Below are 71,441 nucleotides of genomic sequence, written 5' to 3'. Positions count from 1 at the left end.
GTGAAGCAATCAAGCAATTGGCTATTTGTGATATAAGACCACAAGAAGATGAAGTCACTGAAGTGGAGGTTCCTCAAGCTGCTGATGAATAAAGTTCTGCTAACGTACCTGATGCTGAGAGGGAGCCAGCCCCTGCTGCAAATCAGTAGAGCGGCTGTGCTGCACATAAGAGCGGCAGTGCCACACTCCCTCTAACAGCAGCAGCAAGTCCAACTCCGATTCAAGGACAGAACCTACAACCCATATTCGAGCAAGAAGATAATGAAGAACTAGAAGATGAACAAGAGGTCATTGATCATCCAAGGCTAAGGCAAACAATACAACGGGATCATCCCGTTGACAACATCCTTGGGAGTCTTCGAAAAGGGGTAACAACTCATTCACATTTAGCAAACTTTTGTCAATATTACTCGTTTGTTTCCTCTTTAGAGCCTCTTAAGGTAGAACAAGCACTTAGAGACCCGGATTGGGTGATGGCCATGCAAGAAGAGCTCAATAACTTCGAAAGAAACCAAGTGTGGACTTTGGTGGAACGACCCAATACCAATGTCCTTGGTACCAAGTGGGTCTTCCGCAACAAGAAAGATGAGAATGGAGTGGTGACAAAGAACAAGGCAAGATTGGTTGCTCAAGGTTTCACTCAAGTAGAGGGCTTGGACTTTGAGGAAACATATGCACCGGTGGCAAGACTTGAAGCAATCCGAATGCTTTTAGCCTATGCCGCTCAGCACAATTTCAGCTATATCAAATGGATGTGAAGAGTACATTCCTCAACGGCCCCATTCAAGAACTTGTCTATGTTGAGCAACCACCGGGTTTTAAAGATCCCAAGTTCCTCAATCATGTCTATAAACTCCAAAAGACGCTCTATGGGCTTAAGCAAGAACCAAGAGCATGGTATGAATGCCTTAAGGAATTCTTGCTTAAACAAGGCTTTGAAATAGGCAAAGCTGACCTTACCCTTTTCACTCACAAAGTTAGTAAAGATATATTTATGTGCCAAATATATGTCGATGATATAATATTTGGTAGTACTAATCATATTTTTTGTGAGGAATTTAGTAAGATCATGACGAAGAGATTTGAGATGTCCATGATGGGCGAGTTGAAGTTCTTTCTTGGATTTCAAATCAAGCAAGTGAAGGATGGAACTTTTATTAGTCAAACGAAGTACACCCATGATATGCTCAAGAAGTTTGACATGGTGAATGCTAAGCCTATCAAAACTCTCATGCCAACCAATGGACATCTTGATCTCAACATTGAAGAGAAAGCCATGGATACCAAGGTATATCGTTCCATGATCGGCTCTCTACTTTATTTGTGCGCATCTAGGCCCGATATTATGCTTAGTGTGTGCATGTGTGCTAGATTTCAAGCTAACCCGAAAGAGTGTCACTTGGTGGTCGTTAAGAGAATCTTGAGATATTTAGTACACACTCCTAACCTTGGTTTGCGGTATCCTAAGGGCTCTAAGTTTGATCTACTTGGGTATTCGGATTCCGATTACGCCAGTTGCAAAGTAGATCAAAAAAGCACTTTAGGGACATGTCAATTCCTTGGATGATCCCTAGTGTCTTGCAGTTCTAAAAAGCAAAATTGTGTAGCCCTTTCCACTACCGAGGCTGAGTACGTTGTGGCCGGTGCATGTTGTGCCCAACTACTTTGGATGAGGATTTCAGATGTCATTTTACCAAAATCTCATTATTATGTAACAATGAGAGTGCCATTAAGCTTGCGAACAATCCCGTAAGCCACTCTAGAACCAAGCATATAGACATCCATCATCATTTCTTGAGAGGCCATGAAATCAAAGGAGATATCGAAATTCGCCATGTGAGCACCGAAAAGCAACTAGCTGATATCTTCACAAAGTCCCTCGACGAGTCAAGGTTTTATGATTTGTGTAGTGAGCTAAACATACTTGATTCTCGTAACATGGTTTGAATTTTAGCATGCCTCTATTTGATAAACTAGTATCTAGGCAAAAGAGTTGAAAATTTTCATATTGTGCATGAAAATGATTTATAAAAGGCAACTTATGTATCATGATCATGGTCTGTATTGATTATTTGTTTCTGCTCATGGTATATAGGTGATATGTGTCCATATATTATACAGAGAGAGTCATATAGATTATAGCTAACACCCACTGTTTTGGAGAGTGCGGCAGTGCCACGCCTGCCGTGCGGTAGTGCCGCTCTACGGTAGTGCCGGGCTAGGTATGCGGCAGTGCCACACTTTGAATCTCAATTGAGATTCGACCCAAATGGTTTTACTGTGGGGCCCATTTATTTTTTCTCTTATCCTCAGGTTCGCAGTAACTTCTTTCCCTCTCTCTTCCCCCCCCCCCGATGCTGACACCGATGCCCATGCCTCTCTCCCCTCTCATGCCAGCGCTATTGCCGGCGCTTGGCCATGCGTTGCCGATCTCTGGCAGTGTAGCAACGACTGCTAGCACTCCCTCAACATTGCTGACGGTTGCTACTGCCCCTGACCCAAGCAGTTTCTTCCCTCTCCTCTCCATTCCTCGTTTGAGAAGATGGAGCATGGAGATAAAGACCGGAGGGGTAAAAGAAAGTTGAATGAGCAAAGAGACAATGATCCACCTCGCTGTGGTTGAGGGAGGTCAATAGCAATAGGTAGTAGTGCATCTCCAAGGGGACTTGGTGATAGGGGGAGATGCAAGCAATATATTGAAGATGAGGAGAGGCTTGAGATGATAGGTCGTACCACTGATGCCATTCCTGACACCCCTCAACATCTCTCTGTGTTTGATGGCAGATACATGAGAGATTTTGAGGGTAAGATCATCATGAGACCTCCAGAGGATTCCTGCCAGCATGTAGTTGTCAACTATTCCAAGAGTTGGAAGCTGGTGGAAGAGGCAAGGGGGATCAATCCCTATGCAGTGTGCAAGGATTTGGACATTGATTATAGATTCTGGAATGAATTTTATTCTAACTTTTATGCCACTGCCATTCTTGCATCCAAGGAAACCAAGATCATCAAGATGTAGTACATAGATTGGGATGAGATGCAGGAGAAGGAGGAGCCTGAGTTTGACAAGGTAATCAAAATTTATGATAGGTTCTAGCTTTCAGACATCATGGGTTTCCAGTATAACTATAATGAGGAGGTCCTTGCACAGTTTCATGCCACATACTTCGATGACTAGATCTCTGATGAGATTCACTGGATGACTGATGGTCGGCACTACCGAGTCGATTTTGTCACTTTTAGCTAGATTCTTGGCTTTGGGGAGAAGCACAGAGGTTACACTTACATTCATGATGAGCCCCGAGCTGAGATCCGTGACATCAGTTACATATGGAGAGATAGAAGGATTGCAGATGGCATGAAGAGTGGTCTACATAGCTTCTATTACATCCTAAACAACCTCATCAGGAACACCATCAACCCAAAGGATGGAGCAGCCCCAGATATTAATGGCTATGTGAGAAATATCTTAGCTAGATTTGCTCCAGGTGGGGACAGGTTCAATGTCCCTAAATTCATGTGGACTGAGTTGAGATTTGCAATGGAGGATGGGAGAAGGGGGCTGCCCTATGCCCCTTACCTCATGTTCATGATTGAGAGGGTCACTAGATTTTATGTTTGGAAGGATGGGATGCACATCGTCTACAAAATTGAGAAGACCCAGCTAGCTGCAGCTACTCAGGGAGCGAGGACATCTCATGCTCTTGTAGATATCCCTAAATCTTCCCACTCTAGGTCTCGTAGAGTATGCAAGTTGAAGAAGTTTGGCAAGTGGTTGAAGCCAATCTTCGGCAAGTGCACCTATGCAGCTGACAAAGCGTATGAGACACAGCTTGAGCAGCGTCAGCAGTGTGGACAGAACCTTCCACCACTTCCTCCTATTCCACCTCCTCCACAGTATGACCTTTTGAGTCTCTCCGACATAGATTCAGATGATGGGGATGATGATGATGAGCAGCAGGGACGAGCAGCAGATTGGGATGAGACCCTAGAGGGATACCGTCAGAGACAGGAGCTGAGGTGTTCCACTCATTCCACTCTCAACACCGCCATTACTCACCGTCAGGGCCGTGCATGTATTGACTCTGACGATGATGATGGTGATGGTGGTGCCAGGACTGTTGCAGGAGATGATGAGTAGGTGTTGATCTTTCTTCTTTTCTTCTCTTTTTGGTGCTTTATGCCAAAAGGGGAGAAAATTAGAGGAATTAGAGGGGTCAACAACAACCTTTCAACGCTGTGGCAGCAGCTGCGCTTCATGGCCCATTCGATGAGTGTCAGTCTTCGCTAGGTGGAAAGTTTGAGAGTCGCTTAAAACTCTAAATTTTGAAGTAATGCTACTATTTGACTCCTTATATGGGTTATGGATATATATTAATCTATGCTATCGCTTGTGATACAATTGTGCTAGAATGTATATCTTTATATGTATCACATGCTGTGTGGTGTCTGTCCTGATCTATGCTGTTATAGCAAGTGCGTCTGTGCCGTACCCAGCTGCAACAGCAAACCATGTTGTGCATAAACTGTCATTTGTATCATGTTTTATATACCTGACACATTAGGCAGCACCCCACATGAGCATGGATGTAGGGAGAGCCCCATCACTTTCACTAAAATGTGAATCTTGGCTTCTTATGCCAATTTGAGAATTTAATTCTCTATTCACATACTTAGGGGAAGACTCTACACCCATGGCTTGAAAGTCTCAGTATTTATTTCATATCTTTTGTAAGCTCTAATTGAGTTGTCATCAATCACCAAAAAGAGGGAGATTGAAAGTGTAATCATGCCTTAATTGTGGGTTTTGGTGATAATGACCATGCAATTAGAGAACTAATGAGATTTATCTAGATGACAAGCAGGGAATTCATATTCAAGGATGCTACACGAAATGGAGGAGCCCTCAATTATAAATGTAGATGGCTTCATACTCAAATGAGGTTTAAATTCTTTTATATATTGAATTTGACTATAGGAAAAGTCGTACTATAAAGGGGGGCACAATGCTTAAGCTAATACGTGCTACCAAGTGCTCAAACAACCACAAGCATCCTTAGATTCATAGCCAAGACAGTCTACACTTCATTATTACCATTGTTGTCTTGCGTGGTGCGAGCTCCGACTCGTCCGACCCCTTGGGTGCGACCTCCGACTCGCCCGACCTCTTGGGTGCGAGCTCCGACTTGCCTGACCCCTTGGGTACGAGCTCCATTCTCCTGACCCTTTGGTCGTATGCTCCATCTCGCCCAACCCTTTGGTCACGTGCTCCGTCTCGCCCGACCCCAAGGTCGCGAGCTCCGTATTGCCTGACCCCTTGGGTGCGGTGTCTGTTGTGGGCTGAGAAATATATATACCTTTTTCTTTCCTCGCCAATGGCTATCTGCGATTTAAAGTGACCATTGGGGGTTGGGGTATATATATACATTTCCCATTCCTTCTCAACGGTAACAAATCTGCTCTCTTCTTCCTCACTTCAGCACACCCAAAATAGAGTAGGAGCTCTCTCTCTCTCTCTCACACTCCATTGTTGACCTGAATCCCCCAAGCAGATCCATTGATTTCCACATCAATTCTTGAGGGAAAAGGGTCTAAAACTTAATTAGAGAGCATCTCCAGTGATTCCTAAACTCTAAAGAGCACTTGGTTTACATTTTGGCCAGCGGTTGTGTTTGTTACTCTTAGAGCTTGGCTCCTAGCCGGCTAGAGCGTCATGTCGTGGAGCTTGCCAACTTATGTGGTAGCCCCGGAAGGTTTGTAACTATCTCTTGAAGCTAGTAAACTTACCCCTCATTTCAAGAGTTAAGTCTCTTGACTTGAGAACGAGGAAGGGCTGGAAAGCTCTAAGCCTTAGTGGCTAACCTCAACAACATGGAGGTAGGCAAGCCTTGATGCCGAGCTGAACCACGGGATAAATCATTGTGTCACTTGTGCTTGATTTACATTACTTGCATGACATATTGTTGTTGAGGTGATTTCTAAAGTTTGAGGCTGATCTACTTATGTGTGGGGTTCCCACCACTTTTAGCTGTCGATCTGTGATCTACTACCCTGCAAGAAGCTAAGAAATATACCCGATCTAAATTTCGTTGGGTAGATTTTGAATTGTGAACTAATCTCTCCTACAGGTGCGGCAGTGCCGTGGGTGAATTTGACTTTGGCTTAAGTTGAATTTTACAGGCCTATTCACCACCTTTAGGCGTACCAGAGATCCTACACACTATTTTAAGATGTGAACTCGAGATATTTAATTGTAGGGCCTAGCTTTTGACATAGAATCGATGTGTACTTATAATAGTTTTGTTATTATTGGATCATATGGGATGGGTTTGGATTTGAAAGTAATTGGGTTGGAGTGGTAGTCCTTTTGTAATAGGATAGGATTGGACCTAGATTTTTCCTTGAATTTTAATTGGATTTATATGCTAATCCATTACCATGTCTAAGTGTGGGGGCGTCCAGGCCAAGTTGGAGGTTGAATCCATATTACGTACGAGTTCACCTTAGTGTCCAAGAATGGCATGCCCTAAAATCATCATCTAAATCACATACATACTCCTATTTTAAGCATTCTATATATGAAGGAAAGGTAAGGAGATAAACTTTCCAATGGAACCAGTTCCACATCCAAATTCCTTATGAGTCAACGCGAATAATGAAAACAAGTGCACATATATACATAATCTGTCAGGGTGCGGCGCCTCCTCTCTCCCTCCCTTAGCAGAGCGGCCACCTCGTGCTCCTACCCTCCTCCTCCCTCCCACTCATGCGTGCTCCTCCCCTCCTCTTCCCACATACGAGCCATGGTCGGCACCACCTCGAGCTCCTCTATTGCCTGTGGCTTCTCCATCCACGCGGTGCTCCTTGCGACATCGCTCATGAGTGCCACGTGCCTCTTTGACTCCGAGGAGGCTTCGGGGGTGGCAGAGATGGCGGGTAGGGCCTAGATCCAGCGATGCCTTCGTCCTTGTATTGTCTTCACCGGCGGTGCCTCCGTCCTTGCATTGTCTTCACCGATGGTGCCTCCGTCCTTGTCTTCACCAGCGGTGGCGGTGGATCTAGCCCCCCTCCTTGCCAGTGGTGGATCTGGCCCCCTCCTCCTCCCTAGCGGTGGATCTGGCCCCCTCCTCTTCGGTGGTGCTAGATCTGGCCCCCTTCTCATCGGCGATGATGGATCCAGCCCCCTCCATGTCGGCGGTGGCAAATCCGGCTCCCTCCTCATCGGTGGTGGTGGATATGGCCCCCTCTTCATCAGAGGTGGTGGATCTGGCCCCCTCCTCATCAGCGGTGGCAGATCTAGCCCCTTCCACCTTGGTGGCAGTGGATCCAACCTCTTCCTCCTCGGCGGCAGATCGAGTGCGAGGCCTCCTCGTCTCCACCAGATCCAGCTGCAGAGGCTCCACGTGCGGATCCGGTGGCCAGGCGTGGATCTGGTGGTGGTGGATCTAGGACGGCGGCGACGTGGCTGGGCTTGACATCGGGCCCATATGGGCTGGCGTTGGGCTTGGCTGCTTTTTTATTATTTTAATTCGATTTACGGAGGTGGGCAAAAGCAACCGCCTCCATAGGTCACTGATTAACTGTGACCTTTGATTGGAGGCGGTTGCAATGCCTGCCTCCATTAATCTCTTTTGTCCACCTCCAATAAGATTTCTGTAGTAGTGATGGTGAATGTGGGTAATCTATATGCGAACTGAAGGGGTTACTTTATTTATTTTTAACAATGATGGAGGTGGGTAATTTTTTGGAAAATGGAATAGATCCAATGGGTATTACTACTAGTGATGGTAATCAGAGTCTACCAAATTAAAAGCTAGATGCTTATGATTACTATGAGAATTTATAGGATTTATCTTTTTTTCTAGCGTGTCTCGTGAAGATTAATATGGAGGCTCTATTAGAGGCCTCTAATTAGTAATTTTAAGATTTTTGAAGCTTTGAGTTGGAGACATTGTGATATGTGGGATGTGGCCATCTAATCTTTAGATTGATTGTCATTAGTGTGTCTTGTCTTCGTATTAAACTTTGGCTGGATGTATGCTTTGTTGAAGAAGCCGGGAGAGCTTCGTATTAAATGGTGAATATGTATAGAAGCAGGGAGTAGTAAATCTTCAATTTTGCATGAGTAATAATTAATTTAGAACCATGGCATTTGGTATTGAATCATTCAGATCCATATTCCTATCATATTCTTCTTCTATATACGCACTTAGAACTTACCAACTTACACCAAGTCATTAACCCATAATGCACGCCGAAGCCTGTCTTAGATATTTATTAAGAGTTGAAACGAGAAGCAAGAAGTTGCACTACTTTTTCACCCCAAAAAAGAAGTGCCAGTTGCCAAATTGCTGACATTTTGTGTGTCATTTGAAGTAAGAAATTGAATTCTGTTGGCACGCGCTGCCAGTTATGAGTTGACTTACATAAAGTTGCTCGAGTGTCGATTGCTCTGATTAATTTCCGAAATGAGCCATGTCCATGTGGCTTCGCTGTGACCGTCTTCGTCTTTTGTTTTTATCTGCAGGACTGCAACTGGTCAAACTTGGTGCTACTCTGGAGTACAATACTACTCAAGCATTTATTATTATTATATATATTATATATAAGCAACCATCATAGTTGATTCTGCTTCCAGTGCAAGGCAGAATTACCAAGCCAGATATGCTAATGTATGTTTAAGACCTGTCCTATGCTTTCCAATTGTCATTTGTATAAGCAGAGTCAGCTCTACCGATTACTAACTGCAGTCTCTTGATGTGCAAGCTACTGTGAGAATGGTGCTTAGGCGGCGTTGGTACAACAATTATATTAGATGGGTGTTTGGTTTAACAACCAACCGATTTTAGATGAGATGGTGCACCATGTGCGTTCGTTCTTTAAATTTGGTGGAATGACTTCATTTGCTATACAAGTACTAATTATTAGCTCGAAAAAAACTAGATGGTGATGGAATAGTAAAAAGAAAAGTAGATACCGAGGGAATGATGTACTACGTACCACACTACACAAACCAAGCATCCCATATATATTTCTCGTATAGTTCAGAGTTGGAAGAGGGTGGCAGCACAATATGAGCCGCGCACCATGGCCCCATTTGGCTTACCTTAAAAGCCGATTTATCCGGCTTCTTTTTTTTGAGCCGATACAATGTTTTTCTCTCATAACATTTCAACTTTAGCTTATTTTTTTAGCCAATTTCAACCAAACGAACGGGGCCCATACCTGCTGCGCGTTGCGCCATCTGCAGTTCTGAAAACAGACAGATCCCTAGCTTCCAAAGAAGACACAACCCAAAGGGTAGCACCATAGCAGAGCTGGCATGTTCAGAAGTCAGAACAACACATGTTTCTTTTTTTTCCCCTGACGCAGCCACAGTCAGCTATCGACTCAAAGGTTTCCCCCACCTGCATGTCAACAATCTCAGCTAGGCCTGACCACGTAATCATTGGAGAATACCATATGGTTGTCTAGATAGTTTCCTGCATGTATTTCGTTTCATGCCCGTTTAACGGATGATCTGTAGCTTGTGTATTCTCAGAAAAAGGGGCCAAAATTAAACGTACTATATGTACACTGGTCATGTTCGCTTCTCTTATCATCCGTACTTTTCAGCTTCTTTTTTTAACCGGAACAGTGTTTTATCTTGTTTTTTTTCAGCGAAACGAACGGGGCCAGAATTTCATCAATCCAAACATGCATTATAATACAAAATACAATACAACACAACAAACACGGTGCGCTAGCAGCAGGCTCCGATTCCAACTTATGTTGGAGAAACTGTCAGCTACAATACGTACACCGTGTAACATTACATGCATGGGGGGCAAAACACTTGTGCTTTCTCTAACCTCACACACCCGGCTGCACCTTGGGGAACTTGCCAGAGCCGCCGTCGGCCGCCACTACGGCGCGGCAGAGCGGGCAGGTGACGTGCGACCGGAACCACCTGTCCACACACTCGGCGTGGAACCGGTGCCCGCACCGCGGCAACACCCGGCCGGTCTCGCCGTCCCGGAGCTCGCCTAGGCACACCGCGCACTCCACCGACGTCCCCTCGGCGCCGGCGCCGCCCACCGCAGCCTCATCAGCGGAGGAGCCGTGCACGTACACGGGCAGCGCCAGGAGGTCGGCCTCCCTGAGGCCGCCCGACCGCGGTGGTGCGCACGGCGGCGTGCTGGTAGCCGACGATGAGAATAATGCCCCCTCCGCGGCACCGTGTGCCGATTCCTCCTGCACTTGCGGAGAGACGGCGGCGCCTTCCTGGGCTGTCCCCGTGAAGAAGACGCGCCAGATGATGGCGGCGAAAAAGAGCGCCGCGACGACGACGTTGCCCGCGATGGCGACCTTCACGGCCGCCCCGTGCAGGTGCCACTGTACGACGTGCGGCGCCGGAGGGACGGCATCAGCGCCGGTGCCATCCGCCGCCGCCTGCGGGACGGTGTCCGGCGTGAGGAACCGCCTGGCCATAGACTCTTATTGGTGCTCTCCGCAGCCGTGTTTCTTTGGAGTGTTTGATTGGAATATTGGATACGAACACGACGTTGGAATTTGGAATAGATGCTGCCGGCGGCCGGCAAGAGAAAAGAGATTCCTGCGACCGAGCGTGAATCTGTGATTGGCTCGGCGCGACAGGATGCTGCAGTGCTTTATATCTATTCTCTCGCTTCGGGCGGGAGCACTGCTACAAAAACTATTTATACCAACACCATCGAGTGCGTTGGGCTGGCTGGCCGGCTGAGGCTGGGCTGGCCAGCGCACTCACATGTTCACGGTTCACGTGAACAGTGTTTTTTGACAGTAGTATTTTCTCTCGTAATAATCAGTCAAAACAGTATTTTGTTTTATTTTCTTTGTAGGGACGGTTCTATATTAAGCCACCTTTACAAATGGTTGGCAAATAAGTCACCCTTACAAATAGATTTATAGGAGCGGCCGGTGTTATCAGTCGTCCCTACGAATGGCTCGATTTGTAGGGACGGCTCTCTATTGAGGTTTCCCGCAAGTTTGTCACGTACGATGTTTACCACCTCGTCGCCCTCTTCACGAAATTATGAAACTTCTTCGGAGATTCTTCGGTTTGCAAGCATCGTACGTGACAACTTGCGCGAAACTTTCGTAATTTTTTATCACAGCCTCCACATATGATATCTTGACATCGACTTCGTTTGCTTTTTATAGAATTTAAAAACAACTCGACCGTAAGTTCGTGGTCATGTTTCGTGAACAAGATGTTCGAAATTGGTGGTCTGTTCCTGGATACGGCCTCACATTATACTAAATAACAAAAATATCATTTTTCCATTCATTTTTTCATTATTCGAATGACTAGCATTTATAATTTGAATTATCCAAGAAAATTCAATTAAATAAAATAAATATAGAAAAAGTTCGAGAAATGTGTCACATTGGAACATGGAGTACCAGGTATTGTATGAGGACTGTAGAAAAAGTTTGGAGATCAAAAGTAAAAAAAAATATGGTTTGTCGAGTGTAAAAAAAATGACACTCGGCAAAAGAGCCTCTTAGCCTCTTTGACGAGTGTCAGGACGGCTGGCACTCGGCAAAGATTTAAAAAAAATAAAAAATATTTTGCCGAGTGCCAGATCGGGGGCACTCGGCAAAGATTTTTTTTTAAAAAAAAAACTTTTTGCCGAGTGCCAGGCCAGGTAGCACTCGGCAAAAATTTTAAAAAAATTAAAAAAAAACTTTGGCGAGTGCCAGATCAGGAGCACTCGACAAAGAATTAAAAAATTAAAAAAAACCTTTGCCGAGTGCCAGATCAGGGGCACTCGGCAAAAGAGGAATTTAACCCCACCGGCTGGGCCGGCCCACACACACCGCACACATGCACGCGCCAGAGCCGCCGCGCGCCCGCGCCGCCAGAGGAGGAGGAGAGGAGGAGAGGAGGAAGAGAAGGAGGCCGCCGAAGCAACGACGTCTTCGCATCCGGCCATCTTGGTTGTCATTCTGCAGTGGTGAGCCCCTGTGCCGTCTCCGCCTGATGGATGTGGATGCATGAATAGATTAAGATGTCTTGGTTAGGGTGCCTTCGTGGACGCTGGTTATGGTGCATAGTTGCAAATCTGAGGTTTAGCATGGATGGATTGTGGATGCATGGATTGATGTTTGTCATAAATTAATATAGCTTATGGAATATATTAGTAATGGGATATAGATCCTGAATTTGTAATCCCTGATCCTTGCTTATCCTGATTACATTGCTAGGTGTTCCTTACATAATCTTGTGCATGTCGGCCATCGTGCCATTCATATATATATGTGCATATCGGCCATCGTGCCGTTGGTTTTCTTGTAGGTTTTAGAAACCTCACCGTGCAGAGGAGGTGCTGCTGAAATTTTGTATTGACAGTTTTATGTTTCTTTTTTTTTGCAGAGAAGAGCCCGTCGGAGCGGAGCCAGAGTACCTCAGCGACCCCGATCGCCTTTCTCGCCACTGTGGGTTTGCCTGCACCGCATCGCCTCGCCACTGCACCGACCCGCCACAGCCTCGCTAGCCTGACTTCACCGCCACCCTAGGTATAACCCCTCTTTCCATATCATGGTCGTAGATCACGTAACCCAGTTAGACGTCTCCCGTTCGAAAGAGATACGGTTGGAAATATGCAGATATTTTCATATCTAAAACCGTATCTGTTTCGAATTGTCCACGTTTTTTGGACAGCCCGCGGATGCGTAGGTGGGGTTAGTTTCCATGGTATGCTCCGATCCGAGACAGAGTTTCGGCATCATCTCCCTTTTGTTCTCCGGATACACACTCTCCCTAGCAGGACGTGTATTTGGAGAACAGCGAGGAGGTGCTGCCAAAATTATGTCTCGGATAGGAGTAGACCATGGAAACTAATCTCATCTACGGATCCTCACGTGGGATTAGGACCTATCCTCACCTATTAGATAGTAGGAACATCGTGTAGATGCAATTGATGTTTATATTACTCGTCGCTATATATGTTAGAGGATGGAGGACCATGAGTGGATATACACGGGCCGCGCAAGTCAAGGTCAGGTCACCAATGAATGGATCGACAAGACCGATGCTTTCTTGGAATGGGCATTTGGCGTGGCTGCTAAAGGAGCGAGTAAAATTTGCTGTCCCTACAGCAAATGTGCAAATAGGAAAAGACAAACGAAGAAGGTCATGGGGAAACATCTTTAGAAGAATGGATTTACGGCAGACTATACTCGGTGGGTCTACCATGGTAAAGCCAATCGTATGAGAGAGGAGGTGGTGAGACCACGTGTCGAGGATTATGATGCTGATGTCGGGGTAGTAGACTTGTTAAATGACTATCACGAGGCACAGTTCGCTGAAGGACGTACGAAGGAGGAGCCAGAGGCAACTGCAAAGGCATTCTACGACATGTTTGTCGTGGCACAGAAACCCCTTCACGGCTAGACAAAGGTTTCTCAACTGGATGCCATTGGACGCATAATGGCGTTAAAGTCCCAGTATAGCCTGAGTCGAGACGCCTTCGATGGTATGTTGACAGTTATTGGTAGCCTGCTTTCGGAGGGTCACCTTCTGCCAAAGAGCATGCATGAGTCACAGAAACTCCTTCGTGCACTTAAGATGTCGTATGAGCAGATACATGGTTGACCAAAGGGGTGCGTCCTATTTAGGAAAGAATACGTGAAAGCAAAGTACTGTCCAAAGTGTAAATCCTCTAGGTTCCTAGAGGTAGATTCTGGTGATGGCCAGAAGAGGCAGCTTGATATTCCCGTGACAATCCTATGGCACCTTCCGTTCATACCGAGGATCCAACGGCTATACATGACCGAGGAATCTGCGAAACAGATGACATGGCACAAAAATGGCAAACGATACAATCCTGACAGGACGGTACATGCATCCGATGGTGAAGCATGGACCCACTTTGATGGCATTCATCATGAGAAAGCTAAAGAGGCTCGTAATGTACGTGTTGCGCTAGCAACAGATGGGTTCAATCCTTATGGAATGATGGATGCCCCATACACATGTTGGCCCGTGTTCGTTATCCCCCTTAATCTCCCCCCCGGTGTATACTTTCAACGACAGAACGTATTTTTGTCGTTAATAATTCCTAGACACCCGGGGAATAATATGTGTGTGTTCATAGAGCCTGTGATTGATGAATTGGTCCATGCTTGGGAGGAAGTGGTGTGGACATATGACCGAGCTACAAAGAAAAACTTCAAAATGCATGTTTGGTACCACTACTCCCTGCATGACTTCCTGGCGTATGGGATATTCTGTGCCTAGTGTGTTCACAAGAAGTTCCCATGCCCAGTATGCAAGGAAGGTCTGAGGTTCATTTGGTTACAGAAGGGTGGCAAGTATTCATCATTTGACAAACATCAGTAATTCCTCCCTCTTGACCATGCATTCAGACGAGACATCAAGAACTTTACGAAAGGTGTCGTAGTGACGGACCCTGCACCACCGATAATGACTGGTGCCGCGGTTCGTGAACAGATAGATGGTCTCGTGGTCAATCCAAAAGGTGGTTTTGTGGGTATGGAGAGCAACATATGTGGACTCATAAGTTGGGCTTGACTCGGCTCCCCTATTTTGATGATCTTCTCCTTCCACACAACATTGATGTAATGCACACTAAAAAGAATATCGTTGAGGCACTTTGGGCAACAATCATGGACATTCCTGACAAGTTAAAGGACAACGTTAAGCCTAGAGTGGATATGACAATGCTATGTGATAGACCAAATCAACATATGAAGCCTCCTAGTTGCGGCAAGACATGGAGAAGGCCTAAGGCCGATTTTGTCTTGAGCAAGCCCCAAAGGAGGGAAGTACTAGAATGGATCTAGACGTTAATGTTCCTTGATGGGTATGCAGCTAATCTGAGGAGAGGAGTGAACTTATCTACTATGCGAGTCTTAAGGATGAAGAGTCATGACTACCACATATGGATTGAGTGGCTTCTTCCGGCGATGGTTCGAGGTTATGTCCCTGAGCATGTCTGGCTAGTGCTGGTAGAGTTGAGCTATTTCTTTCGCCAGCTTTATACCAAGGAGTTATCTCGGACCGTGATTGCTGACTTGGAAAGAATGGCACCTGTGTTGCTCTGTAAGTTGGAGAAGATCTTTCCACCCGGCTTCTTCAATCCGATGCAGCACTTGATTTTGCACCTCCCGTATGAGGCACGAATGGGGGGGCGTGCAGGGCCGTTGGTGTTATCCAATCGAGAGATGTCTAAAGGTTCTTCGAAAGAAATGTAGAAATAAATGCAAAATCGAGGCTTCCATTGCAGAGACATACATTCTGGAGGAGGTGGCGAACTTCACAACAACATACTATGGTGACAACCTCCCTAGCATGCATAATCTAACCCCTCGTTATAATGCTGGCGAAAATGAATCGAACCTCAGCCTTTTCCGAGGGCAACTCGAAAGCGTAAGTGCATCGACCCCCAAGACCTTGAATCATGAAGAGTGGTGCCATATCATGCTATATGTGTTGACCAACCTTGACGAAGTGGCGCTGTACATGCAGTAAGTTCTCAACGAACTTGTTAAATACGTCGTCTCTATTCTGCATCCAACCCCTTGTTTCTCATTGGTACAGGGAATTTCTTCATGAATTCTGGCGTCAATCAAGGGATCCTACCACGCAGCAGCTAGATACCCTTCTTAGATAGGGTGCGGGAAATGGAATGCCTGATTTCATTTCTTGATTCAAATGGAAGGTACCATCCAATTTAGCTCGTACTTAGTTTGACATTCGAAGTTACTCGTACGTGTGAATAATATAATGATGTATACTGCTTGAGCTTGCAGGGCCAGAGGGATGTGTCTATGCATGCCGAGTTGAGATAGGTTGCCGATGGCTTTGCCTATAGGGTCAGGTCATTTTCCGGTTATGACGTGAATGGATATCGCTTTCGCACAACAATCTACGAGCAGAGTCAGCCTAATCAAAGAACCTCAAGTTCTAGAGTTTTTACGCTCGGCGTTGATGAGGTCGAGTATTATGGAAGAATTGAAGAAATATACGAACTCAAGTTTCATGGTTCCAAACCTTTTAATCTCATCATATTCAAATGTCATTGGTTTGATCCTAAAGCAACGAGACGGACATATTGTAATCTTGGTCTAGTCGAAATTCGATAGGATTCAGTCTTACCAGGAGACGATGTCTATATTGTGGCCCAACAAGCCATGCAAGTTTATTATCTCCCATATGTGTGTCAAACCAAAAGGCATCTTAAGGGTTGAGATATTGTGCACAGGGTATTGCCACATGGTAAAGTGCCTGTCCCAAACGATGAAGATTACAACATAGACCCAAACACATATGACGGAGAGTTCTTTTAAGAAGAGGAACTAGAAGGGAGGTTTGAGATAGACTTAACCTAAGCGATCGGAATGAAAGTAGACAATGAAACGGTTATTGAAGAGGACGCTGGAGATGAGGTGCAAAATGTGAAGGACTTACAAATGCTTGAGCGATTACATTTAGACAATGACAATGGCAACATTGCTCATTCGGATAGTGTTAATTATTTTGACATGATTGATAGTGATGATGAGACTTATGATGCAGCTAATCCCGATCATGAAGATCATTTCTAATACATGTAATACTATTTTATTTTGTAATTACATTTTGTTTATTTTGCATCTCTTTCTAAGTACTTCTTGTTTATCCATGCTTATTAGTTTACTCTTTTTAATTGCAGATGATTGAACAAAGATGGTGGGCGGTGGGATGAGGAAGCTAACGTCCTTGTACCGAAGGACAAGCACCACTGTAGCGGGGGAGAGTAGGAGGAGGAGCAGCCGTAGGAGGGATCATCGCCTGCTGCCCCATCGCATGAGGAGAAGGAGGAGGAGCAGGTGCCCCAAGAGGACACCGAGGAGGCGTAGGAGGACACATAGGAGGATGAGGAGGAGGAGGCGATAGCAGGGGGTTCCGCTTCCTCTAGTTCATCGAGCATCTACTTGCGAGGTCCTATGAGCCTCCCTCAGCGACTGATACCTCGTGAGAGACGCCCGCTGATTCGACCTGAGGGGGAAAAGTAAGTAACTTTAGATGTTATCACTACTTTATATGATATGTTGAAAATTAAAATAGAAACTAATAAATTTTCTTAATCACTTGGACAGGAATTGGATGATTGTGGCGAGTGGAGGTGCTCACACATGCCAAGTCAATGGCATCCTCGGTCTTCTATGCAAGGAGCACTTCCCTAGCCTGGTTGAGTACGCCGGAGTGACGGGGCTGGCCTACTCGTTTGACCACTACGCCGCCGCCCCCGATGCTACAGATCGAGCCCGTAGGGTATTCAACAACAAGGCGAAGCGGGTGAAGCAAGAGCTATGGGTAAGTCATCCTCGCACTACATTGCTCAATACATCACATTCATTAGACATTCTTGAAATAATGAATTGATATATCATGTTTGTATGCATGATTTCTTTAGATGCTAGGACGAACATGAGGCTAGGGCGGATGCGGTGGCTACCAAATGCTACAAAAAATTCGTCGTGGACATGCATTACGAGGCGTGCATCCAGGCCATCGTAACTTACCATGGGACCGTCCTTGGAATGAAGGTAACCAAAAGGGACACAAGGAGCATGACGTTGACCCGAGACCAGTACCTACAGGTAAATACAGAACATTAATACTGAGGTTTGCAAAGAAGCCGCCTCCGGTAGTGTAGGGGTGGCCGGTGTTATCAGCCGCCCCTACAAATGACCTAATTTGTAGGAGCGGCTCTATATCCAGCCGCCCCTACAAATTGAATTTGTAGGGGCGGCTCAATATTGAAGTGCCCCTACAAATAGACGCCGAGTATTAAAAATTAAGCACTAAAATTCAAATTTTGTAAACGACCTTGGATGGAGAAACAACCAAAATAAAAGTTGTAAATCTCAAAAAGTTATGAAACTTTATAATTGACAATTTTTTGATTTAAAATCATCTTGTCAAGGAAAATTACGTTTGAATTTCTAAAAAATTGAAATTTGAATTTTTTAAACAACCTTGGATGGACAAACAGTAAAAATGAAAGTTGTAGATCTTGAAAAGTTATGAAACTTTGTAATTGATAACTTTTTCATTTGAAATCATCTTGTCATGGAAAACTACGTTCGAATTTCTTAAATTTGAAATTCAAATTTTATAAGTGACATCGGATGGAGAGACTACCAAAATAAAAGTTATAGATCTCGGAAAGTTATAAAACTTTATAGTTGACAATTTTTTTCATTTGAATTAATTTAGGACCTCAAATAATCAATTTATGCTCAGTTTTGTATAATATGTGGGGAACCAAAATAGAATATAGACACAAGTGATCGTGTGGTGCAGTGGTAGAAAAGTTTACGCGCGAGCGAGAGGTTGCAGGTTCAAAACCCTGCAACGATAGAGTGGGGGTGTGTGTGGCTGCCGGTGGGACCTCCTCGGATTAAAAAAATGTTACTTTTTATCCCTTTTTTCGTGATTTCTGGAAATTGATTTGTAGGGGGGCTCAATATCTAGCTGCCCCTACAAATCGATTTGTAGGAACAGTCTAGGAACCGCCCCTATAAATCACCAATTTGTAGCCACCCCTTCGTAGGGGCGGCTGGCAAAACCGCCCCTACAAAGGGTTACGAGCCGTCCCTAAAAAAACGTTTCTGTAGTAGTGGAGAAGGAGCCATGCACGTCGCCATCGTGCACGGTTGAAACATGGCGTTCGTCCGCCCTAAGGCTCTGGTTCGCTGCGACGTCAGGCTAAATGACTATCTCCTATTCGCTCTTCTAGCTTTTTAGTCATCGCAGTTTCCAAGAAAAAAATCACAGCAAGCAGAACATGGATTGCGCACAGCTCACACTCTACTTGCGTAGCTCACGGCGGCTGGCCGGAGCGGTGGCCGCCCACACACATCTCATGCTCCACCTGCCCAGCTCGCCGCGGCTGAGGGTGAAGCTCGTCCGCATGCAGCTCATGGTAGCCCTGGCGGAGCTAGCCCGAGCACATCTCGCGCTCCGCCTGCCTAGTTTGCCATGGCTAGGGCAGAACTCGCCCGCGTGCAGCTCGCGACGGCCGGGATGGAACTCGCACTTGCATAGTTCGCAGCGGAGCTCACCCCGCGCACAACTCGTTGAAAGCTCTAGTTTGGTTTTGGTGAATTGATGAAACCCTAAGTGCTAACCTAGTTTATCAAGTGATCATGAGATAGGCAGCACATTCCAAGTGGTGAAGCAAATGAAGATCATGACATGAAGATGGCGATGCCATGGTAATGATTAAGTGCTTGAAATGGAAAAGAAGAAAGAGAAAAACAAAAGGCTCAAGACAAAGGTATAAATTGTAGGAGCTATCTTGTTTTAAGTGATCGAGACACTTAGCGAGTGTGATCATATTTAGGATCGATAGCCGTACTATTAAGAGGGGTGAAACTCGTATCGAAATGTGGTTATCAAAGTGCCACTAGATGCTCTAACTCATTGCATATGCAGTTAGGATCTAGTGAAGTGCTAACATCCTTGAAAATGTTTGTGAAAATATGCTAACACATGTGCACAAGGTGATACACTTGGTGGTTGGCACATTTGAGCAAGGGTGAAGAAAATAGAGTTAAAAACGAGTTAGTCGCGCTGGTCACAGAGTGATCGGACCCGGTATGTAGATCGGACACGTCCGGTATGTGGCTCAGGACTGAACTGCACAGTGCGATCGGACACGTCTGGTTGCCACACCGGACGCGTCTGGTATGGATCTGCATGGTCAGTGTTCGGTAGTGCAGTTGATCGGACGCTGGCAGCGTTCGGTCCGGAGTGACCGGACACGTCCGGTCGAGCGTGGATGCTTACTGTACTCGACCTGACGCTGAGGCTCAGCGTCCGATCAGTTTCTAACAGACACGTCCGGTCGGCCCTGGTGGCTTACTAGACTCGACCGGACTTGGCGGCTCAGTGTCCGGTCATTTGTAGTTCTGCGTCCGGTCTGAGCGTCCGATCGCATGAAAGTGTGGGTTGCAAAGGCTACCTTGTCTTGAACTAGACACGTGGCAGTCTAGGAGAGACCGGACGTGTCCAGTCGACCTACCGGACACGTCCGGTATTCACGAATGGAGCATCCGGTGCAGCGTCCGGTGCTGCGTCCGGTCGACGCGTAGTCAGCCAAATAATTGAGCCAACGGCTCTATTTCGTGGGGGGCTTCTATTTAAAGCCCCATGGCCGGCTCAAGTTCACTCTCTTGGGTATTTACATTAACATAGCAACCTTGTGAGCTTAGCAAAAGTCCTCCCACTCATTTCCATCACAGATTAAACATCTTTGAGATTGGGAGAGAATCCAAGTGCATTGCTTGAGTATTTGCATCTAGAGGCACTTGGTGTTTGTGTTTCGCTGTAGGATTCGCTTGTTACTCTTGGTGGTTGCCGCCACCTAGATGGCTTGGAGCAGCGAGGATCGTCGAGCGGAGGGTGGTGATTGTCTCCGGCTCCGATCGTGGTGATTGTGAGGGGTTCTTGACCTTTCCCCGGCAGAGCGCCAAAATGTACTCTAGTGGATTGCTCGTGGCTTGTGTGATCCTTATCTTGTGTTGGTTGTGCGGCACCCTATTGAGGGTTTGGCGTGTGATGCCAATTAGCGCATGAACCTCCAAGTGAGTGAATCGCCACAACGAGGAGTAGCTTGCCGGCAAGCAAGTGAACCTTGGTAAAAAATCATTGTGATCATCTTTTGATTCCGAGGTGATTGGTCTTCATTGTTATTCACTCTTGTGATTGATTGATTCCTTCATCTACACGGCGGTATAACTTTCTTGATCACTCTCTTTATATTACTGCAAACTAGTTGTCAAGCTCTTTAGTGTAGTTAGTTATGAGAGCTTGCTTGGTTCGTTGGTGTGGCTCTTTAGTTAGCCTTTGAGAGCACACTAACATAGAGTAGTATCATAGCTATTGTGTGAATAGATTCTACCTAAACTAGAACTGTGATAGGTGGCTTGCATTTTGAGTAGGCTAGCGTAACACTTGCTTTGCCTCATAATTGTCTAACCCTTTTGTTAAGTGTTGTTGTAGAAATTTTTATTAGGCCATTCACCCCCCTCTAGCCATTAGGACCTTTCACTCATGCTCCACCCGCATAGTGTGGAGACCCGCCGCGCCCTTCTCCACCGGACCTGCTGTGGCCTTCTCCACCGGAGCGGCGTTTTTCACGCTACCGGTGAGCTCTAAACTAGTGAACTCCACACGCCGATGAGCCTCCATTATCCAAAGCAGTAAGGAGATGTTGCACTGAAACCGCATGTTGCAAGCTAAGCGTATATTTTAAGTGTTTCAGATATTTTAGAGGTATGTTGCAAGTGTTTCGTATGGATGTTGTAAAAGTAGATCGGGATGTTGCATATGTTGCAAACGTTTGTTCCTAATGTTTCATTTGTTTTTTCGACGTACAAGTGTGTTTATCTAGATGTTGTATATGTTTCACACATATGTTGCAAGTGTTTTATTTGGATGTTGCGAATGTTTACAATGATTTTCAAGTGTTTCAGGTGTTTTTTGCAAGTGTTTGAGACACGTGTTTCAAGTGTTTCGTAGATGTATGTTGCAAGTGTTGCATCTGGATGTTTTAAAAGTAGATCGGGTGTTGCAATATGACCCGCCTACTGCAACTGCTAGAGGGGACGAGGGGGTCAGGCATGGGACGCAGACGCTACGTGGGCTCAGACGGTACGCGGAGTGCAGGTACGGACGGTGTGTAGGCACTAGCACTATCGTATTTCAACTGATTATGATGCCTGCTACTCACTCCCTTCCTAAATAAGTTAGTATTCTAGGAGTTGAAACAAAAACCAATGTCATATTTGTTTTGCTGATAAGCCATGGTTGAAAGTACTGTCAGCTGATTTGTTGTGAGAGAAAAATACCATTGTTTGACTGAAAAAGTATGACTTATAAGCCAAATGAACTGGGCGCAAGACAAAGGATAAAATGATGAAACTGCCCCTATGAAACATAGGGCAGGCCTCCATCAGTTACCTTTTGTTTAACTCAATTTTTATTTCTTTGTTCCTCGTCCCACGCTGCTCCACAAGCCTGTCTAGTGTATTGTGCTCTGCAACTGCTTTGGACCTCGTGCCATTTGTTCATTCATGTGAGGGCAAAATTTGAATCACAAATTTGCAATTATTTTGGAACGGATGAAGTATTTCCTACTAGCACAAGATAAACCATGTTATTATTTACTACTACTACTAGGTAGAAACATAGCAGGCTTATAACATTTAACACCAAAAATTTATTATCACGACATTTCAGATGTTTCAAGTGCCTGATGCTATATATATGCAGCAGTGCATCTATCTGTTGGCTCCAGATATTCAATAACTCCCAAGCAGCTTCTTGATGTCCTTCTGCAGATAATGCAAATAAAAGGTAGTGTTGTAAGATTAGACGATCGAGGAAGTTCCATCGATGCACCATTCTGAACTCTCACCTGGATGCTGAGTGGGTAAGTGGTTGGAGCATACCGCTCAGTGACATGCCCCTGTTTGTCAACCAAGAACTTGGCGAAGTTCCACTTGATGTTCTCACCGAATGGGCCGGTTTTGCTGGATTTCAGAAACTTGTAGATGGGCGCAGCATCTTCGCCGTTGACGTCAACCTTACGGCCGGGGAAAACAATGGATAGGCATTAAAACTTCGCAACCTTATATTACATGATCAGGTCGCTGTTTATTTCAGCTTGGACACGCAAAAGAGTAGAAATTAAAGAAGTTTTGTGCGCACAAATTTACCTTGTCAAAAAATGGAAACTTAGCCGTGAAGCGAGTGCAAACAAACTGGACGATCTCCTCACTTGTGCCAGGCTCTTGCCCACCGAACTGGTTGCATGGGAACGCAAGGATCTCCAAACCTGAAGAAGGTCACACCAAATTAGCAGCAATATTAATATTAATTTATAGCATATTATGAATCATAACTGAACCAATCTACATGAGGAACTGGGCATAAGAGAGAGAGAGAGAATCAGTATCTCAAAGGCGACTCACCCTGGTCCTTGTACATCTCGTATAGCTGGGTAAGCTCCGTGTAGTTAGAATTGGTCAGGCCACTGTAATAATGATTACAGACAAGTAATCTTTTAGTTCAAACCAAAAAAGCTAATAAACATTCATAGCACTTCCGCATCTGAGGATGGTAATGGGCCACAGCCCACGGGCCTCATAATCTGATTCTACTTTTCCAAAATTGTAAGCCCACGGGTCAAAATTGTCAGCCCGTTGTCAGGTCTAAGATACAAGTACAATATACAGCAAACACAATAGAAACGAAACGAAACCAGTGATATAGTACTTCAAAAATATGTACAAACGTTTATCAAAAAAAGATGTACATAAGCCCCAATTGGCAGGGACCGATATTTTACCTGTCCAATTCTGAACAATTTGTCTGCTTATATAGCATACTAATATCTCGTTCAGTGCGTATATTCCCTACGGACACGCGAAAACCTCAATCCAAAAGAACATAAACTACAAGGGCACGTAGCATCTTGGGGTGTTTAGCACATGAATATGTGAGACTAGTGTATACGAAGCTCAACTTCCTATACTTGAATGAGCTAATTAAAAAAGCAAGAGAATATGACCATTTGTTTCTAGCTTAATTAATTCTGCTAAGAGACATAAATAAAGCTGGAAAGGCGTCCTACATTTCAATCGCTCAAATATTATATATGCTGACAGAGGGAACAATAATATATGATCGTTATGTATTACCACTGTGATGCAACGTTGACGATGAGGAGAACCTTGCCCTTGTAGGTGCTCAGGTCCACATCTTTGCCGCTTGCATCCTACACGCAATGCGATTATGCACTTGTGAATCACGTGCATTAGTTTTGGAAGGGAACTGAGGGGGAGAGGGGGTTACTAGCAGGCGGACCTTGACGGCGAAGTCGTGGAGGGAGCTGGCGGCAGCCATGATGGATTGCTGATCGAGTAAACACAGCTCGAGCTAACCGGCCGGCCAGAGCCCGGAGGATGGATTACCAAGGCGAGAGCCACCTGGGAGATGCGTGGGGAGGCATCGGGGATGCGACCCCATTTTATAGCGGAGCAGGGGTTTACGCTGCGACACGGCTGCTGTCTGCACGCTCTCGTCAGCTTTCTCGTATGCAACGAATTTGGTGTTTCGCCTTCTGAGGGCCTTCCACCCCCTCTAATGCAGTGGTCTCTAAAGTTTAATGATCCTTTTAAAGTTTAGTGATCTTTTTTTGTTATCCTCACTAAAAATCACTAAAATAGTTGTCTCATGTACGCTTTAGTTACTTTTAGCTACCTTAGTGACTAAAAGCCAATAAAATTTAGTGACCTCTCAATTTTAGTGGAGGTGTTTGGCATTTTAGTCACTAAACTTTAGTGCCTCTAAACTAAAAGTGACTAAAGTTTAGTCACTAAACAGGGTTAAACCAAACAGGCGAGACAGGCAGCTTGAGGAGATTCTTGATCGGTACAAGGAGATGGAACACAGGAAAGTTGTACGAGAGCATAAACCCCAGCATCTTCCTCCTGCCCAGCATTGTAGTTAACGCCAACTTTTATAAGCACTGGTTCATTAGCTTTCGTCCATGTTCAAAATAGAATTCGACCATCAAACATCAAAGGTCAAGAAATATTCGATGACTACCTTCCAGTTCCAGGTTTCCATGGGCAACACGACAACTGAACCCCCAAAAACACTGCTCTAGAAGCGTATATGATACATCTTCAACGATGTAGAGTTAATAATTGGTACACAATCAAAATGGTACGAATGTTTATATACGCACTTACTCTCTCGCATCATAGTTTTGACGGCATGGTTTCCATAACATAATATAGCTTTCAAACATAAAAGCAACAGGTTTTGAAGACAGCGGAGTTAGTAAGTTCGGAAATTGTCGGTCAGAATCCTCGGGACATTGAATTCAGCGATGGAAAAAACTAGCTCAAAATCAGTAAAACAACAACAACTAGAACTCAGGTATATTTCTACTTTCACTTGTCAAAGACCAATGCAAATAATTTCTAGACATGGTTGCCATGTCACTTATTACATAGCATTAGCTACCTGGCAACAAAAGCTTGACTGATGCCAGGAGAATGGAAGGTGCCTCATGCATCAAAGTGCCCTATTGTCCTATTGGAACAAGCATACAATTGTTTTCTCAGGTACCATCCGCCATGCAAAAATCATTTCTCCAGTGTTGGGAGGACCTAATGACCATATGAAAAATTATTTGGTTTATTTACGGGTGCACTAGAATCATTAAGTTGGCATCACAGGAAACCACCAGAACTCGCGGATGTGGCAACCTCAATGCTTCAAAGAAACATAGTGAACATGGGGTTATCAATCAGAAGGACCAATCATTTTCTCTGGGACAACAAGCTCATGGAATTCTTGCTCCGTTAATACTCCAAGGTCTAATGCAGCTTTCTGGGGAAAAGATAAAATCAAGAAAGGATTAGGTGTATAGTAACATGGAAGAAGTTTAAAGAATGTAAAATCAATGAAAATTATAATTCCCATGATTAAGTTGTACTCTATGAGGATATGAATAGACGAGGGAATGGAGAATGAACTTATATCACATGATTAATGTCCTGATTCAAGTTTTCAATATCTAATGCCTTAAGAATTGAATGGTTCAGGCAACCAGGACAAGATATCAACGTGCGCAAGTCACCTAAGCTAAGATAATGCATTATACACCGCAGAGCAAGGCCAAGGCAAAGTGAAATAAGTAAAGCAAGATCACCTTCAACGTGGTTCCTTCTTTGTGGGCTTTCTTAGCAACAGCTGCAGCATTGTCATAGCCAATTTTCTGCATTCATTCCAAAAGTAAGCATGACTCGCTACTTTTTACAACTACAAACAGAGATTTAAAAAAAGGCAAATTTGCAGTTTACTTACAGGGTTCAAAGATGTCACCAACATCAGAGACTGGACAAAAAAAAAGGAAGAGAAATAAGTATTGCACTTTATACACATATCTTTTGCGAGTACTCAGTAGTTATGTGATGGATTGTTACCTCATGCAAAAGTTGTGAAATTCTCTTATGGTTTGCTTGAATTCCCCTGACACAATTTTTCTCGAAGGACACAGATGCATCCCCTAACAACCTCAATGACTGATGAAAAAAGGAATGGTTAGAGGCACTTGCAGTAAAAATTTAGGAGGTTAAAGTTACCAACTCACATTAACATTATGTACCTAAAACAATAAGAGGGCTTATGAGGCTAGAAAAAGTTTCTATAGTAAATTAAGCATATTGAAGTATGATAATAGAAAGCATACTCGAAGTAATCCGGCTGCGATCATTGGCTTAAAAACATTCAGTTCAAAATGCCCATTTGCACCACCAACTGTAACACCAACATGATTACCCATAACCTGCAATGCCATCATCCAAATGACAGTTATTTGAAATTATTAAAATTCAGATAGTCAAATGCATATGCTAGAGTATAAATAATGCAAAAAGAAATAGAATGTCAAGACAAAATATGGTTCAGCAGCAGCCCCAGTCAGGTACTAAGATTTCGGCTTATTTGCAGAAAGTAAAGGTGGAGGGCACCTCATATAAGCATATTTCATTTGTCAGATATGCTAGTAGCATTCATTTTTACCAACTCAATTGTTTGTTATTGATCGCTATTCAGATGCTCTTGCTACTTATCGAACATTTAGTTTTAAAAATATAGTAAAAGGCACTGCATCAGACAAATTAAATGACTCAGATATATGTAATTTCTACAGGAAATGACAACAACTGCTCCCTAAAAATGTTTCTGACTAAGCAAGCTGGAAGGTAGTTATGAGGTGCAGATCACCTTAACCATTAAACATCATAATAGATGAATATGTAGTCCTCACTAGGATTATGAGTTTGATACGGATTATGAGAACCATGACATAAATATATATGACTAAATAAATGGTATACCAATGGAACATAAATGCTTTTCAAATAAAGGTAAAGCTGTTCATCAAGAACATAAAACAAACAAGAAAAATGTTTGTCAAAAATACAATATGGAGATTTGATTATTTTCAGAAGAGAAAACAAACATTATTTGTGTACCTGAGCACAAACCATTGTCAGAGCCTCGCACTGGGTTGGATTAACTTTTCCCTGAAAAGTACAAGTTGAAAAAGAAGCTTTCGGAATGATGTATTCTGTTGATAAAAATATGAAAACCATAACATGATATACTAACAGTCTGCTTACAGGCATAATGCTGCTCCCAGGCTCATTTTCTGGTAGGATTAGTTCACCAAGACCACATCGAGGACCACTGTGATTGTGTTGGAAATATTAGTGCATGCCCCCAGCATGCTAGAAAAAATCATTTATAAAAATAGAAGATTGGAATAACGACCTTCCTAGCAAGCGTATGTCATTTGCTATCTTCATAAGAGATGCAGAAATTGTATTTACCGCGCCACTGCTCTCGACAAAAGCGTCATGCGCTGCCTACTTATAAGAAAAAACTGATGATAACATACAGTGATGAGATAATAGAGAGTCTGAATAATACAAAATTAGAAAAAGAAAAGTTAGCGAGACAATAAAACCAAAAGTCATACTAATACTAAGTACACTATACAAGCAAGAAGTCATTGGATTTTGCTTCTATAAAGAACAAAGCCTGACAACTATCAAATAAAATAACTGAAAGTGACATACACATCTTAATATTTCATCTGCTCAACTTGGGAACAGATGATATTTGCATCCGTTGGTTTCAGTTCGCAAATACTTGTTATTTTCATTTTCTGAGGCAACATATTAAAAATGCACTTTCGACTGCTAAGCACTAACAAATTCCTTGTTTTATATGCATAGATCTAAGGTAGCATGGAATAAATGGAGAAGATGATAAGGATCTTCCACAAATCATCTTACATTGCAAATACCTAATATCTGTGTTTAGTGGACGAATATGTCTGCAGGCAGTTATAGCCTCAGACACTGCAATTAAAATGTCATGTAATATCCAATAAAATTGTGTGAAACCTTCGGTGGCTAGTGGCAGATCAGAGTATAAGATTTATATGTGTGCATTGTTACTAACCAAAACTTCAAACTTGTTCTCTGCTGTCACAAAGGGTAGGTTTGTTTCCTCAGCCACTGCAGCAGCTATTTTGACATCAAATCTGAAAAGACAGATTGAAATTTAAGTATTTAATAAATGAAAGGAACGCCTTAGGTAAAGCATGGAAATAACACTCTGTTTCAAAGTTATCCTAAATCAAGTACCATAAGATTAGTAATGATTAACCATATAAAAGAAAAAAAATCAATTTGGGTTGGATACTCAAATCTCCATGTCTCACTTCTTTTAATCCAGAAGTAGACATGAGAGGTCAAACTGGAAAAAGAGACTAGATAGTATGGAAACTAATTGGAATGAACAGATTAATCTGGGTTATGTCATGGCTCATGACACTCTGGATGACAGGGTTACATGAATTCTCTTCCCTTCTCTTCCCGAGGCAAATGGTGATAGACTACTAGGTAACTCAAGAAGTAAATCTAAATATATAATTTTGCATAAATATCTAAAAAACTAAAGTACTTGATTAAGTCCATTTTTTACCCCTCGACTCTTGCTTTTGTCTAACTTTGGCACATCAACTATCAAAACCGTTCAATTTTGACACCCAAAGCAGTTCTGAGTGGTTTTCAGATGACTCTGTGGTCAAAATGAAACGGTTTTGATAGTTGAGGTGTCAAAGTTAAACGTTTTATAGTTGGGGGTTAAAATTAGACAAACGCCAGAGTTGAGGGGCCATAAATGGACTTAACCCAAAACCAAATTAAAATTTATCGATCAAACGTATCAATGTAAACAAATTATCTCAAACATTAATTGACAATTACCCTTTCTTAGTGTTCAAGCCAGTTCCAACTGCAGTTCCACCTTGAGCAAGCTGCTCAGCAAGGTAATTATCAGTAGTGCTAATTTGTAAAGAAAACAAACATTAGCAGTATAGTACCTGGTACATCCGAGGTAATGTACAATTAATACGGTCAATTCCATATTTGACCTGCATAGAGTCATAAACAGTTACTAAGTCTACCTGTTAATCTTAAGTGCATATAGTTAATAAATAAGACAACAAAAGATGCTGGAATAAATCCTACCTGTGTAGTGTAACCACTGAATTCTTGGCCAAGAGTCAACGGGGTGGCATCTTGGGTATGTGTACGTCCAATTTTAATTATGTCTTTAAACTCAACAGTCTGCACAGTCAGGTTAGCAAATTCATTAAAACAAAATTTACTATATAACAATACAGAAATATAATGTTACATATAGCTACTAGCACTGCCAACCATAGGTTAACATGTCAAGGAAACCAACATTAGTTTAATCAGCTATTCAGCTCAAAGTCAACACATATTCTGTGGGGTTCGTTGTACTAGTTTAAAAAAAAATCGACCTGCAGGGGAAGGACCGCCCCTGCTGCATTGATTAAAAACAAACTTCTCACGTGCAAGGCAAAAAACACCCAGAAGGCCAGCTGCCCTGGACTTACCACCGAGCGCCCAGGACACATGCCTGCGGCAATGTGCATCTCGCTGAAAGCGACTCAGGTGGTTACACGTATAACTCGGGAACACAGCCGACGAGGAGTGTTTTTTAACCCAGGCCTGTTTAAATTCGTTTCCACCAGGAGTCGAACCCAGGAACTGAGTTGCAACTAAGACTCCTGTGACCAACTAGGCTACAGACCCATTCGCTTCGTTATACTAGTTTCATTGAGCGCATTGTTCAATCTTTTCAGTCAATTTGTAATCTAAGTGCTGAGATCACTAATAACAAGCTTATCTACCATTACCCTTATTTTTGTACACCATTTACTGCTCTACCGTGTGTCCACATCATCATCTATTTGTGCCGATTTGGTTGCCCATCTACGGCAACGGCCTCTTCTACTGCCCATGTATGCCTACTGCCGCAAAAATATACTACTACTATTTTTTTTACTAAAAAAACAGGGAGGGAGGGCCAAGGGCAAAGTCGTCAGTCCGTCGTTGCATGCGTGTGGAGACCAGGGTCAGCGGTATGATGCAGGCAGAGCAGGCAGGGCTCACAGACCAGATCCATATCCAAATCCCAGCGTCCAGCTGCCAAGCCATGGCTGTGGCTCGCGGATCGGTGCAGTCCATGGATGGATGGAGATGGATTCATGGATAGATAGATGATTTATAGATAGAAGACGGCCGATGGCAGGCAGTGGCTGCATCTGCATCGGCGTCCATGGGCCGGGCGGGTGCAGTGGCGGACCCAAGATTTTAAACTTGGGTATGCCCAAGCCCCCAGTGCAGTGGTTAACAAAGATACCGAATCAAGATATGTCTGCACTTCCAAACGCATCCAGTGGTGTGCGCCAAAATGTTGGGTATGCCCGGGAATACCCGGGCACAACACCAGGTCCGCCCATGGGCGGGTGGGCTGCATCAGTGTGACCTCACTACGGCTGGCCCAGTCGCCTTGGCCGCCACGTGGCCCTTGTGCTGCGACTTGTGGAGCCCACCCAGGCGTCCATGTGTCCCGCCCTGCTGGCCCCCACCCCTTCGTGTCACCCGCCTCTCTTACTTGGCGCGCCGCGCCCCCCGCGTGGCCCCACGCCCAGGCCCCGCCTGGTGCCACCTCTACACGGAGGCTCCATGCAGTGCCATGCGCCGGCTTCTCTGCCCGCCCGCGCCCGCCTGCCTTCATTGCGCACACTGAAAGACTGCTGCCTGGCCTGCAGTGCTCCATCTGCATGCCTTGCCAACTGTCTATATATACCGGGCCAGGGAGCCTCACACAGCACACACACAAGGCACCGAGACCCAGGCAAGGGTTGCATTGCTAGCATCCATCGCCGCCGGTCGATCGCCATATCGATCAATCTGCGGACGGACGGAGGGATGAAGCTGGTCCAGATGGATCATCGGTTGCCGCCGGTCGCTATGGAGGTGGCGGTGATGCATCGACAGCGACAGCGACAGCAACAACAGCAGCAGTTCGTCCACCACCTGCAGGTCCACCAGCAGCAAGGTACGCACCACCAGTTGCTGCCGCTGCGGCCGCAGCAGCAGCACCAGAACAGCGGCGGCGGCGGCGGCAGCAGGGCCACTGGCGGCCGCAGGTGCTGCCCGCTGCGCTACTCGCGCAAGGGTTGCATGAAGGGCAAGGGCGGGCCGGACAACCAGCAGTGCCCGTACCGCGGCATCCGCCAGCGGACCTGGGGCAAGTGGGTGGCTGAGATCCGCGAGCCCAACCGTGGCGCGCGCCTCTGGCTCGGCACCTTCGACAGCGCGCTCGAGGCCGCACACGCCTACGACAACGTGGCCAGGCAGCTCTACGGCGACTGCGCGCACCTCAACCTGCAGCTGCCTCCTCCGGCGGTTGCGGCAGGCGGAGGAGGAGCACCGGTGGTCTCGGTGTCGTCTCCGTCCCCTGACACTGTGGCTGCTGGCCCTGCTGCTGCTGGTGGTGGTGGGCACAATAACCACCACCAGTACCTCCAGCAGCAGCAGCAGCAGCAGGCCGCCATGGCGGCGGCGCCTATGATGATGATGCGGTACTCCTCCAGCTACTCCGTCAACACGTCGTCGTCCAACTCCGGCTCCTTTTCCAACTCCTACTCCAGCTCGTCGCCGGTGACCACGGCGGCCGTGGCGGCCTCGCCCACCTACAACTACAACAACCACCAGACGTTCCAGATGACGCCGCCATCGTCATGCGGCGGCGTGATGATGGCGCCCGCCGTGCCGCAGGCACAGGGCTGCCACGTCGACAACACCACCACCACGATGGAGATGCAGCGTCACCAGCAGATGATCCGCGAGCTGGCGGCGGCGCCTCTGCACCAGGAGCCAGACGACTTCGAGGACTTCATGACGCGGCTGCCCGAGGCGGAGGACTTCGGCCTGCAGGGCTTCCAGGAGGTGCCCCCCAAGGTGTTCGACGAAGCCGCCAGCAGCATCTGGGACCACACGGCGGCCGCCTGGTCGACCCCCACCATGATGATCGACTCCGCCGCGGCGCCGCCCAGCACCAGCAGTAGGTCATCGTCCCTCTCTGACTCTCGCGTTGATCGATGACGCTGGCGCGTGACCTGCACCAGCTACTTCGTTCCAAGCTGCATCGATGAGCTGGCCGGTGTACGTGGCGAAGTGATTCGACGCACGCGCGATGCATGACACCCAGTGGTTCGTGACTTACTTACAACTCAAGGCATACATATAGAACTGTATGTACGTACCAGATGGTTACTCTGCTATAGACTGCTACTATATACTCCGTATTATATAGTTTTGTTTCTCAGTTATGTTTCAGGTTTGTAAAATATATACTGTAGTATTGGTGCCTATACTCTATCCTAGCTATATAGTCTTTGTGGGTTTGTATGTGTGGTATATGCATGGGCAGCTAGCTAGCTTGTTCCATTCCATCCTAGAATTTATATAAAGCAAAAGTAAACTATGAATCAGAAAACAGATTACCCTGAAATCAATTTATAACAACAAAACACGGATAGCAGGAACTTAAAAAAAAGAACATAAAAATAAATCACCCACTAACCCACTCCACAAATAAAAAGATGCCCTGGAGAAAAAAGGAAGAAGAATGAACTTTATAAGAGATGCTTATACATATTACCATTAGCATGTACAAATTGGTATGAAGTGGTCACCAGGGTATGGGTTACCTCATTAGCACCTAATTATTAATACAAACTTCAATTGGGCAAAGAATTAAGCGACTCTAACGGACTGCTACAGAACTTGTACAGAGTTAGGAGCCACTATGCAGTTCTTGTACAAGCAATGCCCTAGACAATTTTCTAAGTTTCTAATGTTTCAACTTCGATCTGAATCCCTAATCAGCAGGTGCATATAATCAATAGGCACAAATTCGCAGTAGGCTAATATAATATTAATGGGTCATGATATAATTATACAAAAGGCACTTAACAAGCATAGTACAAAAAGGGTCACAATAATTATAAAAGGCATTTGACAAGCATAGTAAAATAGTTCCCAAGGAAGGAAATGAGAAATTAATACTTTTGAATGAAGTGAATCATGCAACTGTTGCAAACTTGGGATAAACCTCGAATTTATCTCAACGGCCGCCGCTATATGCATTACCTGGAAATGTCAACAGCATGAATAATAAACATCTGCAGCAGTAATAGTAATACTGAAATAAAAATTTTAAAAATAGTTAAAGCTTACAGTGGGAAATGTATCATTTGAAGATTGTGACCTATTCACATGGTCATTTGGGTGCACAAACTTCTCACCGCGCTTGTGTCCAAGGATCTCAGCTGCCCTATTTGCAATTACCTAAATTGAGAAAAGAGATCATAAACGATATGGCACAACTGGCAAAAACATGCTAAGTACACAATAAAATTCACACGAGCATTAGCTTAACAGGAAAAGTAAATACTGTTTTGCATACAGACAATCAGCAGAGTGGAGCACAGATGTAGGTAGGTTCAGTTTGCCCACTGTTTGGACAGTGAAGCTTAACTTTTCACACTTTAGCAGGGATTACTATTCTAATCAACAGCCATACTACTTTAGAATTGACACTTCTGGTGAAAGATTTGAACTAAAAATATTGGATGTGTAGGACACCAACCTCATTGGCATTCATGTTGCTTTGTGTGCCACTGCCAGTTTGCCAGATAACAAGTGGGAAGTGATCATCCAACTTTCCCTCTGCGACCTCCTCAGCTGCCTGCATTATGGCCTTCCCTATTGTTGGATCAAGGCCATACTCCATATTTACCTTCAAAAGAAAAAGGAAAAGTATCCATACATAAATGATACAAGTAGCCTAAAAACTACCAAAGTGAAAAGTTGAAAGTATATAGAAAAGTTCGAGCTGGCACTAATAACTGTGTCTAATGTGATCTACAGAGCAATCTGAAATTGGTTAAAAACAAAGTGAGAAGCACCTATCTAATATGGAATTTATCTGAAATTAGTAGTCTTGTGACATTTAATAAGTCAAACAAACTATAAGTTGTAACTAGCATGTCCCATCCACATGTGATCTTATAATAAGTCTAACAAACAGATACTTGGTGGCTCACAACAAACAGGAAAATCCAGAGTTGTCATCTTATATACTCCAAAATACAATCATAACCACTGAATAATATAGCAGATGGAATTTGGGCACATCACGCATTGCTTATTACAACCATTCCTTCCATGGAATGCGGAAATTGCTTTACAGTTTGCAGTGCCCACAAAGGATAATCAACGGAATGCATCTACCCACCCACCACGCGCAGAAAACAAAAAAAAAAAAACAGTTTGACTTTGTACCTTAGCGGCGCACTTTTTTAGCACGCCAAAAGCGCGGATGATGGGCACGGGCATCCTCTCGCGCTCCCCGCCAATGTCGAAGTTCTGCAGCGACCTCTGCGTCTGCGCGCCCCACAGCCTGCCCGAAACAGAACACAACAGCCGGAAGCCATCAGATCAACCACAGCATCTTAGTTGCCGGCGACACCAACAGATCAAAACAACGCCCGACAAATTAGATCAACGGGACAAAGCTGCTATGCATCTATGGGGGCGAGGGGGAAACCACGCACTTGTCGTTGGGGACTTGGATGGGACCGAAGGTGTCGCGCTCCTCGCGGAAGCCGGTGGAGATCGGGCGGGTCAGCGCCGCCCGGAGTAGCAGCGCGGCCGCGGCAGCGGAGGCCGACGGCGAGCCGGACACGCCCGCGAGGCGGCGCAGAGCCATCGCCATCTCGGGTGTTTCCCTGCTAGTGCTAGGTCTGCGCGTCGCCGCGGCGGCAAGAGAATGGGAAGAACGAGAGCAGCCGGACAGGGCAGGTGGTGGACCGGTACTCCGGGAGAGGGGGAGAGGAGGCAGGGAACCAGGGAGGTTTTTAATGGGCTGATCTCACGCGTGCATTCTGCATCGGGTGGTGGCAGGTGGTTGATGGGCTGCCTTGCTGTAAAAGTTGGTCTGATTGGCTTTGCTCAGGGGACGCTTTTTTTTACTGTCGCTGAACGGCTGATCGCTTTTGTTTTTGTGTTACACAGTCCTAATAGAACGACTACAAAGTTAAAAGAAAAAACTACTCACTTCATCACAAAATAAATACACATATCGTTTCTTAAGAGTCAAACCTTTTAATATTCATAATGTATAATAAGTATCATTAAATTATGCATAGAATAATTTTGATAATAAAATTATCTCAAAGTAGAAATGTTGATACTATTTATGTATTTCAAGTCAAACTTAAGTCTCCAAAAATGAGATGTGTATTTATAGGAAGGATAGTTTTTGTTTTTTAAAAAAGGACTACCGTAGTTGTTTTCGTACTATGGGCAGCCTAACCCAACGAACCCTCTATCTCATAATAATTGCACCTCTAGCATTTAAATTTTGTCACAAAATAAATGCACATCCAGCTATGTACTACCTAACTATAGTAGCCTTTTTTTTTTACCTTTTTCTATTCTTAAGGTGCAATTATTACATGTTGGCGCAACTTTAGTAGGGATATATAAATAATTTTTCTAGTATCCTTGATCTCTCCAACAAAAGCTAGAAGTGCTGGAGGGAGTAAGATTTATAGTGCCAATATGACAGGTAAATAAAATAATAACGTGACAATAGAAATAAGGAGAAGAACAAGAGAAATGGTTTCTTAAACCGTCTAAGCAGAAACTAAGATAGGAAAAGGTGTGACAAATTAATGATAAAATTATAAAAAGATAAGCTATGACAAAAAAAATATTTTGAATAAAAATCATGTATTAGAGATATATAACATGTTCGCTTGTTGGTTTCAGCCAGGGTTTATCAGCCAGTGAACAGTATTTTCCTCTCACACCAACCAGCACCAACCGGATTTATCAGCCTAGAAACCAACCAGCGAACAGGCTGATAGTTTTTATGTGTGGCTCATACGTTACTTGGCAATGATGGAAACTATCTCATATACTCCCTCCTTTCCAAAGTATAAGACGTTTTGAGTTTTCTAGATATTTTATTTTTAATATATATCTGGACGTGAAATATATATAAGTTTATAGCAAAAACAATATACCTAAAAAAGTCAAAATATCTTACAATTTAAAATAGAGGGAGTACTTTCTATGGCTGGGCTAATAATACAATCAACTATTGATTGCATATTATTATCGTATCATCTACAACCTTCTAATAACACAACACAGTCACATAGTAGTTGGCTATTGATATATAACAATGCACCACTAATATATGGCACACCTTACTATCCCATAGAGTTTCTTAAAGACCATATATAAGCTATCTATAAGGGCATGCACAGTGTAAACGAATCAAACAAATTAACCTTAAGCTAGCTATAGGTGACAACATTTAAAAAAACAATTTCTCTTGTTCTGTCCATTTGATTGATATTCTGCTTTTTAATAGCAGAACACTTTTTAGAAGCTGAACCAACGTAATCGTACATTGGCACTAACAAGGTCCCGTTCGTTTGGGCTGGTTTGGCTTATAAGCCATGGCTGAAAGTACCGTTGACTGGTTTGGTATGAGAGAAAAATACTGTTCGTTGGCTGATAAGCTATGACTTAAAGCCAAATACGACCAAACGAACATGCTAAAGACGTGTTGTGCACCTTCGTGTGCAACTGCATTTTCAAAAAAAAAAAAAGGTTAGGTTAGCCTTGTTGTGCCCGCGTATCAACACAATTTCGTTTTTCGGTATTTAGTCTTATCTCAAATTCCCATATTATGTTGCAAGAGTTATGTATGGCTATTTTTTGCTGATTAAGATAAGATTTAGCCTGAAGGAATTCAGCTGCGCAGCCGCGGCACGAGTTGCTCTCAGGGCCTGTTTAGTTCTAAAAAATTTTCACCCCAAAATATCACATCGAATCTTAGGGCACATGTATGGAGTATTAAATGTAGACGAAAAAAATTGCACAGTTGGGTGAGAAATCACGAGACGAAATTTTCGAACCTAATTAGTTCATAATTAGATACTAATTATCAAATACAAACCAAAATGCTATAGTAGCCAAACAAAAAAAAATTTGGGAACTAAACGCGCCCTCAGTTCGGCAACCTAGAATCCAAAGTAGTACGACTCTTGCCGTACAAAACTGTTCCGAACGAGCTCCGCGATCGAGATGCATATCGTGTTTCAGAGTCAGATCAGCAGGAGCGTCTGCGTGCTGCCTGCACTGAGACCTGCTGATTCTATCCTCATCGTGTGCGCAAACATGGTCAGATTCGCGTCTGGATAGACCTTGCAAAATCAAACGGAGCACTGACCACATCTTGCCAGAATGCATTCAGGTTTGATTGTACTGCAAGTGGAGCAAAGAGCAAAGGAACTAATCTTCTTGTCTCAATAATATGTGCCCTCTTTGTATTCGCACGCGATCTGCTCTTAACACGCTGCGTGTCACAGCCTCACAGGAACGATCGCTACAGTAGCATTTGATGGCGTTACACTGAACGGACGTGTATCCACGAACCATCAATGCAACCATATGAAAGCTTTATTATCACTGAAATTTTTTTGAAGAAGGGTTTAATTACCACAAGTAAAATCAACTTGGTCACTCGGCAGGTAAACACCAGGACAGAGTAGGCAAGACGTTTTGCAAGACATATAATACATGCAATCTCCAGTTCTCCACTGATGTTTGACAGACCTATTTGAAGCTGCACTCATAAAACAGGGCCAAGCAGAGTGTACACCAAGAACAGGCGAGCAGGAATACAGCAAAGTTGGACACGATGCCAGGCCGGATATCAGCGGAGTGATGTCTGGCCAGCGAGATGGAGCAACGCCTGCTTGTGGTAAGCTGTGCGGAGCTTCTTGTACTTCTGCACAAAGGTTGGAAGGTCGATGTCTTTCTCCAGGAACTTCTGGGGCAGCTCCTCAGACTCCTCGTCCAGCTTTCCCATTGATGCTGAGGAAACAACAATGCGATTAGTCACAAATTCAAACACTTGGAATTACATATTACTTTTTTGTTGTTGTTTTGAACTGGTAACTAGAAAGTTCAGAAGATTCTAGCATATAGCGTGCACAAACAGATATGCCTGAACACTGACATGCATTGTACACTGTACCGATTATGGATCAGAAAATAACCAAACTCAGATACAAGTATGCTACCGGTGAGATGGAGCTGAAGATGTTATTGTTCAGAGTACTTTGGAGCTTGTTGAGCAGTGCGGCAGGGGAATAGGACCTCATAGTATCATCCTTTTGCCTCTCCAAATCAGTAAGCCGGTCTTGAGCAGCAGCCAGTTCTGTGGTTCTAATTATTGTGCACTGCAAAAAATTATAAATGCAAATGAAATGACAGCAAAGAATGAAGTGCTGGAAACATAAGAACAAAATCAGTAGAAAGCTTCACAGTAACAGTATTACAAGGTTGTCGTTTCATGATATTAACAAATTTTATAAACTATGCTGATCCTTTGATTTATTAATGAATAGCCCAACATCAATGTTTTCTTTCTTTCTTCATGACATATAGGTGACAGTGCTGCACCTGATTCCTAAGCTCCAAAATCCGCTGCTCCTTTTCTAAATTTTCCCTATAGTTTACAACACTAAAGAGAGTAAGAATATATCTTATTTGAAGTTCTGTAAGTCAAAGGGTACTTTTGAAGCACCATTATTTCTTTGAAACCAATTCAAACACCACTATTTAAACAAACAGAACGTATAACTCACTTGCAAGTTGCAATGTCTCCTTTCCAAGCTCATCACGCACCTGACATTAAGAAAGAGGGCCCAGTCAGCAAATACACAAGACTTCAGTTATTTCCTATATGGGTATGCCAGAGATGAGGCGTTGAGAAAAAAAAAACACTAAACCAGATAAGCAGCAGTCACGTCACAACATAAATACTTGCAAAACAACCACCAACTCATGGATGAGGCACCAGAGGAAAGATGAAACATGTGTTAAAACTTAAAACTTAGCCCACACGAGGATTGACAATATGTAAGCTTTCAAGGATGTTGTACACTAGGAGATAGACTGTAAAGAAGAAATAATGAGCAAAAATAGTAGCATTGGAACTCTGACATCATTAACTAATCAAGAAGGTTTCAAAACTGTTTCCATAACCAGTGTGGCAAGGATATTCAATATGGACGACGAGACATTCTTAGGAACCTCAAGAATAATTGGAACCACCAAACCAAAGAAAGCTAATTTCAAAGTTCAGAATCCAAAGGAACATGAATAACAATATTAGGTGGGGAGACACTCTTAGGCGCCATTTGGATTGTAGGAATTTCAAAAAATTCCAAAATCCAGAGGAATGCAATTCCTATGTTTGGCTGACATCAGGTGCCGTTTGGGTTGGAGCAATGAATCTCACCGTTCCTCTGGAAAAGCACGCTTCCCTTTGCAAAACGCAGAAGCAAAAACATCCGCTCCAACCCAAAAGTTTTCGTGGATGGCCAAGGTGCGCGTGAAAGAGAAAACAGAGGTAAAGGAAGCTCAAAGAAGCAATTGTGTCATGGCCACCAGGATTGAAGCATGATTTGCACCGCTGCAATGACACCACACAGCCTATCTCAACCTCTCCTCTCTTTCCAGCTTCCACGCGGATCAAGCACCTACGCAAGTGCAAAATGGTCCTTCTCGAATGGAATGACATTGAGGACCTGCCCTTGCCAGTTGGGACAAGTCAGTGGTGGATGTGTGTGGGATGAGAGAGGTGCTGGCCAGTGAAGGAGAGAGACCAGATGAGCTTTGGGGAAGAGATAAGATCGAGCTTGGGAAGGAACAAGCAGCAGAAAGTAGATAGATGAAGTACTCAATCTTTCACTGCTGTGGGGTAGCAATTCGAATGGTTCATATATCAGTGGCTAGGAAAAAAAAACTCTCATGCCTATAGAGATGAGTTGATCCATCCGTTGTTGACTATAAATAAATAAAAAAGGTTGTGCACATCCAGTTCAGGCAAATTGGATTCCTGTTCATTTCCAATTTTCCTATGCTCCTATTCTTGAATTCCAAACACCAACTCATAAAAGATTCAAGTGTTTCAATCCTCTGTTTTGCCACTACACTTCTTTCCTATTCCTATAGTTTTTCCTTTCCTGTGTTTTTCATTCCTTCGTTCCAAACAGGCCATAAAAATGTGGGTTATGACGCAGAAAGGATTTCAGCATCCTCTGGTGAACTCAGCATCACAAATATAAAAAAGTCGTCGTGCAACAGAACTTACATTGTTCTGGGTTTTCACTTGATCAAGTGAGTTAAAGAACGCATTATATGCCTCTTTGTCTTTCAATATCCTCTGTAACTCCTCAATACTGCACAGAAAATTTTGATTAAAAGGTAGCATGATATAACAAGGTTGTCAACTCCAGCCAAATGATGCATCATCAGGAAAATTAATATTGTTCAAATACATATGCTGTCAACATATAGAATTCACAAACACAGCACAAAGAATCAGCAGTACATAAACGGTCGATCCAAAATTATACAGCACTTATCAACTAGTTCTCCAACCTACACCAAATGCCATGTTCTAAACAACCAATTCATCTCTACTTTTATTAAACTTACAATCACCCTACAACCTGCCTGCTTCTGGTTGTTCAGGCTTGCCTTAACATATGTACAACACAGATATGATATGCCAATCCATAACACAATGGTATATTGGTATGACGGCGGGCTTTGCTTCGAAGGAAGTACGGAGGAGATCGAGGAGCGTGAGAGCGTGCGAGGGTTCGGCGGACTGGAGCCGTGATTGCGGCGGCAAGAGATGACGGTGAACAGTAGATGACGATGAACAGTAGAGAGACCAGGCGCCCAAGGGTGACTTGAAGTTGTTAGTCACTGAATTCTCACTCTTGGTAGTAGGAGAATTCTTACTCTCATCGAGAGAGGATGACACTAGGAGTTGGGGCAATTTTCTTATCTATTTCTCACACAAACTCACACAAAATGTCATACCAACCTAAGGGGTTGGGGTTACATATTTATAGCCTGCTAGCCAGCCAAGCATATGCCAAGATGCTAGTCTAAGATGCTAATATGCTGTCCTAGCTAAGATACTGTCATCTAGTCTAAGATGCTGTCCTCTAGTCTAAGATGCTGTTCTAAAAACAGAAAAACAGCCACAAGGACCATGTGAGCAGCACAGTCCCACAAAGACCAGCCACACATGAGACTTATCCATCATTCTCCCCCTAAGTCTTGTGCGTCGTCTTGTGGGAGAGTTGAACCATCCTGGTCTTGGAGCAGAGCTCAAGGAACTTAATCCTCCCAAGGGGCTTGGTGAGCAGGTCCGCAAGCTGGTCCTTGGTGTTGATGTAGCTCGCCTTGATGCTCCCTTCCTCCAAACAGCCTCGGATGAAGTGGTACCTCACCCGAATGTGCTTGCTGCGTTCGTGGAACACGGGGTTCTTTGCCAGGGCCAGAGCGGACTTGCTGTCCACCCTGAGCTCCACCGCTCTAGTGTCTCTGCCGAGGAGATCACCAAGCAGTCGAGCGATCCAGAGCGCCTGAGTCAAAGCGGTGGAGGCCGCTATGTACTCAGCCTCGCAGCTGGACAGGGCCACCACCCGCTGCTTGACCGACTGCCAGCTAACGAGGCACTTGCCGAGGAAGAAGAGGATCCCACTCGTGCTCTTGCTGGTGTCGATGTCGCCGGCGTGGTCGCTGTCGCTGTACCCGACGAAGTGTGCCGCTCCAGGGCACCTCGGGTAGTAGAGGCCGTGGTCGAGAGTCCCCGCAACGTAGCGGATGATCCTCTTCACAGCCTGCTGGTGCTCCGTCGTAGGTCGCTGCATGAACCGACTAACGTAGCCGACGGAGAATGCCAAGTCCGGCAGTGTGTGGGCGAGGTAGCGAAGGCTCCCCATAAGACGCCGGTACTGCGTAGCGTCCACCTCCTCCGCTGTGCTGTCGCGGCTCAACTTTAGCCTCTCCTCTATCGGAGTGAGAGCTGGGTTGCAGTCGGTGAGCCCAGCTAGCTCAACGACACGCTTGGCGTAGGCGGTCTATCGAAGCGTGATCCCAGAGTCATCCTAGTGCACCTCGATTCCCAGGTAGAAGGAGAGAGGCCCCATGTCACTCATCTGGAAGGTGGCTTTCATCTATTCCTTGAATGCCGCCACCTCCGCATCCTTGGTGCCGGTGATCACCAAGTCGTCGACGTAGACACCCACCAGCAGGGCATTTCCTTCATTGCTCCGTCGGTAGATGGTCGCCTCGTGCGGGCTTTGCTCGAAGCCCATCCCCTTTAGCGTGGAATCCAACTTGGCATTCCACGCCCTCGGTGCCTGCCGCAAGCCATAGAGGGCCTTGCGCAGGCGGAGTACCTTGCCCTCCTTGCCGGGGATCGCAAATCCCGGCGGCTGGTGCACGTAGACCTCCTCCTTCAAGTCGCCGTTAAGGAACGCCGACTTGGCGTCCATGTGATGAACACGCCAGCCCTCCAGGGCAGCTAGCGCAAGGAGGAGTCGCATGGACTCCATCCGTGCCACGGGAGCAAAGGCGTCGTCGAAGTCGACCCCCTCCTGCTGCACGAAACCTCGTGCCACCAAGCGAGCCTTGTGCTTGACGATGGCGCCGGCTTCATCCCTCTTCAGCTTGTACACCCACTTAAGGGTGATCGCGCGGTGACCACGAGGAAGGTCAGCAAGCTCCCAGGTGCGGTTCTTCTCAACCGCATCCATCTCCAACTGCATCGCGGCGCGCCATGCTGCGTATCTCTCGGCCTCTGCATACGATCGAGGCTCACCGTCATCACACGCAAGGTGCAACTACGCCTCCAGGTCGTGAGGCACCGGTCCCGGCACCGGCTGGTCGCCGAGAAGGTTCTCCATCGTACAGTACCGCAATGGCTCGCCGTTGTGGTACGCGTCGATGCGCTCCTCGTCGTGAGAGAGCGGAGTAGCGAGCTCAACTAGGCTGTGCTCGACACGAGCTGAAGTAGACGTGCCCGGAGAGGTGCCTGTCGATGCTGGAGTGCGTGGCGTTGCCGGCTGTGGTGGAGCCAGCGAAGAACTCATCGCAGCCGAGGTCCTGGCTGGAGAGCATGGTGCTATCGGAGTAGCAGGCGCTGGGGTCGGTGGAGGCTCGAGGACTGGGGTAGACGCGCTCATCGAAGAAGAGCTACCTACTCCCCCAGCTCCCTTGAAGTGGACATACTCGATAGTGAAGTCGTCGTATGTCGGAGCCGAGCCAGCGTCCACTGCCTTGTCCCACGCCCATCCTCGCCCTTCGTCGAACACAACGTCACGCGCCGTGCGCACACGCTGTGTCTTCAGGTCGAGGATGCGGTAGGCCTTCAAGCCCTCCACGTAGCCGATGAACACTCCCGGAGTGCTCCTGTCGTCGAGCTTGTTGATGTGGTCAAGCTCCTTGGCGAACGCGAGGCAGCCGAAGACCCATAAGTGGGAGACCGCCGGCTTGCGCCCATGCCAAGCCTCGTATGGCATCCTGCCATTGAGCGCCTTGGTAGGCGAGCGGTTGAGGATGTAGACGGCCGACACCACCGCCTCTCCCCACAAGACAGCCGACATCCCCCTCTGCTTGAGAAGGGCCCGAGCCATCCCCACAACCGTCTGGTTACGCCGCTCGACAACGCTGTTCTGCTATGGGCTGTACGGCACGGAGTAGTGGCGCTGAATGCCCTCATCAGCGCAGTATGACGCGAATTCAGCCGCTGTGAATTCGCCACCGTTGTTGGTGTGCAGCACGCGCAGCTTGCAGCCGCACTCCGCCTCCGCAGTAGCCTGCGCGCGCCTGATGGCGTCTGTAGCCTCTCCCTTGCTGCCGAGGACCATCACCCACATGTAGCGGGAGAAGTCGTCGATGAGCAGCAGGAAGTAGCGTCGTCCTCCCAGTGTGGCCAGTATCACCGGGCCACACAAGTCCCCGTGCACGAGCTCGAGCCTCTCCTTGGCTCGAAAGCTCGCCCGCTGGGGAAAGGGGAGTCGCCTCTGCTTTGTCAACACGCAGACGTCGCAGAGCTGCTCCACATGGTCGAGGCACGATAGGCCTTGCACCATCTCCATGGCACTGAGCCGCTTCAGGGCCTCGAAGTGAAGGTGCCCGAAACGCTCGTGCCACTGCCACGCCTCGTCGTCCCGACAAGCAGCGAGACAGAGGGGTTGTGTCACCTACACGTTAAGGACGTAGAGTCGATTTGCGCTTCTGGATACCTTGGCAAGAAGGCGACAACGGCGATCCCAAATCCTCATGACTCCATTCTCAACCACCACGCGCGAACCGTTCTCATCTAGCTGTCCCAAGCTGATGATGGAGTTCCTCAACGCAGGGATGTAGTAGACTCTGGTGAGCAGCTTGTGCTCACCAGACACAGCGGTGAAGATGATGGAGCCGACGCCCTTGATCTCCACGCCGGAGGCATCCCCAAACTTGACGGAGCCTCGGACGCTAGAGTCAAGCTCGGTGAAGAACTCCCATCAACCGGTCATGTGATGGGTGGCGCCGGTGTCGAGGCACCACCCGTCAGTCTTGTCGTTGCTAGAGCTATCGCCGAGGAGGGCATGTGCTTTTGGCTCGTCAAGGTGGAGGAGAGCCGCTGCGGCCGGTGCCACTAGAGGTAGCTCGATGCTGGCATGTGCCATGAATAGAGCCGGCTCCTCCTCCTCCACCTGTGCGACGTGGGCCTGGCCGCGTCGTGGCTGTTGACAGTCCTTGGCCCAATGGCCAAGCTGGCCATAGTTGCGGCAGGTGTCGTCTCGTGTCGGCTTGTGCCTGCCAGCGGCGTCGCCCTAGGCGCCTCCGCGGGCATCACCCTTGGCACGTCCTCGCACCCCGACCTGGGGGTCTCTGCGCGCCTTGCGCAGCTTGCCACACCTGCGGCCACCTGTCGCGGAGGAAGGCTCCCCCTTCCTCCGGTCACCTTGGCTGGCAAGCCACTGCTCCCGAGTGAGAAGGAGCTTCCCGCCAGTGGTGATGGGCCCCGAGAGGGACTGTGGCTCATCGCTGTCGACGACCTTGAGGCGACCTATCGCCTCCTCGATCGACATCATGGAGAGATCCAGCAGAGACTCGATCGAGCGAGCCATCTGCTTGTACTTCTCGGGGACGCAGCGGAAGAGCTTTTCGACAGCTCTCTCCTCGCCGTAGGTGTCATCGCCGAACTACACCATCTTCTGCAACAGAGTGTTGAGACGAAGAGCAAAGTCATCAACGTCCTCACCTGGCTTGAAGGCCAGGTTCTCCCACTCCTTGCGAAGTGCCTGCAGTGTGGACTTACGGGCGCGGTCGCTGCCGATGCGTGCTGCAGTGATGGCGTCCCAAGCCTCCTTGGCAGTCCGCTTGCTGGTAAGCGAGAACTACATCTCGGGCGGGACTGCAGCGATGAGAGCATCCAGCGCCCATCGATCTAGGTCGTAGTCAACGTCGCCGTACCGGACTACCTCCCACATGTGCCGCACCTGGAGCTTTACCCTCATCACCGCAGCCCACTCGACGTAGTTGGTCTTGGTGAGGGTAGGCCACCCACCGCCGGGGCCGACGTCCCTAACAACAGCCTAGAACCCGTGGTAACCACGGTACCGATCCGGGGAGAGAGAGCCACGCTGCCTGTGAAGGCCGCGATCTCCATCGACCCATCCACCACCGTTGCCGTGCGCGCCTCCTCTAGGAGCGCCGCCAGCGTGTCCGCGCCTGTCTAGGCTGCCGCCACGCTTGTGGACATGCGTGGCTGCCCTAGGAGTGCTACCGCCGTGCGTGCCTCCACCAAGAGCGCCGCCAGCGCGTCTGCGCCTGTCTGGGCTGCCGCCACGCTCGTGGGCGTGCGCGGCTGCCCACTGCGCCGCCCGCGCTCGCGCTGCCTCCCTCTCTAGCAGCTCAAGGTCCATGTCGGCACTGTCATCAGCACAAATGGAGCTGTTGACACTGCCGCGTAGAAACTCGACCTCCACTGCCGCTGCACGTGCTGCATCCACCACCGCCGCTGCTTCCGCCTCCGCTCTAGCTGCTGCCAGCTCCGCCACTGCCAGCCTCGACACCCTCGCCGCCACTCGCTCGCGTTCCTCTACCGCGGCAAGTTCGGCCTCCTGCCGACGCCGCGTGCTCGAGGCGACCGAGCGCTGAGACTGCCCTACGGACATGACGCGCTACCGGGGGGTTGCTGCGTGGGGAGAGGGCTGCTTTAGACGAGCTGGGAGAGGAGTAAACAGGAACGGCTGGAGGAGCTGCTGCTGCCAACAGCTGGGGCTATTGTGGGGCTGGGAGAGAAGATGAGCAAGAGATGCTCAGGCTACAGGATAATACGGCTCTGATACCAGTTATTAGTCACTGAATTCTCGCTCTTGGTAGTAGGAGAATTCTTACTCTGATCGAGAGAGGATGACACTAGGAGTTGGGACAATTTTCTTGTCTATTTCTCACACAAACTCACACAAAATGCCATACCAACCTGAGGGGTTGGGGTTACATGTTTATAGGCTGCTAGCCAGCCAAGCATATGCCAAGATGCTAGTCTAAGATGCTAATATGCTATCCTAGCTAAGATGTTAATATGCTATCCTAGCTAAGATGCTGTCCTCTAGTCTAAGATGTTGTCCTCTAGTCTAAGATGCTGTCCTAAAAATAGAAAACAGCCACAAGGACCATGTGAGCAACACAGCCCCACAAAGACCAGCCACACATGAGACTTATCCATCAGAAGTCACAATCCCAGGCTAATCATTTCCTTAATGAGGTTGGACTCTTATAGTCCTTACAACTCGACCCTTGACGCTAACAAACTCTTGCTATAAATCTAGACCAAATCTTCTAAGACTCTAACCCAAATCTGCTAGGACTCTAGATGGGCCTGAATACAACATGGTTCAGGCCCCTCTGTTGTTGCGCCTTGCATAAGTCCTTCCCACCATAACATCTCTCCCTCCCTCGGGAAACAGCTCGTCCACGAGCTGGAAGGAAGGGTGAGCTTCCCGGAATGCAGGAACCGGCTCCCATGTAGCGTCAGACGCAGGCATGCCAGACCACTCGACAAGGACATGCCAGACGCCACGATGAAGTTCAGAGCGCAATATGCGTTTCGGTCACTGGAGAGGCCGGCCGTGGCGAAGTGGAGGAAGCACAGGCTCAGACGTCGGTGGTGTACCACAGAATGGCTTTAACACCCCGACATGGAAGACGTCGTGAATCCGGGCGCCCTCCGGAAGACGAAGCCGGTAGGCCACCTCGCCCACTCGCTCAATCACCTTGAAAGGGCCAGCATACTTGGGCCCTAGCTTGCCGCGACCGCCAGGGGCTAGGGACTGCGTGTGTCGATGAAGCATGCGGAGCAGTACCCAGTCCTCGACGGCAAACTCCAGGGCACGGTGCTTGGCATCGTAGAAGCGGCGAGCGTACTCCTACGCCTGGAGAAGGCGAGCACGTACCTCGTCCAAGAACTCATCCCGGTTGGACAGCATGGTGTCGACGGCCTCCGTGCACGCCTCCCCTAGAACATACGGCAGCAGGTCGGGCGGATCACGTCCGTAGACCACCTGAAACGGAGTAGTCTGAAGCACCGTGTGATATGCGGTGTTGTAACAGAATTCCGCCCACGACAGCTAGTCTAGCCAGTCGCGAGGGCGGTCACTAGTGAGACATCTCAAGTACATGGTTATGGCCTTGTTCACCGCTTCGGACTGCCCGTCTGTCTGTGGGTGGAACGCAGTGCTCATCCGAAGCTGGACGCCGGTGTGGCGAAAGAGATCGCGCCACACATGCCCCGTGAAGATCGGGTCACGATCGCAGACGATGCACTCGGGAAATCCATGGAGGCGCACGATGTCCTGGAAGAAAGCTCGCGCCACTAACGACGCCGTGTAGGGGTGGCCCAATGGAATGAAGTGCACATACTTCGAAAACCTATCAACCACGGTTAGGAGAACACTTTTACCGTGAACCTTGGGCAACGCCTCAATAAAGTCAAGGGAGATATCTGCCTAGACTCATGAGGGCACCGGTAAGGGTTGCAGCAGTCCCACGGAGTGCAACGTCTCCATTTTTTTCCGCTGGCACGTGGAGCAGGAACGCACGAAGTCGCCGACGACACGCCGATCATGCTCGACGTAGAACTCAATACGGAGCCGCCGTAGAGTCTTTTGGATGCCCTTGTGGGCTCCTGTGTGGGCGAGCTGAAGGACGTCGTCCAGGAGCGGGGACGATGCTAGCACGAAGACACGTCCATCATGGAGTATGAGCCCCTCGTGGACGGTCCAGGAGGCCCCGTGCGCACCGGCGGCCATGGCGTCGGTGTCCAGCTCCTGGCGGAGGTCATCGAAGAGCTGGAATGTTGGAGCCGAGAGCGCCGCTAGGGATGCCGCATCAATGTCGTAGAGTCCCGCCAAGAGCGGGGTGTCGCCATCGTGGCGAGACAGCGCATCGGCCACCACGTTCACCTTGCCGAGGCAGTACTCAATCCTGAAATCATACCTGAACAATTTGCTCACCCAGTGATGTTGTGGAATTGTCGAAAGCCGTTGGTCGAGCATGAACTTGAGGGCGTAGTGATCAGTCCGGACAACGAAAGCGCCCCCCCAAAGATAAGGGCACCAATGGCGGACTGCTTGAACGAGACCGATGAGCTCGCGCTCGTACGCCACCGCTTTGAGATGCCAAGCCGCAAAGGGCCGACTGAAGAACGCGATGGGATTCCAGTCTTGATGAAGGACGGCTCCGAAGCCGGAGCTGGACGCGTCGCAGTCGACGACGAACGTGGCGTTGAAGTTCGGGAGATGGAGCACGGGCACCGCACACAACGCTGCCTTGAGGGCCGTAAATGCCGCCTCGGTGGCCTCTGACCACTAAAACCCCTCTTTGCGCAGAAGCTGTGTCAAGGGGGCGGTGATGGTACCGTAGTCTTTGATGAACCGACGATAGTAGCCGGCTAGCCCAAGGAACCCGCGAAGGCCACGCGCGCGAACGTGGCTGCGGCCACGACTGTACAACCACCACCTTGGTCATGTCCATGGCCACCCCTTCAGCCATGATGACATGGCCAAGGTAGTGGACCGACGAGGTAGCGAAAGAGCATTTGGACCTCTTGAGATGTAGCCGGTGCTCGCGGAGGACGTCCAGGACGACGCAGAGATGCTGTAGGTGCTCGGTCCACGTGGAACTATATACGAGGATGTTGTCGAAGAAGACTAGGATGCTGCGTCATAGGAATGGCTTGAGGACGAGGTTCATGAGCGCCTGGAACGTCGAAGGCGCGTTGGACAAGCCGAAAGGCATGACCAAGAACTCGAAGTGGCCGTGGTGTGTCCAGAACGCCGTCTTTTCCACATAAGCGGGGTCGACGCGGACCTGGTGATAACCTGAACGGAGGTCCAACTTGGTGAAAAATTTGGCGCCATGGAGCTCGTCTAGAAGCTCTTCAACGACCGGGATCGGAAACTTGTCTTTCACCGTCACGGCGTCGAGGGACCTGTAGTCGACACAGAAGCGCCAAGTCCTATCCTGCTTCTTGACAAGCAATACCGGCGCGGAGAAGGGGGAAGTGCTGTCCCATATGACCCCCTGCTGGAGCATCGCCTCGCACTGCTTCTCCAGCTCATCCTTCTGGAGGTGGGGATACCTATAGGGTTGGACGGCGACGGGGTCGGTGCCGGGCTTCAAGTGTATTCGATGATCACAGGGGCGCGTGGGCGGGAGTCCTGTGGGCTCCACGAACACGTCGGTGTAGGTGTCGAGGAGATGGTCTAGGAGGACTGGCTCCGCCCCCTTGTCGGTGAAGACGTGGCCAGAGTGTAGCTGCTCGGTGCAGCCCGCGCTTGGTGAGCCAATGCCCGTCCACATGACACGGCGGCTGCGGAGTACGAACGCCATGCGAAGACCCTCAAAGTCCCACAGGATCGGCCCCAGGGTCCGCAGCCAGGCAATCCCCAAGACCATGTCGTAGCACTCCAGTGGGATGGAGAAGCAGTCCACTGGGAAGACTTCGTCGCCGATCTCGAGCTTGGCGTTGCAGGAGAAAGCACGGCACGCGACTCGGTCACCGTTCGCCACAACCACGTGTGCACCGTGGCTGTCCTGAAGCTGCAGGTCCATGCACCGAGCTACCTCTGTGCTGATGAAGTTATGAGTTGAACCGGAGTCCAGGAGCACGGTGAACTGGTGCGCGCCAATTTGGACGTGGAGTTGCATAGTCTTTTTGGCCCGGATGCCCGTGATGGCAGACAGAGAGATCATAGGCGCGTCGGGATCAAATGGCGGTGCAGCCAGGTCGTCCTCCGTGTCATCCGGCTCCTCCACAATGTAATCTGAGGCCTCGAGGTAGAAGAGCCAGGCACACTTGTGCTCCCTTATGTATTGTTCATCGCAATTGTAGCATAAGCCCATCTTGCGCCGTTCCGCCATCTCCTCCGGTGTGAGGCGCTTGAACGTGCGTGGCGCTGATGCCAAAGAAGTGGCGCTAGAGACGGCTGGTGCAGGCAGCGCGGCTGGTGTGCCAATAGGGCGGCGCAGCAAGCGTGGTGCTGGCAAGGCAGGAGCCTGTGAGGCATTGCGGCGCTCATAAGCGCGTGCAAGCCGCATGGCATGCTGGAGGTCCTGTGGCTCGAGGAGCTCGACATCGACGCGGATGTGTTCCGGCAGACCGCCGGTGAATAGCCGCGCCTTCTGCAGTGTAGAGAGGTCGCCAGCGTGTGCGGCACGGGCTTGAAACTTCGCCATGTACGCGTCCACCGATCCTCTGAACGGCAGCCGCGCCAAGTCAGTGAGGTGGTTGGTGCTGAGGGCCGGGCCGAAGCGCTGCTGACACATGCGACGGAAGTCCGGCCACGCGAGGCGGCCTATGTCGCCTTCCAAGACAAGGTACCACTGTTGAGCCACGCCCGTGAGGTGATACGATGCAAGCCAGACCTTGTCCACTTCCCGTGTCATCTGGCCGCGGAAGAACTGCTCACACTTGTTGAGCCAGCTGAGCGGGTCCTCTTTGCCGTCGTAGGTGGCGAACGTGAGTTTGGGGTACTTTGGTACAACCACGCCCTCCACCTCCGGCGATGATGGGATATGTGGCGGCGTCGAGGACATGTGCGACGTCGGTGCCGAGACGTAGGTCAGTCCTATAGATGGGAACATAGGTAGCGGTGACGGTGAGTGTGGAAAATTAATCTGGGTGATCAGCACACCCGCTGACAGCGGTGGAGCAGGCGGCCGTGATCTGTGCACCGCTGGAGATGGTACCGACTGCGGCGGCGCCACGCCGGATTCCGCGGACACCGCAGCGACCTCGGAGATCACCGGAGTGAAGACCGCGGGTAGGGCTGGGACCCCACCGAACCCCGGCAAGCCGAATTGCGGGAGCGCTGGCCGGCCGTCGAGCGCCGAAAGCCGGGCACCCTGGTCCGCCAGGTGGTGGTTGACGGCTGTCATCTGGAGTTGGAGGCCCGCGATGGCCTGTGTCAGCGCCTGGAGCGCCTCCGCGGTCGACAAGGGTTGGGGCGCGGACGGCATAGTGGGCACCAGGATGCCCAATGGTGCTCCCATCGGCAGCAACGCGACGGATTGTGGAACGGCGGAGGCCGGCACGCCGGTCGTGGGAGCAGCGGATGAAGGAGAGACCGTCGCAGATGAGTCTCCGGATGTCGCCATGGTCTCTGATACCAGGTTGGTATGACGGCGGGCTTTGCTTCGAAGGAAGTACGGAGGAGATCGAGGAGCGTGAGAGCATGCGAGGGTTCGGCAGACTGGAGCCGTGATTGCGGCGGCAAGAGATGACGGTGAACAGTAGATGACGATGAACAGTAGAGAGACCGGGCGCCCAAGGGTGACTTGAAGTCACAATCCCAGGCTAATCGTTTCCTTAATGAGGTTGGACTCTTATAGTCCTTACAACTTGACCCTTGACGCTAACAAACTCTTACTATAAATCTGGACCAAATCTTCTAAGACTCTAACCCAAATCTGCTAGGACTCTAGATGGGCCTGAATACAACACGGTTCAGGCCCCTCTGTTGTTGCGCCTTGCATAAGTCCTTCCCACCATAACATATATGCTCTAGGACCATGCCCTAGTATAGTGTTAAGGTATCAAAATTAGAGCAATCGTATGTTATAGATCTGGACACAGTTTTGTTAAATGTCCCAGTTTGGGGATAACCCTAAAAGCATATGATTCATAGTAAAGGATGACTAAGTATTTCAATGCAACATAATAAATATGAGACAGGAGACAATCCTGTATGCAAGAAAGCCAGAGATAAATCATTAAAGGAAATAAGACTGTGCTAACCTCTTATCCTTCAAACGGGCAATTATCCCTGCAGCCTCAGCAGGAGATGGTTGCGCACAGGATGAAGACTGCGGATTATCTGAAGCTCTTAGGTGTGGACTAGCACTAGAAGAGGTAGGGGTGGATGGACGTGAAGACGAACCTACAACCATGGGAGGGTACCAAGACTGCGTAGGGATGTCCTGGAAATTTGGATCTGTTTCCACCATGCGTTTCTTTGTGTCTGGGCTTCTGCTCTCCGTGGGCTGATCGGCCCAGCATGCACGCAAAGATTTGGGGCAGTTCCAAAATTTACCACGCTAAAGATTTCATAAGCTATGATTTTGACTAGTATTTGGTTTGTTATTAAAAACTTACCAAATTCTTACATTTAGCTTGCTAAATTTATAGTAATTTTTTTACCTAACTTTTAGCTTGTTAAATCTCAAGCATGCCCTTGAATGCGGATTCAAGTCACACCGTGACTTTAGCCTGCCATCCACCGTCCGATCAAGATAAGGGCGATATTGATTGGGGAACTTAGACGTTTTTATCACACGAAGCAGCAGCAGGCCACCAGCGGATGAAGTAGGGATGGTAGCGGGTCGGTTGATATGTGGGTAAAGTATATTTACTCGTCCGCGAATACATACCGTGACTCTGACTTTTAAGCATATTCACATCGGACGGATACCTATATTTAAGAGATCAAATAATAAAATCAAAGCGATATGAAATGATACATTTATAGTTAAACGACATCCAAATATGTTAATCTCGCTTGCATAGAATTCACTAAGACAATAGTAGCTTACATCATAGAATGATAATTCGATCCTCATACAAATAACATAAAACAATTACACAAGAGCTAAAGTAATACTCCCTCCGTCCTAAAAAGAACAACGTTATAGGAATTTTTAGACAGGTTAAGGGTGGATGGAAAAAGATGCATGTGCCCTTAATTAGTTGAGTTGCATATACAAGATAGAGAAAATATATTTTCATTTAATCATGCATGCACAAGATTAACGTGCCAGATTATGCATGTACGAGGTTTGAATCCTAGAACATCATTCTTTTCAGGACAAATTTTAAATCCTAGTACATCATTCTTTATGTAACGGAGGGAGATAGTTAATAGCTCACACGTCACTTTATTCGGCCATCCAATAGCTCAACATGCTATGCATATGCTACAAATTACATGAATGAGTTGGTTGACATGATATGTATATGACATAGGTGACATAGTACTCATCAGTAAAATTTGATACCCATACTCTATCCATATCTTTGTGGCTACCCAATCCTCGTGTACCCTCAAATAAGTTTTAATGTCTATGTCTACAGTTCCACACCCATCGGGTACGAAATCTGCAGGAACCCGCCGCTAAGGGCAAGTACATTGTTACATATCAGTCGTCTCATACTCCGTCTCATGCGGAGCCATGTAAGATTTACTGATGTAGAGGAAAGAGAAAGCGAGAGAGAAAGATATCGTTGTTTTACGAAACAACCGCCTCATGAGCTAAAATTTAGGACTGTGAGTTAACTATTATACTATTGTATGGGTTGTTGTTGTCATGCAACTCAAAACTTTATTTCTATTCTATGCATAAATTAAGGAATTGTTAGTTACTTTGAGATAACTTAAAAAATAACCATCGTACATGTTGTCTATTAAGTCGTCTTAAAATTACATGACACTATTTGAGACCATCTATCACACAGGCCCCGTTCGAATGGTATGGTTCTGGAGGAATTCTGGAGAAATTTATGAGAGGAAAACACTGTTCCGATAAAAAAAGAATCAGATTAAGCCGGATTTAAGAGCACGCGAACGATATCAATGTAATAATTACCCTAATATTGCCATCGTACCATCTACAGGACACGGCCGCCGTGTGCTGGCATGCAGGGCTTGTTTGGTTCTCAGCCTGGCTCCAATTGCTGGATGGACAGCTGCCTGGTCCTTGCCTGTGTACCATTTGGTTGTAGCCCTGGAATCTTGCCTGCTCCAGGCAATAGATTCCCCAACCAGGCAGACGATATCGAGCGCCTGGGTTGAGCACACTTGCCTGGGCTAACGGAAGTACGTGTGGCCTGTTAATCGCATGGTTTCATCGTCTTTTTTTTCTCTTAATTAAGGCATGGTTTTGCGGACTCGACAAACTTGCAAAACAATTATTTCCTTCAATCTCGCGTGCTCCCTCTAATTAATATAGAAAAAATAATTATTGTAAGGAAAAGACTAATACAAATAGTTATTTTGATACGAATAATACAAATAATATTACGTATGTTTTAAATATGGTATTATATCTTTATTAGTCTATCCAGGCATAGACTTTCAACTAAACAGATCTTCTTTAGACTTGCCTGATCAGACAAAATTTATCAACTTTCCAAATAACTCTGAGGCAACACTTTTTATCAGACAAATCCTCTAGGACCAAACATGCCCGCAGCGCGTGCGAGTCTATCAGCTCCGGCAACGCCGGCGCGTCCCAGCACAGACCCCGCGTGAGCCTGACCTCCATCCCGCACGATCAAGGACAGGCCACTAATAAAAGCTTTGAAAAGCCTCCGCAATGCCAAACCTGTCTCGGTGCCCGTGGGCGTGAGAGCATGAGAAGGACTTTTCCTAGCATTTGTGTCATAACCGCACCTAGTTAATAAGTACTTACGTTTATTCAAAAAATTATAAGACATTTTACTTTTTTTCTAAATACGTTGTTTTTATCGTGTCTTATGATTTGGAACCAAGGGTGCATAGGACATCGTCACAGGGCAGAAGTAGAATTCATAGTTCAGAGCTTTAAGAGATAGACTATGCACTTAAATATAAAGGTTAATAACTGGACCCCACACCTCAGTCATTATATCCGGCACGTTACATGGCAAGCATATATATCAGGTCATCTCCAGACAAAAGCTGAAGCTAAAAGGGTTGCGATAAGCCAACTTCGTCTGCTTGGTTCAATGTTTGTCCTGGACTGGAGTTACGAACTGCAAGTTTTTCTTTCCCTTCTCTTGGGTGGAGAACATAGAACTCCGATGCAGCTGGAACTTGTGCAAGGATTCCTTCCATCTATACACCGTACCGCCCCTACGTCTGGGGTCACAGCTCAGAGCTTCGACAGGGCAATGTCCATCACTTCAACGAAGAAATCTGCATCTTCCTTGCATTGGTGAAGCATAGAGGGGGAGTGATCCTGAAGACGTTCCCATAAAACCCGCCTTTGCCGACCAAGACTCCCATATCTGCATATCCACAATTATCAGAGGAAAACAACACCGATCACTTGCATAGTTGTCATATATATACTCAGCAGGCAACTCCATCTGATAATTCCGTTCGATTTTGAGGTCAAAAGGCTTCCTATATATAGTTCTGTCCTTCTTGATACAACTTACCTTTCATGTGTTCCATGGCATGGCAGATCTCATCTTTCGCCGGTGTCTTGAGCTGCCGATCGGTGACGAGCTCGACGCCGAGCATGCCTGTTCCCCTCACGTCGCCGATGACTACGCGACGACTGTGGAATCTGCAACCCGCTCGGCCACAAGGCACTCTGGAAAAGTCTTTATGGCTAGGCAACCACCTCAGATCCCTATGCCTAACCTACCAGATATCCAAGATGGAGAAGATGCCTTGTCCGACATCTCCCCAGACACTGCGCCACCCAACAGAGAGACGGATGAGCAGAAGATGGCTAGGGAAAGAAAGAACATAGCTCAACAGGCTCGACGCAACCGCGCCCAACACCGCAAGGAAGAGTGGTAGCGGTATCAGTTGGCTTGTCGAGACGTTGAATAACGACGCTTGGCTGCAGAGGCAGCATATGAGCAGCGTCTACAGGGTCTTCTGGAATCAACAACCCTTCAGATGCAGACTGCAAAAGCGACATCCCATGCTAACCCTTACCGAGGACCAGATGCACGGATACCAGCCCACTCTCGTCTGGGACCCAGGGTAACCAAGGAGGGGGACAGCGAGTACCAGCCCACTCCCGTCTAGGGCTGGTGGGTAACCAGAACATGAATCAGGGTGCCGCACAATCGGCCTATCATGGGCACCAGTACAACAACAGGGAGGGCAGAGGCGAGTCTGAGTACAAAGAAGCCAGCATCTCATCGGACAGGTTCCCATGTTTCTCTGACAGACTACTCTCTATCCGGCTTCCCTACAAGTTCAAGACGTCCAACCATACCAAGTACGATGGAAAGACAGAACCCAACCAATGATTGCGCATCTACTCTCAGTCCATCGAGTTGGCAGGCGGCGACGACGATATCAAAGTGTTATATTTTTTCATGGCACTCAACATTGTGCCTCTCTCCTAGTTTGCTAAGCTACGAGCCAACTCCATTGATACTTGGGGACAACTTCAGCGCAAATTATATGAAAATTTTTGCGGCGTCCTCACCCACCCAAGTACTCAGAATGAGCTCAGAACCTTCAAACAGAAACCAGATGAAACCTTCAAACAATATTATCACCGCTTTGCTAAGTTACGAGCCTAAGTCTATGATATCATAGACAGGGAGGTGATAGATCACTTCGCCAACGGGATCAAGTACAAGTGGCAGTTTGAAAAATTCTATGACGATAATCCAGAGACTGTCGAGGAATTTAAGCATACAATATAGAAGATGATTGCATCTAAAGAGTGTACTCACGAACAATTCCCATGTGGCCAACAAGACAACAAAGGCTACGACCCAACAACACCCTTGCTTCCATGGACAGGTCCAAGAAGTATAACAAAAACAACAAAAAATTCGAAGACCTCAAGAACTTACCCTGCCCTTTCCACAAGAACGCCAAGCACATGGCGGCCGAGTGCAAACAACTCCAAGAACTAGGTTTCTACGGCAAAAGCAACAAGGGAAAGGGTAAAACTGATAACAACAAAGATGGAGACAACAATGCTGACCCTGACTTTCAATAGTCTAAGGGCCAAATCGTTGTGATCTTTGCGGGACTACCGTCTTCATCAAACAAGCGCTCAGGGAAGTTGGCTCTTTGGGACATCATGGCAGGAGAACCCTCAATGCTAAAGTACCTTAACTGGTCTGAGCACCCAATCTAGTTTTTCAAAAAAGATCAATGGACTAGTGTGACTAACGCTGGCCACTATCCACTCGTCCTATGTCCAACAATAGCTGGCATGACTGTCCCCAAGGTCCTGATCGATGGCGGCGTAGGATTGAATATAATATTTGTAGATACGCTAAAGAAGATAGGCCTAGACTTTACCAGCCTACTCACCCCCATTGACGTCCCTTTCTACAGGATAGTACCCGGTAAGGCTGCCATGCCACTCGGACAAATCACGCTCCCGGTCATGTTTGGTAACCCAAACAATTTCCAAATGGAGTTCATCAAGTTCGAGGTGTCCGACTTCGAATCATCATACCATGCTATCTTTGGTCGATCTGCTTTGGCCAAGTTCATGACCGTTCCACATTACCCGTACCTCTTGCTCAAGATGCTGGTCCCAATGGTGTGCTCTCCTTCCAAGGTGACCTCTAGCGCTCATACAACTGCAACACAGAAGCCGTCCAGATTGCAGCTAAAGCGCAGCAAGCCTATGAAGCACAGGAGATCGCCAACCTTGCACAACAGACTAAGCCGGAAGACATGGAGATTCTGACTAAGAAGGCATGAATCATTACACCACCCTCTAAGACGGATACCATCGAGATTGATTTAGGTACTGGTGATCCTTCCAAGACGGCTATCATCAGCACCCACCTCTCCAAAGAATAGGAACTTGTGCTCACCAACTTTCTCAGGGAAAATAAGAATATCTTCGCGTGGAAGCTGACTAATGTGCCAGGTGTTTCGAGACAGTTGGCTGAGCACAAATTGGATTTAAAACCCAACTCAAAGCTAGTCAAGCAACATCTACAACGGTTCTCACCAGATAAGAAAGCCACAATCAAGAAGGAAATCACCAAGCTATTGGCAGCTGAGTTCATTAGGGAAATCCTTCACCCTGACTGGCTGGCCAATCCTGTACTCGTCCAGAAGAACTCAAAAGAGTGGCACATGTGCGTTGACTACACAGATCTCAACAAACACTACTCGAAGGATCCTTTTGGCTTACCTCGCATTGATCAGATCGTAGACTCTACGGCTGGGTCGACTCTTTTATCCTTTGTTGATTGCTACTCGGGCTACCATCAGATTGCCCTCCATAAAGAAGATCAGAGCAAGACATCCTTCATCACTCCGTTTGGTGCCTTCTGCTACACGACCATGTCCTTTGGGTTAAAAAACACCGGTGCAACCTATCAGTGGGCTATCTAGGCATGCCTAAGTGAGCAGATCGGTCATAATGTAGAAGCCTATGTGGATGATGTCGTCGTCAAGACCAAAGACCCTTCTACTCTGATCGTAGACTTGAAACAAACCTTTGATAGTCTTCGTAAGTACAAGTGGACGCTTAACCCAATGAAGTGTGTGTTTAGAGTTTCTTTCGGATAGCTGTTGGGTTTCCTCATGAGCCATCAGGGTATCGAAGCTAGTACGAAATAGATTCAAGCAATCACTCAGATGACTTGAACTCACTGTGTCAAAGATGTTCAGAAGCTGATAGGGTGCATGGCTGCCCTCAATCGTTTCATCTCGCAACTCGGGGAGAAAGGTTTGCCCTTCTTCAAGTTGTTGAAGAAGTCGGGCAAGTTCGAGTGGACAGTTGAAGATGATGAAGCCTTCCAAAAACTCAAAGAGTACCTATCCACTTCTACGATACTTACTCCACCCGAGAAACAAGAACCACTCCTACTCTACATTGTAGCTACTACTACGGTAGTCAGCACAACAATAGTCATGGAGCGGGCTAAAGAAGGACATGTATATAAGGCACAATGACCTATCTATTATATTAGTGAGGTGCTTTCAGAATCCAAGGCCAGGTGCCCTCATGTGCAAAAGCTCCTCTATGCCCTCTTGATCGCTTCATGCAAGCTACACCACTATTTTGATGAACACAAGGTAACAGTGGTATCTGACTTCCCACTTGGCGACATCCTACGCAATCGAGATGCAATAGGACGCATATCCAAGTGGTCAGTCAAACTCGGATCTCAAAACATTGAGTTTGCCTCCCGCAAGGCTATCAAATCTCAAGTCTTGGCTAATTTCATAGCCAAGTGGACCGAAGCCCAGCAGCCTACTCCGATAGTCATCTTAGACCACTAGAAGATGTATTTCGATGGTTCCCTCAAGCTAGGAGGTGCAGGTGCTAGTGTCCTCTTCATCTCTCTAGATGGAAAGCAGCTTAAGTATGTTCTACAGATACTTTGGCCTGCCACCAACAACGAAGCCAAGTACGAGGCCCTCCTTCGCGACCTCTGAGTAGCGGTCTCACTTGGCATCAAGCATTTACTCGTCTATGGTGACTCCTCGGTGGTTATCCACTAGGTGAATAAGGATTGGGACTGCACCAAGGAGACCATGGATGCTTACTGCATAGAAGTCCGTAAACTTGAGAAGCACTTCCAAGGCTTCGAAATCCTCCATGTCGTAAGAGATCTCAATGTTGCAGCTGATGTTTTGGCCAAATTAGGATCAGACAGAGCACAAGTACCACCTGGTATGTTCATTCACAAACTCGAAGTCCCTTCAATCAAACCGGAAGTTTCCACACCTACTAGTATCCCGACTCCCGACATCCAGGTATTAGTGGTCAACCCAGCATGGACGTAAGTATTCATTGATTACATCCAAGACCATAAGCTACCTGATGACAAGGTAGAAGCAGAGCAGATCACGCACAGAAGGAAGAATTACATTTTAGTCGAGAACAGGCTCTACCGATGGGGTGCATCATCTGGTGTTCTCCTAAAATGCATCACACCTGAAGAAGGGCAGCAGATCTTGTAAGAAATTCACTCCAGGTGTTGTGGCAACCACGCAGCCTCTAGGACTTTAGTTGGCAAGGCTTTTAGATCTAGGTACTATTGGCCTACAACATTGAAAGATGTGAAAGAATTGGTATGGCACTGCAAGGGTTGTCAATTTTTCACCAAACAAGCCCATGTCCCAGCTCACAACCTCATATGTATCCCTCCATCATGGCCTTTTTCATGTTGGGGGCTCCACATGATTGGACCTCTCAAACGTGCATCGGGTGGTTTTGAGTACATCTACATGGCCATTGACAAGTTCACTAAGTGGATAGAGTACAAGCCACTCGTCAAGTTCAACACTTCAAAGGCAGTCAAATTCATGCAAGACATTATGTACCGGTTTGGCAAGCCCAATCGGATCATTATAGATCTCGGCTCACCCTTTACAGCTATCAAGTTCAGAAGTTGGGCTCAAGATTGCAGCATCAGCATCGACTATGCTTCCATCGCTCATCCTCAAGCAAGCGACCAAGTAGAGTGGGCTAATGGGCTACTGCTAACCAGACTAAAGCCTAGGCTATTTGATGAGCTCAAAGACTACGATAGCAAGTGGATATATGAGTTACCCAATGTAGTTTGGGGACTGTGTACTCAATAGAGCAGAGCAATAGGGTACTCACCCTTCTTCTTGGTTTATGGCTCGGAGGCCATCTTGCTAGCATATTTGATATGGAACTCTCCCAGGGTCGAACAGTACAACGAAGGTGAAACAAACAAAACTCGGTGAAAGGTCCTAATATGGCTAGAGGGGGGTGAATAGTTTATTTAAAAAACTACAAATCAACTAGAGCAATTTGATTAGTATGACAAATAGCATAATACAAACTTGCTCTAGCTCTACAAGGGTTGCAAGCCACCTATCCAACAATTCTAGTTGCAATGATTACTTAGGCATCCAAACTTGCTATGTAACTACTCACTAAGAGCTCTCAAACTTGCTACTCTAAAGAGCTCAACTAGATGAATGTAAATAATAAAGCAAGCTCTCAATTCTAATTACACTAAAGAGCTTGTATCAACTAGTTTGCAAGAATGTAAATAAGTGAGTAGGGTGATTATACCACCGTGTAGGGGATGAACCAATCACAAGATGAAGATTAAGCCAATCATCGGGAGAATGCAAATGACAAGAGACAACCGATTTTTCTCCCGAGGTTCACGTGCTTGCCAACACACTAGTCCCTGTTGTGTCGACCAACACTTGGTGGTTCGGCGGCTAAGAGGTGTTTCACAAGCCTCGTCCACATGATTGGACACCACAAGAACCTACCCACAAGTGATGTAACTCAATGACACGAGCAATTTACTAGAGTTACCTTTTGGCAATCCATTGGGGAAGGTACAACTCCCCTCACAGTCACCGAAGGCGGCCATGAACAATCACCAACTCGTGCTGATCCTCCACCGCTGTACTGAGCCGTCTAGGTGGTGGCAACCACCAAGAGTAACAAGCGAAATCCGCAGCGCAACACGAATACCAAGTGCCTCTAGATGCAATCACTCAAGCAATGCACTTGGATTCTCTCCCAATCTCACAAAGATGATGGATCAATGATGGAGATGAGTGGGAGTGCTTTGGCTAAGCTCACAAGGTTGCTATGTCAATGAAAATGTGCAAGCGAGTGAGCTTGAGCCGGCCATGGGGCTTAAATAGAAGCCCCTATGAAATAGAGCCGTTGGGCTCCTCACTGCACTGAACACGGGCCGACCGGATGCTTCGGTCATATTGATCGGACGCTGGACCTCAGCGTCCGGTCATGCGATGTGCGCCACGTGTCTTCGGCTTGAAACACCGATCACCCGATTTCAATGGTTAAGTAATGACCGAACGCATCAGTTAGAAAGTGACCGGACACTGGATCTCAGCGTCCGGTCATTTCTAGTAAGGTTCCAAACGTGGCATTTCACGACCGGACGCATCCGGTCATGCCTGACCGGACTCACCCAGCATCCGGTCACACAACGTCTCCTCTGTGCGCCTCATGTCAGCGTACGTTAGCATTGACCGGATGCACCCTGCCAGCGTCCGGTCACAAAGTGACCCAGCATCCGGTCATAAGACCAAAACGCGCACCCTCTGCTACCACTAACCGAACGCACCAGTCCAACCGAGGCCAGCATTCGGCCACTTGCAGTGACCTCCAACTTTTCTGTCTAGGGCGCCGGTAGAGTTTCTTACCCTTGCACCTAAACTTCACCACCCTTGATCAAATGTGCCAACCACCAAGTGTATCACCTTGTGCACATGTGTTAGTGTATTTTCACAAACATTTTCAAGGATGTTAGCACTCCACTAGATCCTAAATGCATATGCAATGAGTTAGAGCATCTAGTGGCACTTTGATAATCGCATTTCAATACGAGTTTCACCCCTCTTAATAGTACGACTATCTAACCTAAATGTGATCACACTCGCTAAGTGTCTTGATCACCGAAACAAAATGGCTCCTACTATTTATACCTTTGCCTTGAGCCTTTTGTTTTTCTCTTTCTTCTTTTCCAAGTTCAAGCATTTGATCATCACCATGCCATCATCATCGTCATGATCTTCTCCATTGCTTCATCACTTAGAGTAGTGCTACCTATCTCATAATCACTTTGATAAACTAGGTTAGCACTTAGGGTTTCATCAATTAACCAAAACCAAACTAGAGCTTTTAATCTCCCCCTTTTTGGTAATTGATGACAACCCTTTTATAAAGATATGAATTGAGATTTAATTGAATTCACGTTGCTTGCCCAAGCATATCTACCATGTGTAAAAGAATATGGACAAGTTTCATGAAGTCCAAATGGTAGTAATTGCTCCCCCTACATATGTGCTAAGAGTTTGGATTGTAGCTTGCACATATGCTTAGATAGGAAATATAGGAGTCAATTTCTACCAAATGATGCTAAGGTATAAGAGATGGACCTTTGAAGCGTGATACCAACCGGAGTGCACCAATATACCATCCTTAGCACCATTAGTAACTAGACATAAACAAAAAACTAGAGTACCCCGTGAGATCAACATTACATGCAAGGGTCTAGTTTCCATAGAATGAACATAAGTCTAGTTACTTTAGCCTATGCATGCTAGTTTTTCATTTCATCATTCAAACCTATAACTAGCATACACCACACAAGCATGGATATTGAAATTAAGAACTTGTAACATGCAAGCAAATATATGAAATGTTCATTCAAATGCATCATACAAGTTTATGAGCTTGCTCCCCCTACTTGTGTGATCAAAATTTTAATTGATCCCTTTGCTTTATCATATCTCTCCCCTTATGTCAAATACTCCCCTATCACTCATATCTTTGTTTCTCTCCCCCTTTGTCAACAATTAGCACAAAAGGTGAGCTCAAATTATAGATAGGTTAGGGTGAAACCAAGTGAAATGAGATCATTTTCACAATTTGTTCAATCTAAATTACTTGCAAAAGATATTTAACTCGGTTTGATCCAAGGACAAGCTTCTTCACACCTCCAATTAAGGGTTATCTTGTACCATGTTGAGTTAAACACTTATAGCTTATTTTCTAAATCAAACACTAGGTTTGCAAGCCCACAAACATGTCATATGCTACCACTAGATCATTTCAAACATACAAGCAATAGTGGTACCATACAAGCATCAAATTTATTTGATTTTCATGAATGAGCCTATTCAAATGTGAAATATGTCTAGATGCACTGATCATGTCCTTAGCAATGGATGGATGACATGTCAATCAACTTTACCTTGCTTGGCTCGAAGGAGAGGCATGTCATATAGTGGGGGTGCATCAACACATATTGGAGAAGTCAAGTATGTTCAATTCATTCCGTAGCTTGCAAAACCTCTTCTCATCAAGTGGCTTGGTGAATATGTCGGCAAGTTGATCTTTGGTGCCCACACTCTCTATGCAAATGTTCCCTTTTTGTTGGTGATCTCTTATGAAATGATGGTGGACATCAATATGCTTTGTTCTTGAGTGTTGAACCAGATTGTTGGTGAGCTTTACGGCACTTTCATTGTCACATAACAATGGCACTTGCTTGAACTTGATTCCAAAGTCACTCAAGGTAGCCTTCATCCAAAGTAATTGAGCACAACAACTACCGGCCGAAATGTACTCCGCTTCAGTGGTTGAAAGTGCTACACTATTTTGCTTCTTTGATGACCAAGATACAAGTGATCTTCCCAATAGTTGACATGTGCCCGATGTGCTCTTTCTCTCAACTTTGCATCCTGCATAATCGGAATCCGAATATCCAATCAACTCAAATCTTGCTCCTTTGGGATACCATAATCCAACATGTTGTGTATGCTTCAAGTACCTCAATATTCTCTTAGTTGCCTTCAAATGACTTTCTCTTGGTGAGGCTTGAAATCTAGCACACATGCATACACTAAACATCACATCCGGTCTTGATGCGGTCACATAGAGTAGGCTTCCAATCATAGACCGATACATCTTTTGATCCACCATATTGCCACTAGCATCACTATCTAAGCTTCCACTTGTCCCCATTGGTGTACTAATAGCTTTACTCTCATCCATTTCAAACTTCTTGAGCATGTCCTTGATATACTTGCCTTGACTCACAAATGTGCCATTCTTCATTTGCTTGATTTGAAGACTAAGGAAGTAACTAAGCTCTCCAATCATAGACATCTCAAACTCACTTGCTATCATCTTGCCAAACTCCTCACAAAATTCTTGATTTATTGATCCAAAGATGATATCATCAACATAGATTTGCATTACAAACAAGTCATTTCCAAGCTTCTTGGTGAAGAGAGTGGTATCAACCTTTCCCATCTTGAATCCCTTAGAGAGTAGAAAATCTCTCAATCTCTCATACCATGCTCTAGGTGCTTGTTTCAATCCATACAAAGCCTTTCTCAACTTGTAAACATGGTTGGGTTTCTTTTCATCTTCAAAACCGGGAGGTTGCTCAACATACACAAGCTCATTGATGTACCCATTGAGAAATGCACTTTTCACATCCATTTGGTACAACTTGATGTTGTTAGCACAAGCATAAGCTAGCACGATCCTAATTGCTTCCAATCTTGCAATCGGGGCATATGTTTCTCCAAAGTCAAGACCTTCAACTTGAGTGTAACCTTGAGCCACTAATCTTGCTTTGTTCCTTATTACTATCCCATCTTGATCTTGCTTGTTCTGAAAGACTCACTTAGTTCCAATTACATTATGATCCTTAGGCCTCTCAACTAAATCCCATACCTAGTTTCTTGTGAAGTTGTTTAGCTTTTCATGCATAGCATTGATCCAATCAACATCCCTCAAAGCTTTATTTATCTTCTTAGGTTCAATAGATGACACAAATGAGAAATGCTCACAAAATGAAGCCAATCTTGATCTTGTTTGCACACCTCTTGAAATATCACCAATGAATGATCTCTTGCAACATTGGTTGGTTGAAGCACTTACACTTGATTGCAAGCATTTGATTGATCACTTGGTTGAGATGATGAACTAGCCATTTGTTGATCTTGCACATTGCCATTACTAGTGCTTGCTTAGATTTGATCATGAGAACCATTAGCTTGCACATTTGAGTTAGAGAGCACTTGATTCTTGTCATCTTCAACATCAATCACCTCTCTAGGCCTTAACTCACCAATGTCCATATTCTTCATTGTATTGACCAATTGAGTGACTCTTACATCATCTAGATTCTCATCTTCCTCTTGGGAACCATTTGTTTCATCAAACTCCACATCATGAACCTCTTCAAGAGTACCGCTAGCCAAATTCCAAACTTGATAAGCTTTGCTAGTAGTGGAGTAACCAAGCAAGAAACCTTCATCACATTTCTTTTCAAACTTGCTTAATCTAGTGCCTTTCTTCAATATATAGCATTTACAACCAAAAACCCAAAAGTATGTGATGTTGGGCTTTCTTCCATTCAATAGCTCATAAGGTGTTTTCTCCATCATGGGGTGACAATAGAGTCGGTTGCTATAGTAGCAAGCTATGTTGATTGCTTTGGCCCAAAATGAATGACTCACATTGTACTCACTCAACATTGATCTTGCCATATCAATCAAGGTTCTATTCTTTCTTTCAACTAGCCCATTTGATTGAGGAGTATACTTGGCCGAGAATTGATGTCTAATTCTAAATTCATCACATAACTCATCAATTCTAGTGTTCTTGAACTCACTTCCATTGTCACTTCTAACTTTCTTGATTGTTGTTTCAAACTCATTGTGAATGCCTTTGACAAATGATTTGAATGTTGCAAACACATCACTCTTGTCAACAAGAAAAAATACCCATGTGTATCTAGTGAAATCATCTACAATCACAAATCCATATTTGTTTCCACCAATGCTAGTGTATGTGGTTGGTCCAAACAAGTCCATGTGCATCAACTCAAATGCCTTATATGTGCTCATCATGCTCTTCTTAGGATGTGTATTACCAACTTGCTTTCCGGCTTGACATGCACTACATAGTTTGTCCTTCTCAAATGTGACATCTTTCAAGCCTCTAACTAAGTCATGCTTAGTCAACTTGTTCAATTGTTTCATTCCAACATGACCAAGCCTTCTATGCCATAACCAACCCATGCTAGACTTAGTGATCAAACATGTTGACAATTGAGCTTCTCTAGCATTGAAATCAACTAAGTATAGATTCTCATATCTAAATCCTTTGAATATCAAGTTAGAGCCATCTACACTTATGATCTCTACATCATCCACACCAAATATGCACTTGAAACCAAGATCACACAATTGAGCTACTGACAATAAGTTGAAGTTCAAGCTCTCTACTAGTAGCACATTAGAAATGCTCAAATTATTAGATATTGCAATCTTACCAAGCCCTTTGACCTTGCCTTTGCCATTGTCACCAAATGTGATACTATCAATCCCATTGCTCTTGCTTTCATTGATTGAATTGAACATTCTTGAATCACCGGTCATGTGTTGTGTGCAACCCACTATCAAGCACCCAATGCCTTCCTCTAGCTTTATAATTTACCTACAAAAGAATATCAATTCCTTTTAGGTACCCAAACTTGCTTGGCTCCTTGTAGGTTAGTCACCAAGGACTTTGGTACCCAAATGGCCTTCTTCTTTGGGCCCACAATTGGTGTAACAGAACCAACCAAATCATAAGAACGTAAGTACAAAAACAATCATCGAAGCGATCAAATTCCTGTACTTAAGCTCCCATAATCCCGGTAGTCTAGAAATCATAAAGGATTTCAACCAACTCTCGACATACAAACCAAGATCGTAGTGATTCAACACAACACATCATCTGTTACAACATTTCACAAGTAGCATTCGGATTACATCCATCAGAGTTGAAATAGAATATTACAAACCAAGTTTGAGTGTGCGGAAGCAACATAGTTTAGTACAAAACATCATAGTTTTCAAATACATTGCCAAGTCTGAGTCATGTCCCACAACAGCATTATCAGGTACGAGAACTAGTAGAGACCGCGCCCAACGGTCTAGTCTTCATCCCCAGCTGGGAGAAGGCAGTACTTGCAGCAACCAAAGTAGAACTGGTCATCTGCAACAGGTGGGAGATAAACCCTGAGTACGAGAAGGTACTCAGCTAGACTTACCCGACAAAAACAGAAATAAAGACACCAAGGATCATGCAAGGCTTTTCAGGTGGGCTAGCTTGAGACAGTTGCATAAAAGAGCTTAAGATTATAGTAACCAATTTAAACTTAGCATCAAGCTTATCATTATTTACCTGTCCACTAGATTAGCACCTGTACTAGAGCACTCACTTATTAGGAGCAAACAGTATTAACCATAGCAGGTATAATAAGGCTGTCATCATCATATCATCATTGCCGAACCATTATGTTATTAAGTGTATCTACATTGGAGATAAGCCCGTCAAGTTCTCACTAACCGAGAGAGACGGCGACTCGAATCGAATTACAACTCAGCTAAGGGGGTATTCCTAACTCTCACCCTGGCATACTTAGCAAGGGTAGCCGTGGGTTACCTTTGGTACAACTCAGGAACCAATTTCGCGGGTTCGATCAGTGCCAACGCTCTCAGGGATTACCCTTCTGCCAGGACGATCAGGACTTTTAAATCACCTGCCCTTGGACTCACGCCTACAGCTCCCTTCCGAGGCGTACTTTATACTTATCGACTCCCGGCCTGAGTTGAGCTACTCGGCTTCGCGGTCGGTCTCCAGACCCGGCCAACTAAGAGAGAGGCATGCGTTCAACATGAACAGGAAAGGCTCCAAGAATCAGTCCTTAAGCGACACGGACAGAGTCACTGCAAACCGGCAAGCCTCCGTCCGGTCTTCATTTCAAATTAAGACTGGTTCTTTTCCACGATAGCAAATATAGCCAACCGTGCCACATGTATATTCCTATATCTCGCAGGTGACAGGAAATCACCCGACTTCTACCGCGTTTAAGCAGGGCTAAGCACTACTCGAGCCTGAGCTACATAGGATTCAGGGTAACAATATCTGGACAAGGATTGGGTAACCAATGCAGCAATTGTTTGCATCCAACACCTAAACTTAATGCAACAATATATATATGTAACAATAATACTGTAACTGTATTTCAGAAATTAGGAGGCTTAATATGCTCCGGGGCTTGCCTTTCACAAAGTTGCAAGGACGGTGATCCGGGCACTCAACGGCGACCTCGTCTGGCACTTCTCCTGAAGGCTGCTCCTCCTGAATCTCCGGTGTCGGCTGCTGCTGCTCGCTCAGTTCCTCGAATTCCAGTAGGGTTACTCCTTCCGGTACACCTATTGCATGCCGATGCAAAATATAAATATCATGGATGCATAAGGAATGACATGATGCTCATGATGAATGAATCACAGTGAGTGTTTACGAAAGCATCACTGGACACTCGTTTACCGAGTAATTAGCTCTATTCAAACCACTTTAAGCATGTATCTAACTTAACTTAAAGAACAAGATCAACTTACCTAACTTGCATAACCTAAGATAAAGATGCTCATCTTCGGTTAAAGGCCTAACACCTAGGAACATTACCACAACTTAGAAATAATAAAGGTATACATCATTTAACATTTAAGTTTCATATGCATACAAGTAGTCCCTTAATTAAATCACAACTAAAGTTCTACAATTCTAAATGACTTGCATGAGGACATTCTGGAAAGCTTATGAAATTCTCTACAAAACATTTGTAAACACCAAAGCATGATTCTTATGTTAACCAAATCAATTTCCAGCAAACCTAGAATCTGTCCAGAATGACAGGGTTACTAACTTAATTATTTAATGATTGTGCAAAAGCATACTTTGATCAAACCAAGTTTACCAACTTGTTTTGCATACCTAAGAAACAACAGAAAGTATAGTGCCAACTTCTAAATAAATTATTTAATATCCTTTTCCAATTTATTTAGTTAATTAGGTAATTTAAGCAATATATAGTAAAACTATTTATAAAAATCTACAAAAATTACAGTAGCTATCTCATGCTGCACATAGACTACCATAAAAATTTCAAAGACATTAGGGCAAGTAGAACTTGCTGTATCCAAAATAACAGATGACATGTCTAATTTGAGCATAATTAGGAAACCTTATTAAAAAGTGTCAAGCAACAGATTTCCCATTTTTCCTAACATCATTCTTGCATAAGAATAGTACTCACCAAATTTTACCTTTACTGGATCTATAGAAAAATTATGAAAATTCACACAAGATCCATCCATTAATAAAAGGAAATTCTATAACTCAAAAACTACACATGCACTAGCTTTGAAATTTTAACCAGAGCTTCTAATAAGCAATAATAGATTACCCACAAAATTTCATAATTTTTGGACCACAGAAACTCAAGATAAAATTCAAACAAGTTTGCATGCATCTAAAAACACATTTCAAAGTCATATTTAATTCATCCAGAATTTCTAAAACATGTGCTCATATAATATTTTTATTAAATACTAGACAATACTAGGAACTCAACAAAATTAGAACCATAGCATTTGGATCTACCAACTAGGAAATACATATTTTTGAATAATGCACACAAATCTGTGAAAACAAAAATAAACAAAACAAATCAAGAATTTCTTTCACTGCTGTTGGGCCGGCCCGAGGAACGGCGGCCCGCGAGCAACGCTGGCACGGCCCAAGACGCGGCTCAGCCCAAGCCGGATCCCGCCTGAGCTTGGCGACTGACGTGCGGGGCCCGGGCGTCAGCTGACCCCACCCGTCAGCGAGACGAAGACAGGGGAGACGGTTCCGCCGGCGCAGGCGACGAGGGAACTCGCCGACGGCGAACCCTCCGGCGAAACGAATAGCACCGGCGTGCTTCCCCAGCCCCCACGCATTGATTTCCCTACCAAGCCGAAGCTCTAGTGGTCCCTAAGCGCTCCGGCCACGGCGAATCGGCCATGGCGCACGGCGGCGCTCGACCGTGTCCCGGCGCGGCTGGACCGGCACTAGGTGATGGCATTTACACCCAAGCAGCTACTCGTGATGGAGAATGCTAAACGCGAGCTAAGAATGGAGGATGGGAACGGTGCCGTGCTGACCACGGTGAGGTCACCGGTGCGGCCATGGCGCAGCGGTGTTAGAAAGGTCACAGCGACCTTACCCAAGCCTAAATGACGCAGCTGTGAGGTAGGAGGAGGTGGAGTAGGTCACGGCGCAGCTGCTGACTGAATAGGGCAACGCGCTTTCGTGGTGGCGAGCGAGCGGGGCGAAGGCGGAGCAATGGCGGACGGCGGCGCTCTCTTGCAGCAGCACGGTGGAAGGCGAGGAATGCGAAATGGGAAGGGCGAGTGCGTTCGGGCAGGCACGAGGTGGCTTCAAGGCGCGGCTGCGACGCCAGGATGCACCCGGCGCGTGGCCAGCGCTGAGCAGGAGTCCGGCGACGAGTGGCGGACACGCGGCGTCTATTTTCTTAACCGGTCGGCCATGGTGACTCTGAAGGTTTTCTGAAAAAACGCGATTCAGTGCTAAAGCCGACGCCTGACAGCGCGTATTCGACGATGATTTCCTCCTAATCCGTGACGAGTTAGTGGAAGAATCGAACATCAAAGTTGTAGACCTATCTTCCCTCTACAAATTCTTTTCAATGACCAACACCTAACACGCCATGGATCCGAAGTTACATGAAGCCCAAGTGAGCTCGATGCAACTGAAATGCAGTTAAGACTTAGCATATTTTTCAGTGTTGGAATCAGCATGTATTTCTGACTTGTGGGCCAGGTTTGAGCATGTTCTAGACATTTTCATGAGTTGACCATAAAACAACTTTTGTTCCTTAC

At 46.2% G+C, this 71,441-nt stretch overlaps 4 protein-coding genes and 1 pseudogene across 4 annotated transcripts; 1 reads left to right on the top strand and 4 right to left on the bottom strand.

Moving 5' to 3' along the window:
* Window positions 1–9,760: 9,760 nt before the first annotated feature.
* LOC136539899 (E3 ubiquitin-protein ligase EL5-like) lies at window positions 9,761–10,472 on the bottom strand. The gene has a single exon (XM_066531886.1). It carries the CDS (start codon window positions 10,468–10,470, stop codon window positions 9,853–9,855), a length of 618 nt encoding a protein of 205 aa, XP_066387983.1. The 5' UTR covers window positions 10,471–10,472; the 3' UTR covers window positions 9,761–9,852.
* Window positions 10,473–22,268: 11,796 nt separating this feature from the next.
* Window positions 22,269–24,029, bottom strand: LOC136539898 (probable phospholipid hydroperoxide glutathione peroxidase 6, mitochondrial). The gene is made up of 6 exons (XM_066531885.1): window positions 23,909–24,029; window positions 23,743–23,819; window positions 23,014–23,075; window positions 22,759–22,877; window positions 22,458–22,625; window positions 22,269–22,374 (listed from the first exon to the last, which is right to left on the bottom strand). The coding sequence occupies exons 1-6, from the start codon at window positions 23,945–23,947 to the stop codon at window positions 22,342–22,344; spliced, it is 498 nt and encodes a 165-aa protein (XP_066387982.1). The 5' UTR covers window positions 23,948–24,029; the 3' UTR covers window positions 22,269–22,341.
* A 934-nt stretch (window positions 24,030–24,963) lies between these two features.
* Window positions 24,964–34,898, bottom strand: LOC136531341 (fumarate hydratase 1, mitochondrial-like). The gene is made up of 17 exons (XM_066524011.1): window positions 34,632–34,898; window positions 34,360–34,477; window positions 33,665–33,814; window positions 33,253–33,363; window positions 33,082–33,165; window positions 29,161–29,259; window positions 29,013–29,063; window positions 28,897–28,946; window positions 28,088–28,169; window positions 27,392–27,486; window positions 27,241–27,307; window positions 27,094–27,144; window positions 26,307–26,402; window positions 26,041–26,139; window positions 25,922–25,951; window positions 25,767–25,832; window positions 24,964–25,444 (listed from the first exon to the last, which is right to left on the bottom strand). Exons 1-17 carry the CDS (start codon window positions 34,790–34,792, stop codon window positions 25,358–25,360), a joined length of 1,497 nt encoding a protein of 498 aa, XP_066380108.1. The 5' UTR covers window positions 34,793–34,898; the 3' UTR covers window positions 24,964–25,357.
* On the top strand, window positions 30,937–32,096 carry LOC136513609 (dehydration-responsive element-binding protein 2C-like; annotated as a pseudogene).
* Window positions 34,899–37,537: 2,639 nt separating the features above from the next.
* Window positions 37,538–54,786, bottom strand: LOC136537173 (vacuolar protein-sorting-associated protein 37 homolog 1-like). The gene is made up of 8 exons (XM_066529229.1): window positions 54,709–54,786; window positions 54,109–54,258; window positions 52,265–52,563; window positions 40,259–40,346; window positions 38,749–38,787; window positions 38,563–38,610; window positions 38,219–38,339; window positions 37,538–37,971 (listed from the first exon to the last, which is right to left on the bottom strand). Exons 1-8 carry the CDS (start codon window positions 54,784–54,786, stop codon window positions 37,811–37,813), a joined length of 984 nt encoding a protein of 327 aa, XP_066385326.1. The 3' UTR covers window positions 37,538–37,810.
* Window positions 54,787–71,441: the final 16,655 nt, after the last annotated feature.

Source organism: Miscanthus floridulus, chromosome 2, assembly GCF_019320115.1.
Source record: "Miscanthus floridulus cultivar M001 chromosome 2, ASM1932011v1, whole genome shotgun sequence".
In the NCBI taxonomy this organism is placed as follows: domain Eukaryota; kingdom Viridiplantae; phylum Streptophyta; class Magnoliopsida; order Poales; family Poaceae; genus Miscanthus; species Miscanthus floridulus.
Note: the sequence above shows the minus strand (reverse complement) of the source record. Positions and strands in the feature narration are given on the sequence as shown.

Bases quoted from the DNA above. Each gene is read 5' to 3' on its own strand.
- LOC136539898 (XM_066531885.1), bottom strand. From the start codon at position 23,947: ATGGCTGCCGCCAGCTCCCTCCACGACTTCGCCGTCAAG. The intron at 23,820-23,908 runs GTCCGCCTGCTA...CATTGCGTGTAG, and splicing joins TCCACGACTTCGCCGTCAAG to GATGCAAGCGGCAAAGATGT. The intron at 22,878-23,013 runs GTGAGTCGCCTT...GACCTTCTTCAG, and splicing joins CGAGATGTACAAGGACCAGG to GTTTGGAGATCCTTGCGTTC.
- LOC136539899 (XM_066531886.1), bottom strand. From the start codon at position 10,470: ATGGCCAGGCGGTTCCTCACGCCGGACACCGTCCCGCAGGCGGCGGCG.
- LOC136531341 (XM_066524011.1), bottom strand. From the start codon at position 34,792: ATGGCGATGGCTCTGCGCCGCCTCGCGGGCGTGTCCGGCTCGCCGTCG. The intron at 33,815-34,359 runs GTACAAAGTCAA...TTTCTTTTGAAG, and splicing joins TAAAAAAGTGCGCCGCTAAG to GTAAATATGGAGTATGGCCT. The intron at 25,445-25,766 runs GTGATCTTGCTT...TCTTTTCCCCAG, and splicing joins AAGAAGGAACCACGTTGAAG to AAAGCTGCATTAGACCTTGG.
- LOC136537173 (XM_066529229.1), bottom strand. From the start codon at position 54,786: ATGGAGGTCAGGCTCACGCGGGGTCTGTGCTGGGACGCGCCGGCGTTG. The intron at 38,611-38,748 runs AGTGAGTTATAC...GTTGTAAACTAT, and splicing joins AGGAGACATTGCAACTTGCA to AGGGAAAATTTAGAAAAGGA. The intron at 38,340-38,562 runs GTGCAGCACTGT...AATTTTTTGCAG, and splicing joins TTTTGGAGCTTAGGAATCAG to TGCACAATAATTAGAACCAC.